This window comes from Apium graveolens, unplaced genomic scaffold (genome assembly GCF_009905375.1).
Source record: "Apium graveolens cultivar Ventura unplaced genomic scaffold, ASM990537v1 ctg3919, whole genome shotgun sequence".
In the NCBI taxonomy this organism is placed as follows: domain Eukaryota; kingdom Viridiplantae; phylum Streptophyta; class Magnoliopsida; order Apiales; family Apiaceae; genus Apium; species Apium graveolens.
In genome coordinates, this window is record NW_027418325.1 from 55,971 (window position 1) to 128,059 (window position 72,089).

Genomic DNA, 72,089 nt, shown 5'->3' on the forward strand with positions numbered 1-72,089 from the left:
GAGGAAATTATTGATGCCATGATAAAGTAGTGATTTTTATTGAAATTGTGATATACCTGTTATTGATTCTGAGAAACCCTAATTGATTCTGAAATATTGTTTCTTATGACAACTTGATATCAAACCCTGTTCGAACCTTTATAATAACCCTATTAATTCATACCCTGATTGTCTTATTATTCCCTTTGTTATGTTATGATTTCGTAAACCCTAAGAGAACCTTTATGAATTCCCTTACATAATGTCTTGATTAATCTGGATTCTTTGATAACATGTGAACCCTGTCATGTGTTGATCTTTGAAACCATTCTAACTTGGAACTAGTACACCGTATTTATCATTTGATCATGTTCCTTAGTATTGATCTCTGTTTTCGTTGATTCGTTCACTTCCCTTGAAATCTTAAATTGAACTTAAAAATGATTTTTGACTTGAATGAGTCCAGATGATTTCACATTCTTGGTAATGTTAAAATGAATTTATTTAACTACTTTTCCTTCTTCCAACACAAAGGTTTTCCAAACGAATTCCTGATGGATTGGATAGAGACGTAAGATGTGATGCCCTCCAAACCCGAGTCGGAAGTTTGAGGTTCACAACACACACACACTCAATATATATATACATGCTTATGAAAGTAATATATGTAAAGACCCTACTTACCAAAACCATGGATCGCAACAGGTTAAAGTATGAAAACAAGTCATAACCTTAACTTTTATTACATCATACCATATCCCAACTAGTTCCGCTTACAACTGATAATGATATCATTCTTACAATCTTACATAACTCATCTACATGATAAAGCTCCTGCTAACTCGGTCCATCTTATCCTGGAATCCTAGCTTGCACACTGGACTGGGAATCCTCGTTACCAACAATTTTCTTTTCAACTGTAAAATAACATAACAGATTTGCAAGAGTGGGCTAACTAGCTCATCAAGTCATAATAGCAATAATTGAGGTTCAACAATGATCAGTTTAAATGATTCAGAAGAATCAAGTTTCCGGATAATCAATGAATAGAATTGGATATTCTCTTTTCATTTTAAAAACCAAGGTTAGGCTGCTGATCAGTCACGCACTAACCCCGAGAAAAGCTCCCAGCTTTGCTCTATATACTGGATCCAAGGCACGCATTGGCCTAATATGACCACGAATCTGGTCCACATTTATAAAACCATCCAATTCTAAATCAATTCAATATGATAACCATTGCAATTCAATAAAAACAGAATCATAATTAACATTGATAAAGCATTTATCTCAAAGCATAAAACATTTCACAGGTATCACCAGGGTATATCAAGGTGTAAATATGAAGAACGGATTCAAGCCTGATGAAGAATCAAGTATCTGAAGAACAATGGTTCAATGATAATACAGGGTATAGATCTTTGATGTGATAGGGTATTCCAGGGTGTATAAGTTTCTGTATGCTCAAGAAATTCTGTTGAAATACTTATTTTATGGTGTGTATGTATTTGCAGAGTAGTATTGTATTGGCATGGTTTAATATTGGGGAAATCAACCGTTGGTGATTTACAAGAAATAAAGCTTATAACTCAAGTTCAGTGATATGATCAGGGTTCAAGGTTGAATAGTTTAAAGCGCTTGCAATATAAAACAAGATTTATTTTGAATACTAGCAACATGTTATGAGAAAGTACAGAAATATTTGCAATAAATCTCGAAGAAAGGTTCAGAAGGACTTGCCTTATCACAGACGACTTCCAACTTTACTTGTATTCATCTAACAGTTTTACTTTTCAATCACTTTCCTTCTTTTTCTATGTCTTGCTTCTATTCGTCAATCACTTGCCTTTTCTTTCTACGCTTCAATTCTATTTACGGATCACTAACTTTCTTTTTTTTATGCCTCACTTACTCTTCTAGGCATCACAAGTATCTATCAATACTCAATCTCATATTATTCTAATCGTCACATAGACGCCATAAGCTTTTATCTACCCTTCGTTCTACCCAAATATGCTTTACGGATTGAAAGTTACAGCAAAAACCATCAAACAATAACCACATAGGTATATAACACATCAATCAGATAGCACATAGCACATATCACATAGCACGCAAAATATTCGATATAAATAATTTTTTTCAAAGAAGATTCGGGGTCAAAATGATTTTCCAGGTATTGATTATGAATTTTTGAACATTTTTCGGAATTAAAATAGGCCTCCGAATCATTTTATAATTAAATAATAGGGTTCGATCACCCGAATCTGACTTTAAAATAATTTTATAATAATTATCGAGCCTTGAAAATAATTTAATAATATTTTAAAACTCGAATCTATTTTTCAAAATTTTTAAACCCAAATAAATAATTAAATCTAATTAAATAATCAATTAAAATTAATTAATAACTAATTAAATTAGTTAATCAATTAATATTTAAATTAATTGATTAATTAATTAATTATCAACTAAAATTAATTAATTAAATAATTAAGATTTATTTTTAACTTAAAAATGATTTCAGAAAATAAATAATGAATTTTTAAATTTTAAATAAATAAAAATCAATTTATGAAAATATTATAAAAATAAAATACAATTCTTGTAAATAATTAAAATAGAAATCTAGTTTTTGAATTTTCTGAAAATTCTAGGGACCAAAATATAAAACTATGCAAACTAGGGGGTCAAACAACAATTTTGCTGTCATCCCCACCCTATCGGCGGCCGGAAATTCCCCATAAACATGCCAGAAATTGCAGAATTAAAGAATAAATCACCAGGAACTCGAATATAACAACAGATCGACCAAACCATCAATAAATCAGCCGGAATTTTAACCGAAAAAACACACCGCTGCCTAGGTTCGATTTTCCGGCGAAGCCTTTCTGGCTATCATCTGTTTATCATGTACATACCATTCAAATCGTCTTTCGATGATCTATAACTTGGTACAATCAATTTCAAACTATAACCCCTAACAGAGAAACGCCCAATTTCCAATTGCAAATATTCATAGTTATAAACCCTAGTTCTTCAATTCGAGAATCAAACAACAATTTGAACATGTTATTGAACTCCAAATTAGTCATATAATATACCAAAATGACCAGGAAGAAAAGATCTACATGATTCTAACATCAAATCACACAAACAACATCAAGAACAAAAATTCCTATTTTAATTACTAAATAATTCAAATTAAATTAATTAAATAAGAAAATAACCTTGATTTCTGCACTGAAATGGATGATTGATTATGAAAGAACTTTTTGAGAGCTTCGATTTGATATATTGCACGCCAGAATCGGAGTTCGTTAACGCCTTCGTTTGTGCGTTTGATTATGAAGAACGCGATGAATTTTAAGGTTTTTCTCCGGAAACTATATAGTTTTACTGTTTGCAAATAATTATATGTACAAAATACAATATTGTATTGGCTATTTATATTTACGAAATATTAGTACGTTCTGGATCGTGTTGGATCGATAAATACGTTTCTTAGCCGCTAAGTAACTATAAAAATGATCCCATCTGATAACATTTTGGATAAACATTATCCTGTTTTGGATAAGCATTATCCTGTTTTGGATAAGCATTATCCTGTTTTGGATAAGCATTATCCTGTTTTGGATAATTATCAAAACCGGGCTTTTATAAAATGCCTTTTATGAATATAATATTATTATTTTGAAAATTTTACGTTCGGCCGCGTACGGGTCAAACCGTAATCCGGATCGAAAAAATCAAAACACGGAAAATGTCCAGAATTACCAGATTAGGTTAGGAAGGAATTTTTGGAAGAGTTTCGGATTGTAAAAATGTAAAAATGGTTGAGGTTGGATGATTCCCGGCTTTATAAAATAGTTTTGTAATTATTCAGAAAATAATTAATAAATTCATAAATCAATATAAAATCATATAACACTCTAAAAAATTACCAGAAAAATACCTTAATTATCTATATTTTATTCTGGACATAATAAAATTAACATACTTATACTTTACCACATATAAACATCCACATAACAACACCAATCATTAGATAATTCACCAAAAATCACAATATAATCACATAATAATTATTTATCAATAAAAATAATTACACGCTATATCCCGGATATTACATAAGAGACAAGTGGGACTAGTCCAGTCAGGTAAGAGGTCAGCGGGGCTAGTGTGACATAAGGCTTAAATAATGTCATAAATACCATAACGACTAGATGGAGGTCGGTACGGGCTGATCACCTGTATTTTAATAAGATGAGTAATCCAATCAAGGGTTCCCTATTGTTGAATAAAAGAAAGATTTATTACATTCTTTAAGCAGTTGTTTACTTAAAAATAAAATGAAATGTATTGAATCGTATCTTGTTTAAATTGTGGAATTTGAGAACCCTGTTACTTTGTACTGATAGTGGTATTGATTCTCAAAGCTTAAGTACATACTTCCTTTTAATTGAGCAACTCATTCAAATCATGCTGATGATTTGTGATGAATGTCGGCTTTCACCCTATCCAGAACCTTGATTCTTGAAAGCCCAAACCTTTCTTTATAACCTTTATATAGTCAAAGATAGAAATCTGCCACCTAGAGATTTGAAGTCGAATGCCTCAGAGGTTGATTTTGATATTATTACTGTATTATAGAACTATTTATATAGTTACTTGCTGAGCTTTTGTGCTCATTTATTTACTTTAATCTAATCATGGCAGTTAAGAAACTATATAACGCAGTAACAAGTGGTATCAGAGCAAAATCTGAAAGAAAACAGATTCAAGATCTTGGAAGAATGAATACACAGAAAATCAGTAGCATCAAAATTCCCACCTTTGACAAAGCTAACTACACTCTTTGGAAAAAGAAAATGATGCTGTTTATCAAGATGGTCAATCCACTCTATACTCAGATGCTCAAGAATGGACCTTTCATTCCTGTGGTAAGGGTTGAGGAATCTACAGATGGAGACATTGTCATACCAGCTCATTATGCTCCAAAAGATCCTGTTGAGTATACTGATCCTGAAAAGGAGAAGGTTTCCCTGGATAGCAGTTTACAATTGATATTGATTGAGTCACTTGACAATGTGATGTACAAAAACATTGTTAACTATGACACTGCTAAGCAAATATGGGAGAAGATTGAAATACTCTGTGAAGTAACTGAGGAAGTTAGATCTAATCAAAGAAGGATATTGATTTCACAGTATGAAGGTTTCATGGTTAAGCCCAAGGAAAGAATTACTGAAGTGTTTGAAAGATTTAATAAGCTGATAAATGACTTGCAGCTTCATGACAAGTACTATGAAGCTGAAGAAGTGAATCTAAAGTTCTTGCTTACTCTTCCTGATTATTTGGAACAGAAAATCTCAGCAATCAGGGAAGGGAGAGACTTGAGCAGGATAACTCTGGAAGTTCTATATGGAATTCTCAAAACCTATGAACTAGAGATGATTCAAAGGCAATCGCTGAGATCTGGTCAAGGACATGTTGTGGATGGCTCAAGTGCTCTAATTGTTAATGAAAGCAAAACATCCAATGATGAACCAAGATCTCATATCTCAGTTGCCTCAAGAAGTGAGCAGAAAACAATTGATTCACAGGAGCAAGTCATACTAGAATTGGAAAATGATGAGTTCTACACTCTTGAAGAACTGGATGAGCTAGATCAGTCAATGGCCTATCTGGCTAGAAAATTCTCTAAAATTAGAGTAAGGAAACCAAGATACTTCAAAAGTAAAGGACGGTCTTTTAACAAAGACAACAGCTCGAAAGAGAAAGGGATGTACAATCCTGATAGCAAAAGTGGTTACAAGACTGGATATGTTGACAGATCTAATATAAAGTGCTTCAACTGTGATGAACTAGGCCACTTTGCTACAGAATGCAGGAAAACCAAGAAGGCAAAGAAAGATAAGGCTTATCTTGAACTGGAAGCAAAGTATGAAGCTCTTCTGAAGAAATAGCAAAGCGAAGCTTATATTACAGAAGGTAAAAGTTGGGATGATTCTGAAAATGATGAAGATGAAGAACTTGGAAACTATGCATTCATGGCCTTGGAGCAAGGAGAATCATCCTCATCTAAATCACTGGTACCAACTCCTACCTCCACTGATTTAAATGTGAATCAATATAAGGAAACTGTTGAAAAGATGAGCACAGAAATGTTTCACATTCATACAAGCATGGTTGCTGCTAATGAAGTAGTTAGCAGATTAATAAAGTTAAATGAGAAGCTTGAAAGTGAAAAACAAGAAGCTGAATTGTTGATAGTGGAGCTTGAAGCCTTGAAACATGAAAATGGCTATCTGAAAAACAAGCTCAAGTGTGCAAATGAGATTGAAGCTGTGCTAAGAGAAAAACTGGAGAAAAGTGAAGTAAAGTTGAAGTCCTTCAACAATGCATCTGAATTGGTTGGTCAGTACCATGAGAAAAACAAGCCATGTGCAAACATTGCCATTGGTATTGATTATAATACCTTAAACAGCAAGAAGAAAAACACTGGTGACAGAGGAAAAGCAACAAAGATTGAAAACGTTCCAGCAATGCTGAAAAATGTTGGGTCACCAGTATTTAAGACTTGTGAGGTAAACTTCAGTGAAGAAGAATGATTATCAAGCAAGGAATTACAGATAGGGATAATGAAAAGAAGAATGCAGATTCAATTCAATCTTCCAAGGCTGAAGAAAATCTTATGGATAATCAAAGTACCAAGACTCTTGTCAAAGAAACCAAGATTGAAGATGCAAGACAGAAGAAGAAAAATAGAAGTGGAAGAATGGGGAAAAACAAAATCAATAGTCTGAACTATGTTGCAGATATTCCTGGCAAGAAGTGTGGAATATGTAGTTATATAAATCATCTAACTCATCTTTATAAAAAGAGTGTTAGTAAGCCAACTGAAGGAATTTGTAAATACAATGAAGCAGAATTAGATGATCCCTACTCATTCTGTGATAAGTTTAATTGCATCCCTTGCAACTTGAAAGTGATGAAGAGTTACCATAAAATGAGAGTATACCTTAAAGAAACAAAATTTGAGTCTACATTAGAAAGGGAAAATGCACAACAATCATTAAACTCTATTTTATCTGAAACAAATCACTCTACTTCTACTAAATCAGTTAACAAGAAGAAAGTATCCAAAATTGCTTGGGTTACTAAACATAACTTAATATCATTGTGTGCAGGAAAAAGTGAAGAAAGTCATATGGATCATTTACAGTGGATGTTCCAGACATATGACAGGTGATAAGGCCCTGCTATCACAGTTTGAGGAGAAAGCTGGCCCATTGGTGACCTTTGGAGACAACAACAAAGGATTCACAATGGGATATGGCAAGATTGTTTCTGAAAATATTGTCATTGATGATGTAGCACTAGTAGCTGGTCTTGAGGTGAATCTTCTCAGTGTTAGCCAATTTGCAGACAAAGGCTTTGAAGTTTTATTCAACAAAGAAGAATGCACCTTTATCAGCAAGAAAACTGGTAAAATTGCTCTGAAAGGAGCAAGGAAAGGAAGTTTGTTTGTTACAGACTTGGACTCAATAAATAAGGATGGTATTTGCTGCTTCTACACCAAGTATTCAGAAAAACAAAGCAAGCTATGGCATAAGAAGCTGTCTCACTTGAATTTCAAGGCAATTAACAACTTAGTCAAAAAGGAGTTAGTGAGAGATATTCCCAAGCTGGAGTTTGCTCAAGTAGAAGTCTGTGAAGCTTGTTAGAAAGGAAAGATAAAAAGATCTAGTCACAAGTCAAAAACTGCGCATTCTATTAGTGCACCCTTAAAACTAATTTACATGGACTTGTTTGGCCAAGTAAATGTCTTATCTATTTCAAGGAACAGATATGTACTTGTGATGGTGGATGATTTCTCAAGATACAGTGGGTAGAGTTCATGAAATCTAGAGATGAAACTCCACATATCATAATTGAGCACATTAAGAAGATAGAAAAATAGGCTGAGGATTACAGTTGTGTGAAAAGACTGAGAAGTGACAATGGAACAGAATTCAGAAATGCTACATTAAGTGGATTCTGTAAAGGAAAAGGCATTGTTCAAGAGTTCTCAGCTGCCAGGACACCTCAACAAAATGGAGTAGTTGAGAGAAAGAACAGAACATTGGTTGAAGCTGCTAGAACAATGCTGTAAGATGCCAAGTTTCCAACAAGTTTCTGGGAAGAGGCTGTCAACACTGCATGTTATACACAGAACATATATCTCATTAACAAGGCACATGGCAAGTCACCCTACTCAATCATGTCCAAGAAAAAGCCTACTGTAAAGCATCTTCATGTGTTTGGAAGCAAGTGTTATATTTTGAAAGACAATTCTGAATATGTGGGTAAATTTGACTCAAAGGTCTTTGAAGCAATTTTTTTGGAATATTCACTGGAAATAATAGCCTACAAATTCTATGTGATTGATCAAAAGAAGATCATGGAAAGCACAGATGTGACCTTTGATGATGACAAGTGTCCAGGCTTGGAATGCCTTGATGACAATGAAGCTGAAGCCCTTGTATTTGAAAACCTCAACATTGATAGTGATTCTGATCAAGAAGATGAAGGTAATGCACAACAAATGATGAATGAAGAGTCTACCGAACAGGAAAATCATGAGAATGGAAGATCATCTCAAACACCTGAAGTTAATGACACAAACTCAGGGGGAGAAAGAGAAGAAGAAACTACCAGTCATACCAATAATGAAGAAAATGATGAAGGCATAAGTCAACACACCCACACAAGAAAGTGGGATAGAAGTCACTCTAGAGAAGAAATTATTGGTGATCCTACTGCTGGTGTGAGGACTAGAAGTGCAACTGCTAATGAGTGCCTACATGCATGTTTTCTGTCCCAAGTAGAGCCTAAGAAGATTGATGAAGCTCTATTGGATCCAGACTGGATATCTGCCATGCAGGAAGAGCTGAATCAGTTTGAAAGAAGCAAAGTTTAGAAGTTAGTTCCTGCATCAAAGAACACAAGCATTATTGGAATAAAATGGGTGTTCAGGAACAAAATGGATGAAAATGGTATAGTTACCAGAATCAAAGCAAGGTTGGTTGCTAAAGGCTACTCATAAGAAGAAGGAATTGATTATGATGAAACTTTTGCTCCTGTTGCAAGACTTGAAGCTATAAGAATCTTTCTAATATTTGTTGCACATTTAAATTTCAAAGTGTGTCAAATGGATGTTAAAAGTGCCTTTCTGAATGGTCAGTTAGAAGAAAAAATTTATGTGCAACAGCCTCCTAGCTTTGAGGATCCAAAATTTTCTAACTTTGTGTATAAGTTACTCAAGGCTATATATGGACTAAAGTAGGCACCTAGAGCTTGGTATGACACACTGTCAAATTTCTTAATGAAGCATGGTTTTACTAGAGGAACCATAGACAAGACTCTATTCTACAAGAAACATGGTGAATATATGATCCTAGTTCAGATCTATGTGGATGATATCATCTTTGGTTCTACTAATGAGAAGTTTGTGCCAAAGATTCTCCAAGGTTATGCAGAGTGAATATGAAATAAGTATTATGGGGGAACTAAGTTACTTCCTTGGACTTTAAGTCAGCCAAAGAAGTGATGGTATCTTCATCAGCCAAACTAAATATGTCAAGGATCTTTTGAAAAAGTTTGAAATGGTTGATTGTTCACCTGCATCTACACCTATATCTACTGCAACAAAGTTGGATGAGGATAAAAAGGGCAAAAGTGTAGATATCTCAAGCTACAGAGGGATGATTGGATCATTGCTTTACTTAACAGCAAGTAGACCAGATATCATGTTTGCAACATGTCTATGTGCAAGATTTCAAGTCAATCCAAAAGAATTACATTTGATGGCTGTAAAGAGGATTTTCAGATATTTAAAGGGAACTCCAAACTTGGGATTATGGTATCCTAAGGGAACTGGTTTTGAAGCTGTTGGATACACAGATTCAGATTTTGCTGGATGCAGGGTTGACAGAAAGAGTACCAGTGGAAGCTGTCAATTTCTTGGACAAATACTTGTATCCTGGTATAGCAAGAAACAACAATCTTAATCAACTTCTACAGCTAAAGCTGAATACATAGTTGCAGGGAATTGTTGTGCTCAAGTGCTTTGGATTAGAAATCGGCTAATGGATTATGACCTAGTGTTACACAAAATTCTTATCATGTGTGACAATACTAGTGCTATATTTATAGTAGCTAATCCAGTAAATCATTCTAGAACAAAGCACATTGATGTGAGGTATCATTTCATTAGAGAACATGCTACTAATGGTACCATTGAGCTCATTTTTGTACCAACTGAAAAATAACTAGCTGATATTTTTACTAAACCTTTGGATGAAACAACTTTCACCATACTTGTAAGTGAAATTGGAATGCTCAATTCTTCATCCTAAGGCAAGAACTCAGCTAATGTTGTGTAGCAGATTAATCTCCAGTAAATCAAAATTAATTTGATTAAATTGGAAATTAACTGAAATATGACTTATTAATATTTCATAAATATCTGTATATTTGTCTTTCAAATTAATTTAACTTGAAATTTTTCAAATTCTGAGTAAACTGCTTAGGTGTTAATTTACATCCTTAATATGTAAAATTAACTCAAGGCAGAATTACAATAACCAAAAGTATCTAGCAAACTGAGTTCTCGATAAGTATAAGTTGACTTCTCGACAAGTCATATTAGGACTTCTCGAGTGAGTCCTCGATAATTCAACTCACTGACTTCTCGATAGGTTTAAAATGACTTATCGCCAAGTCCTTGCAGAGTTCTCTAATAATGTTCATTCACATAGTTTTCTACAAGTACAATTCTTGACTTATCAATAACTCAGAACTGAAATAATTTAAACTAATAAATTATCTTGGTATATTACTTTTGGAAAATTTATTCTAATTTTATTTTGAATTTATTCAAGTAAAAGTTAGAATTAATTCAGTCCACTTTTTGGACAAACTGGGTATTTATTTGACATTTCGACAAGTCAAGGTTGAGTTCTCTATAAGAGTAATTTAAAATGACTTCTCGACATGTACTTCATTTCTTTAAATGAGTTCTCGATAGACAACTCCAAATGTCTATTTTTGAGTTCTCGAAAAGTCATCTACTTTCACTAAATACCCAGACTTATCGATTAATTTGAACTTGAAATTTTTCAAAATTCTAAGTAAACTGAATATTTATTACTTCATATCCTCAGTATATGAACTTAATAAATACCGGATCAAAAGAAGCAAAAAGTATGAAAAAAACTGAAAAAAATTAATTCATAAATTATGTTCAGAAAAATACTTTTGACATACTTGTCTCTAATTTATCAGACTTATTGACACATTTACATGATTATATGATTTCTTGTTTATGTGGAAATAGGTTAGTCCAATGTTAGTAGACTAGTACATCATTTGTGTTATTTTGAGTATGCTGATAGTGGTTAATTTATTTGACTGAATGCTGATAGGAGGAGTTACTTTTTGTGTAGGGGGTACGTGCTTATTTGCATGGGAAATAGTCACTCTCTAAAGTAACTAATATTCTTCAGTACTTGCATGGGGAATAGTAACTAGTCATTTCTAACTGTCTAATATGCATATGTGTTTTTTATTCGTATTATCCGGGTAACTCAAGAGTCTATTGGATTCTATCTTTACTCCCTCTATAAATTAAAAACGCCTCCCTCTTTATCATTCATCAGCACTCTCTTTCTAATAAACTTTTTAGCCTCAAAACTCACTTATTGTTCTTTTCGCTCCAATGGTTGCCCCCGTTTTTCACACACTCAACCACGGTGTTTATCTTCCAGCTCGGAACTTGACTGACGATAAGGTCTATTATGACCCTTTTGGACTTCAAATTCGTATCAAAGGGATCGTATGTAGCCCTTTTGATCTTCCACGAGAGATCTTTGATGAACTCTCTTGGGATGATCAACTTGATATTCTTTTCTTCGAGATGGAAGTCTCTCTCGAGCAGGAGAGACGAGCCAGGGTGGCTGAGCAACAATGACTTGCTGCTCTGGAGCTGCAGGAGAGAATCATCTCTCTTGCAAACTCCATGTCCAGGGCTTACGAGCGCAGGGCAAGGAGATTGGAGGCAGAGAAGAAGGGATCCTCACTAGAGTAGTTAGGATTAGGATTTACTTGTTAATTTATGTCTTGATGTACACAGTTTTTATTATTAATGAAAATCCAAATTCTTCTCTAAGTATTCTTTTGTTTGTGTATTGATTCCTATGTGCTTATATCTATATTGAAATTTTTCTTCTCTGCAATAATGCTTGCAACTAATATATCTTACAATGTATTTGTCTAATGAAACTCAAAAAAGATACATTTGTTCAATGCATTACAGGTCTAATACAAGACATCAACAGGGAATTCAATTAATAAATTCACAGGTATTAGTGCTAAAATTGCAGCTAAAACATCTCAAAACCAAACTGCAGTTTACCCAGGCACAACAACACAAACACAAACTCAAACACAATCTCACTCAGGTAACTCTCAAAAGGAACCTGTTTTATAAAAGGAAAAAATCCCCAAAAATGTTCTTCAGTAATTTTGTTGTTTGAGAAAAAGGAACTGGTATCAGAAACATGGAAACTTATCAGCTTTTCATGAATATCACTAATGCACCTTCATGTGCAAAACAGTCTTAACAGACTAATAGGTTTGAGGGTAGTACTCTTGAGGGGGAGCTATCTAAATCCTCTCCAATTCAATTGGAGGTTCCTCGAGAATGAACAACTCCCCCCATAACTCTAGCAGAGGCTGCCCTAGCAGTCAAAGCTAGAAGAACAATTACCTATGACAATGTCAGAAGAAAGGCAAGCTTAGCACAGTAAAGTGCCAGTGTGTTGCAAGATACACAAGGGTTTGAGGTTGGTACACATGGCAGTAATCCATCCAAATCCCCTCCAATTCAATTGTAGGTTTCCACTATAAGTGGAGGACAACACACTGTCATAACCACAGAAAAATCTGTGAGTCAAACTGTGACCCCAGTCATAGATGCTTATGCACTCCTCTGGTGAAATGAGTATGATTAGCCCTATATGGTCTTCCCCTAATCATATGATCACAGATTAACTCTTCTCAGCTACCTCTTATTTCTGTAGGATAAACTACAATTGAGCCTTTCATGTGAGGATGAGAGAAAAGATTGAGAGAAAAACAGAAAATAAGAGAGGCATGATCCTTCCTGGCAAAAGGAGAGGTAGAATGAGTGTCTGGATTTAGCAATCCTTGTGAGGTAACTCTAACTCTTAAAAGTCATGAAACTAGTGCGGTGAGAAGTAGTGAGACTATTTATTCAAAAGAACAGAGAGCTTAGGTTTTTTCTATTCTAATCTACTTGGTAAACTCATCACTTCAAACATCACTAAAATTTGAAGATGCTAATAGTGTTCTTCATGAGCATTGACAAAAGCTTGAACAATGTGCATATAGCTAAGTAGATTAGAAGTCATTTCCTCCTGAAGATAATGACAAAAAGGGGGAGAATAATATCTAAATGCCAAAACAGCTAATGGATTTTGCCATAATATTCTTTTCTTGATAGGGGGAGAAGGAAGAATAAATCTAAATGCAACTCACAAAAGAAGACCAAATTGGGTTCTTGGGTTCTACATTTAGATAAAGTTTTGACATCATCAACCAGAACTTGTGCATAATTTCATAATGAACAAGTTGGGGGAGATTATAATATATATTACATGATGTCAAAGATTACTAAAGCTGACAATGTCATTAGCAATCAGTTAATCTTGGGGGCAATCAGTTAATCTTGGGGCCAACCCTAAGTAAGTTGTATTGTTATCTAAATTTGTATTTTATACTTGTAACACTTAAAGTCTGTAAAAATACAAAGGAGCAGACTGGAGTCTTTTTCCTAAAACAGTATCAAGCCTAAGGATTCTATATGGAAGAAGATCAAGAAGATCATGCCTCAGAAGAATTTTGAAGAAGTTTGGAGTTGAATAAATCTGTTTGAAGAAAAATGTTCTAAGTCAAGATCTCTACAAGTCACAGATTTATTGTTATAGAGAAGTCATTCCAGAACTCCAGAATGACTTATCGAGAAGTCATTCAAACTCCAGAGAGTATCGACGGATAAGTAACATCTACTCGATGGATGAGCTATATATCCACTCGATGGATGAATAACATCTACTCGGCGGATGAGCAATATCTACTCGATAGAGGAGCAACATCTACTCGACGGATGAGCAATATCTACTCAACGGATAAGCAATATCCACCGGGAGTGGAGAAGTCAGGAAAGCTACTCGAGGCCTCAAAAAGATATCGACAAGTCATTCATTCACTAGAGAACTCAAAGTTATCGACATGTCTATATCCATTCGAGAACTCAGAGATATCTACAAGTCAAGTGAAGTTATGAAGACTAGAGATCTCAATGAGATGAAGACCTCTACAAGCCAAACTCATTATGGAGTACTAGAGATCTCGATAAGCCTTAATACTTATCGAGATATCAAGTGTTCAAATGAATCAAATTGGAGATCTCGAAGTACAGTCTCAAAGTACAGAATTGCAGATCAGTATAATATCCAAGATAAACAATCAACAAACAATCCAACATCTGGATTGACAAGTCTACAAAAAGCAGCTTGAAGAGTGTGCAAGATCAATTGCAAAGATTAACTGACAGAGGAATATTAAAGTAAACACGAGATGTTAAAGATATGCTAAGCCAGAAATGGAAGATTTGTTTTTCTATAAATAGAAATGACAAGTGACAGTTTAGAAAAGCTAATATCATGTTTATTATCCACAGTGTAAACTAGCAGTTAATTGAGCTATAAATTTAACACTGGTCCTCTAGTTAGAAGTAACAATTTAGATCAAAAATTCTTGTAACACTCTCGAGAAGAAGCTGAGCCCTTTAACTTAGAAGAGCTTAGAAATTTTATAGCAAAGCAACTTAATTTTTAATACAAAAATAAAGTGAGTTTTAAAGATCTGTGTTCTTTATTTTATGCATGTTTAATTTCTACATGAACACTTTTCTATACAAGATTTAATTTACTTTGTTCAACCATTATCTTTCAAGAAAAGCCCAAAATCAGAAAACACATTCACCCCCCCCCCTCTGTGTATGATTCATTACCTAACAAACTTTTATTTCTCACTCTCAAGCTTATCATTAGCTTTTGATAACCTACCGACCTCCTCAGTAGCTGCTACCATGCTAGCATGAATGTGGAACATTTCTATGCTCATCTTTTCAATAGTCTCCTTATATTGACTTTCATTTAAATCAATTGTGGTAAGAGTTGGTACCTGTATTATTGATGAGGATGACTCTCCTTGCTCCAAGGCCCTGAGTGCATAGTTTCTTACTTCCCCATCATCATCATTATCTAAATCATCCCAACTCTTTCCTTCTATGTTATAAGCTTTACCATGTTGCTTTCTTAGAAGAGCCTCATACTTTGCCTCCAATTCAAGATAGGCCTTGTCCTTTTTCACTTTCTTTGGCTTCTTCCATTCTGTAGAAAAATGGCCCAATTTATCACAATTGAAGCACCTAATATTTGACATGTCAACAGATCCTGTTTTGTAGCCATTTTTACTGCCAGAGTTATACTGTGCTTTTGCCTTCCAGCTGTTGTCCTTGTTGGATGTTTGTCCCTTGTTTTTGAAGAACTTTGGCTTCTTTACTCTAATGTTAAAGAATTGTCTTGCTAAGTAAGTCATGGACTAATCTAACTCATCCAGTTCATCCAAGGTATAGAATTCATCCTCTTCAAGTTCAAGAATAACTTGCTTATGTGGTTCCTTGTTCTTTTGCTCAGTACTTGAAGCAACTGGAGTCGGGATTTCTTGTTTATCATCAGATGACTGGTTGTCATTAACAATTAGTGCACTTGATCCATCAACAATGTGCCCTTGACCAGCTCTTAAAGATTTTCTTTGGATTATTTCCAGTTCATAGGTTTTTAAAATACCATATAAAACTTCTAGTGTCATTCTGCTCAAGTCTCTCCCTCCTCTTATAGCTGAAATCTTCTGCTCTAGATGATCAGGAAGGGTGTGCAAAAATTTTAAGTTAACCTCCTTAGCTTCATAGTATTCGTCATGAAGCTGCAAGTCATTAATCATCTTATTGAATCTTTCAAAAACATCAGTTTTACTCTCCTTTGGTTTAACCATAAAACCCTTATACCGAGATACCAAGATCCTTATTTAATTTGACCTAACTTCCCCTGCTCCCTCACATAGAATTTCTATTTTCTCCCAGATCAGTTTGGTTGTGTCACATTTGATAATGTTATTGTATATTATATTGTCAAGTGACTCTATCAATATTAGTTGCAAACCACTGTCCGGAGAGACTTTCTCCTTTTCAATCTCAGAGTACTTTGAGGGATCTTTAGGAGCATAATGAGCTGGGATGACCATGTATCCATCTGTAGATTCCTCAACTCTTTTCATGGGAGTGAAAGGGCTATTCTTCAGAATCTGAACATATAATGGGTTGGCCATCTTTATAAACAGCAACATCTTCTTTTTCCATAATGTATAGTTGGCTTTGTCAAAGGCTGGTATCTTGATACTACTTAGCTTCTGTGTATTAATTCTTCCAAGATCTATAATATGTTTCTTTCATATTATTCTCTGATACCACTTGTTAGGTAATGGATACAACACAGAGGGGGGTGAACGTGTTTTGGATATTTTTAAGGATTTTTGAATGTTTGTTGTTTGGTTAACAAAGCAGATTAAAAATGCAATAATATTATGTTATCTGAAATAAAATAGTGCACACAATATTTCAAAACTCACTTAATTTTGTTTTAAAATCAAGTTAGTGTTTTTCTACAAATCATGGGTTCTGTAAGTAAAGAACTCACTTTTATCTTGAGAGTTACATGCAAAACCAGATCTGTTTGATACAATTTAAAAGCAAAGGACCAGTGTTTATTTTATAGATTAGTAAACACGGGTTTACACAGCATGCAATAAGATGTACTAAACCCTACTTTAAGTTATCTATAAAGATTTCCAATCCTGGCTTAGTGGATACTTGTATATCCAGTGGATCTGTGACTTTCCTTTGTCAATTAATCTTGGCCTTTGATCTTGCACTCTTCAAGATGCTTTTGTAGACTTTTCAATCTAAGTGATTAGATTGTTTGTTGATTGATAATATTGAATATTCAACTTGTCTGCATTCTGTACTTGAGGTTCATATCGAGATCTCCAGTTTGTTCTATAGAGAACTGACATCTCAATAAGTATAATGGATTATCGAGATCTCTTAGTTCTCTATAAGTGTCTTTGACTTGCGGAGGTCTCTTAGTTCTCTATAAATCAACTTGGCTTGTCAAGGTCTCCAAATATATACATGTAGAAATGACTTGTCGATATCTCAGAGATCTCTATATATATTTTGACTTGTAGATATTTCTGAGATCTCTAATGATTATTTTGACTTGTCGATATCTCCAATCTTCATGTCTTCATTTTGACTTGTCGATATCTCTGAGTTCTCTAATGCAGAAATGACTTGTCAATATCTCAGAGATCTCTATATACATTTTGACTTGTAGATATCTCTGAGATCTCTAATGATAATTTGACTTGTCGATATCTTTAATCTTCATGTCTTCATTTAGCTTGTCGATATCTTTGAGACTTCTCTATAAACTATTTTGGACTTCTCGATAAGTCATTCTAGAGTTCTCGTATGACTTCTCTATATGACTTGATCTGTGACTTGTAGATATCTTGACTTAGAACATTTTTCCTAAAACAGATTTATTCAACTCCAAGCTTCTTCACAATATCTCTAGAGGCATAATCTTCTTGATCTTCTTCCAGAGTTTATTCTTATACTTGAGACTGTTTACAGAAAAATACTATAATCTAATCTTTGATATTTTTACATACTCAAGTAATATAGTACAAAATACAAATTTAGATTATCATACAACTAATTTTTAGGGTGGTCAAATTGACTTAGTCTTGTTATGATACAGGCATGTCTTGCACAATAAGGCCCGTATGTTTCGACTTATTTTAGACTCAAAATCGTGACTTAACTCGATTTTCGAAAAAAATTGGAATTTTACCCGGGTTGTCGCACTCGTGCATATGTTTCAAAATTGGATTAATTTAAAAAAAAACCCTTAGTTTACGTGACACCAGTGTTTTAAAAATCAATAACTCATCTCGTTTTTAACCACTTTTCTGATCCGAGTTTTGAGTAATCATGTGTAAGAATGATTTTATCAAAATTAGTCAATATTGGAGTTTGATTTCGAGTACTCAGGGCCAAATTCGGGTTTGGTTTTCTCAATTTTTATCAGTTCGTTCGAAAACTACCTAGAAAAAATAAATGCGAAATTTTATATAATGTGATTAATTATTAAAACTAATTTTTAATTATTTTGTCAAAAATTATCAAACAAACAATTTGTACTTGACCTCTATTTTTTCTATTGGGGGTTATTCTAGTTAGACCCTTCTTAGAGTTAACTTAATAAAGACCCAAAATATAAAGGAAAAACATAAAACCATCAAATGAATATCTTAAATTTTCAAACAACATATATAGACAATACATATATACAAAACTATTACTATACAGGACTTTCATTGTTGTGCAAGACATGCATATATATAATAAGACTAACTCACACTACCAACTATATGCCTGTACATATGTTGGTAAAATCATCAGTGATTCCAACGATTGCAAATGCGATAATTAAAAAAAGGATTTTCAGCCGAAAATATTCGCAATAATCCAATATATAAAATTGTATTTTTGAATTTTTTTTAGCCGAGCTCGAGCCTATTTCGAGCCGAACTCGAGCAGAATATACCAAACGCTCGGCTCGAGCTCGTTAAAAAAAATTCCGACCCCCCTTATATTCGAAGTTGGATCCGCCACAGCCCTAAGGATAGGTTGTATGATAATCCCATTGTATTTTGTAATTGTATTTCTTGTGTTTGTAAAAATGCTAAGTAGATTAGACTGGAGGATTTTTCTATGAACAACCATCAAGCTAAGGAATAAATTCTGGAAGAAGATCAATCCTGAATCCTGATCATGCCTCGGAGAGAAGTATAGAAGCTTGGATTTAAATAATGTTGTTCCAGAAAAGATGTTCTAAGTCAGATATCGACAAGTCACAGATCAAGGAATATAGAGAAGTATGTCAAGAAGTCTAAAATGGCTTGCAGAGAAGTCCCAAGAGATATCGACAAGTCATTCTACATATAGATAACTGGAGATATCGACAAGTCAAAATTTTATGTAGAGAACTGGAGATATCGACAAGTCAAAAGTCTATATAGAGAACTGGAGATATCTACAATCAAAAGCTCATGTAAAGAACTGGATATGTCGACAAGTCAAAAGCTGATGTAGAGAACTGGAGATATCAACAAGTCAAAAAGCTTATAGAGAACTGGAGACCTCGAAAAGTCAAAAATCTATATAGAGAACTAGAGATATCGATAAGTCATTTTATGTTAGGTATGAATTGCAACACAGGGGGGTGAATGTGTTTTCTTGATTCCTGATTAACTGTGATAGTTTTTGGCTAATGAAATAAAATAGTTGAATGAATTTGTAGTGATAAAATACTAGATACAGACACACAAGCAATTTATCAAAAAACTCACTTAATTTGTATTATTCAAATTTGTCTTGTTACAAATACGTGTTCTTGAAAATAAGAACTCAGTTACTTCTCTTGAGAGAATTATAAGATTTTTCTAGATCTGTTTGTTACTCCTGTACAAAGGACCTATGACATGTTTTATAGATCAACATGCACTGTTTATATAACTTGCACTAAAATAGACTAACACATTTTTTAAAACTTCTTTGTCTATTTCCATTTTCATTGTAGAAAATCTGTGCAGAATCTACTAGGTTTGTGACCCTCTTTTATCCAGTTCGTCATGGCCCTTTATCTTGTATTCTTCAAACTGCATTTGTAGGCTTTACAATTCAATGATAGAATTGTTTGTTGACTAATAATCTTAGATCTTCAAGTTGTCTGTATTCTGAATTCTGAAGTTGTTTGTCGAGATCTCTTTTGTTGTATAGAGATTTCACATATCGATAAGTAAAAGAACTTACCAATATCTCAAGTTCTCTACATAGGCTTTTGACTTATCGAGGTCTCCAGTTCTCTACAAGTAGAATGACTTGTCGATATCTCCAGTTCTCTATATAAGCTTTTGACTTATTGATATCTCTAGTTCCGTACATGAGAAATTGACTTGTCGATATCTCCATTTCTCTACATGGGCTTTTTGACTTGTCGATATCTTCAGTTCTCTACATGCAGATTGACTTGTCGATATCTCCTGGGACTTCTCTACAAGTCATTTCAGACTTCTCTACATTCTTTGATCTGTGACTTGTCGTATCTAACTTTAATTTTTTTTCCTAGAACAAAATTATTCAACTCCAAGCTTCCACACTTCTCTCTGAGGCATGATCAAGATTGATCTTCTTCCGGAGTTTAAATCTTTAGCTTGATGGTTGTTCATAAAAAAATACTTCATTCTAATCTACTTAGCATTTTTACAGACTCGAGAAATAAAATTACAAAATACAATTGAAATATCATACAACTTATCCTTAGGGTTGTCAAGATGACTTAGTTTTGTTATGTACATTCATGTCTTGCACAAAATTTTACTTATCGTTATGTGACATCTCTACACATCAAAAGAGATCTTAACAAATAACTTCAAAATTCAGAATACAGACAACTTAATGATCCAAGATTATCAGTCAACAAATAATTATATCATTGAATTTAAAAGCCTAAAAATGCAGTTTAAAGAATACAAGATCAAGGACCAAGATGGACTGGACAAAGGAGGGTCACAATCCTAGTAGATTCTGCACATATATGCCGCACTAGAAATCGAAATAGATAAAGGAGTTTTATAAAATGTCTTAGTCCATTTTAGTGCAAGTTCTATAAATAATGCATGTTGATCTATAAAACATGTCACGAGTCTTTTGTTTTAAAAGTAACAAATAGATTTAGAAAATCTTGTAATTCTCTCAAGAGAAAAACCTAAGTTCTTATTTTCAAGAGCACATATTTGTATCAAGACAAATCTGATTTAATACAAATCAAGTGAGTTTTTTATATAATTGCTTGTTTGTTTACATTGGTCATTTGTCACTACAATTTCATCTAGTTGTTTAGTTCCATAAGTCACAAACACTCACAATAAAATCAAGGAACCAAGAAAATACATTCACCCCCCGGTTGCACTTCATACCTAACATTCACCGTCATCAGTATCGCACCAACGACCATTCTTTGTTCTTCCATCTTGCAGGAACCACCAATCACCACCATCTCAGTCTCCATCACCGGCACACCCCAATCTTCGTATCTCTATTCAATTATTTCATCAAAGCAATTATTTCTCTTCCATTAAATACTTTATCAGCAACCTTTATTTTTTGATAATTATAACCGCCTGTAACCATTGACATCTCAATAGTACTAAAAGTTGAAGACAAGTCACTAAAAAATTAACACAAAGTACCAAATTTTAACACAAAACACCTTACAAAAGTACCAGATTTTAACACAAATCACCCAAAAACTATCACATAGTACCTCACAAAAGTATGAATTATTGACACAAAGCATTGAATTTCAAGACAAAATACTTAAAATTTAACACAAAGCACCTCACAAAAGTACTGAATTTTAACACAAATCACCTAGAAATGAACACAAAGCAACGAAGTTTAACACAAATCACCCAAAAAGTAACACAGATCCCTTTAATCTTTTAATATAAATCACCTAAATGTTTCACCTATATATATTCTGAAATTTAAAATCATCGTATCCTCGAAATAAATCACCAACCATCAATAAACCACAAGTTTTGATCCCTACATGATCTTTCAATACCTTTATCCTTCACATATCCGACATCTTCCCGTACATCTCTTTATTGCTCGTAAATAAAAATTGTGACTTGTGTGATTTACTCTAGATCAAATTCAATTTTTGAACCATATTTTTAAGTTTAGGATGTGTCCGTGGTCTAGTGTTTGTAGAATGAAAGATAAGATCAATATGGTAAATTTAAAGAAGAAGAGAGATTCATGAGTAAGAAGAAGATAATGAAATGAGAGATGCACAGAAGGAAGAGGGAAATTGGTCATGGAAAAATTTGATCGAAAAGAAATGGGTAGATGATTTACGGGGATGATAGGGAGTAATTCATAAATAAACTCCTCGTTTTACTATTTAAGCTCCAAATTTAAAATTAGGTCATTTTTATTACACATTTACCCATATTTTTAACAAGTGTAATTCATTGAATTTGTCTTCATTATGAGCAATTATGTCATTTACAAGATACTTGGAGCTTAAATAGTAGTTTTTAGAGTTTATTTATCAATTCCCTACACACATATATATTTATATGTACAGAAGTCACGTAAAGAATGTGTGGTCTAGATTAAAAGTTGTTAGAAAGATTGAGTGACCGAAATAGGGTCTGCGTTCTAATTTTAATAAATTGTCTCATTTGAACACTTACCTATATATATTATTGCTAATGTGTTACTCCCTCCGTCATGTTGATTTCTATACGTTTACTCCTCCGTCCCGTTGAGTTCTATATGTTTACTATTTGCACGTATTTCGAGCATTTTATAAAGTACAGTTTCCTAATATTTTTTAATTATTTTTTTGAATAAAAGTTTAAACATGAAACTTTTATTCAGAAAAAAAAAAATTTTAAAAAAAATATTATAGAGTTATGCTTTAAGGAATATTGAAAATCATGTCAAAAAATAATGTGTAGAATTTAATGTAACTAAGAGAGTGTTAAACTATTTTTTTATTAAATAATTAAGAAAAATGATATCCAATTCGTTACTGGAGTACTTGTTCCTAGAAATTTCTTTTTGAAATAAAATCGAATTGAACCGATTTCTCAACCCTGCGGCACACAAAATATTTGGAATCTATGACTATTTCAATTTGTACTAGTTTATAGCCCGTGTTTTGCACACGGGTATTTTAAAAATTATTTAATAAAATAAATAAATAAATTTATAATTAAAATTAAATAATATAATTCTGAAAGATTAAGTTATTTATATAATAAGTGTATTGCATCTATATATTATGATAAATTTATTTAATAACTACTTTCGTTACATAAGTTATTTTTATGTTATATATTTTATGAGATTATTTTTATAAATAGATCTGTCAAAATTTAAAGTTTACTTCAAATTTGTATTAAAAACTTACCATAAATAAAACAATTCATATTTATAATTGTATTGCAAAGTTTCTATAATTAAAATGGGTCATAATAAATATATGGATCTTTTATAAACGTAATATGAATACCAAACTTAAAAATGAATAGCCCACTGGGTCAAATTAAAATTAAAAATTATATCCTAGCCAAAATATAGATACCAAACCTTGAAAAAGAGTTATCCAGCAATTTATAATATATAGATACGATGGATGACCTGTGCATGTAATTCCGGACATGGCCTGAAGCGAAAAGACAAAACGAGGCACTGTGGGTGTGATGTTATCCTGGATTGGAAAGATGCGGCCCAAACGTAAGAGGGTCGTTGGGACTAGGACCTTTAATGCTTCACAGGCCACAGCTAATTTTGGGGCTTAATCTATTTTGTTGATCCAGTTCTGTTTTAAGATGGTTAAGTAATAACTGGGCCAGGATGAGTTGGGTTGTGAAGTTTTGGGCTTATCAAAATATAGTCCTAAGCTGTCATCCAGAGATTATGTTTTCCGATTCCGAGTCCGACATTACACAAAACTACACGGTGTTTAACCAAAGTTTATTACACAAACAACAAACGAACACCCCACAAGTCTGTGTTCCCCAGAGCTTTGAAACACCGCTTCAACTCCTTTGTCCTCTCCAGGTAATTACGCCTTCTTTTCTTTTCTTATATTCTTTGTTCTGCTGCTATTCTCCTTTGTTTTCAATATTACTGTTACTGTATTCGATTGATTTTGTAGCCTGTGTTTTCGAATTGATGTGTTCTTTGTCTGATTAAATTTCCTGTCTGTAATTAATTTCTTAGTATAATTTGATTATCATTCTTTTTAATAAGCATATTGTATTACCTTTTGATTTTTACTTTGGCTGGTTTGTGTAAATTTCATATAAGTTACTATGTGTACATCATACATGGGGGGTTTTGAATTTTTGATATGTGAGGCAAGTACCAATCATCTATGAAGATTTTGCACTCTATCGTGATTTTTCGCCTTTCACTTTTGTTATGAAGAATTCAGTTCGTTAATCTAGTTATGCCTTGTGTTCATAATTAAATTATTTTTTTTTCTAAAATATTATAGCTGAGGCCTTCTGATAGTTTTATGCTTGCAGCCACACTTATGATTGGGATGTGCTTTTACAATTGCTAAGAGTTCCCCTAGCCTAACAATTTTGTACATGTATCTAAGATCTACTTAGTCTGATAATTTTTTTGTCAACAAATCTGCTCTTTTTCATTGTAATATTACTCTTTGTAATAAACTGAAATTCTATCTCTGTGCTTCCAATTCTAAAAAGGTCATGTTACCCTCTCTTTTTTATGGTCTTAAACGTAGTAGTTCAAATCTTAGAGTTGTCCTATTCTTAGACTTGGATGTTTTTCATTATTTTTGCATCGCTCGTGGTGAAGTTAGTTGTTTGCTAGGTGTAAGAATGTCCAGTTCCATGGTTTATTTTGACCTGCTGATAAGCTCTTCTAATGTAAATTGTGATAAAATATAAGATATGAAAAACATTCATTGCCACTATTAATCTTACAAATATGTTACATTTACATTTGCAGCGTATGTCTCAGTCGTGTGGGACTGTAGATTCTAAACACGTGAAATATAGTTTTAATGTGATGACTAAACTGTGGTTGAGTGATTATATAATTCCATAAAAAAATTGGGTGTGCATTGATGCACGACAGCCTATTAAGAAGTTAAAACAAACTATTAGGGAACAATATTTTTGACTTTGGAAGCCCATTAATTAAAGTATTCTAGGATTAGTTAATTATATTAATAATGATCTATTATATTAGGAATAGTTATCTTTTGGACTAATATTTAAATTAGGAAATGTTGTTTAGGATTCTTATAAATATGGATTGATATTGTAATCAAATCTGACTATTATTATTGATAATGAAACATTTGTGTATTCATTCTCTTGCGTGAGAATTGTTCCAGAAAGTTATACCGAAACCCTAGCTTTAACCTTGGCCCCGTCAAAGTGGTATCAGAGCCAACTTCCTCCCACTATTAGCCACCCTACTACCGCCTTCTATCAACCACAGCCTTCTTACTTTTTATTGCCATTTAAATTCTGTCTTAGCTGTAAATTATCTCTCAAACCTTTTATCAAACAACTATCCTACATCCTAAAATTTAGTAGAAAACCTTATGAAGGTAAACAATTCAGCCCGAATATCTTTTAGAAATAAAAACAAAGAAGGAGAAATCAAGAGAGAAACATATATCAAGTTAAGTTTAAGAAAAGCAGACTTCCTGAAGCAAGTTCTGTTATTTTAACCCAATACACCAGACTGCCAGCATCAGTGTAAGCCCAACCCAATTTATTTGCAAAATTACCACCTGGTACCTAAAGATTTGCTAAACCTTCAAAATCAGCCCCTGACCTCTCCAGAATGTATAAACCAGTATCCAGTCCCCACAGTTCACTGAAAGTACAAAACAGTCCCTTCAGTTTCAGGAATTCCACAACAGACCCTGACCTTGTGATTTTGGCTTCTGCCGAAAAAATGGTGAATGCTAGTGGGTTGAATGCAATACTTGAAGAAATATTCAAGAACAAGAGGAAAAGAATTCTGACTTCAAACTTTCAATTGATGAGTTAGAACATCAGATGGCTACTATGATTAGGCGATGGACAATCTTACAAAATAATGTGAATGAATTACTTAGCGGGTCATGAACTAGAAAAATAGCCGCCTAAACAATATTTTTTAATTTAAATATAACTTTCCAAACGATAACTATTCCTAATTTAATTGATCAATTATTAATATAAGTAATTAATCCCAATATACTTTAATTAACGGTTTCCAAAGCCTAAAATTTGTTCCCAAATAGTTTCTTTAAGCTTCATATTGGGTATATCAATTGCATCCCAACAATTTCATATCAAACCCTAACCATAGGAGTCACTTTTCCTTATTACCTAATGATAGATTCTTTGGTATATATCATATCACCTCACAATTACTGGAGTTTGAAACCAACTTCAGCTGATTGTATCCAACTATCCATACCTCGAACACTTGCTCGGAATTCTTAACCTTATATATCCCACAAAAGAACAACTATGGTTATTTATCTAGTAAGATTTTAGTTACTGCAATAAACAAATAGGTCGTGTCTTTTAAACGGAACTCTGGGTTTTTTAACTGGTTAACAATGGTTAAAAGATTGAATGAAAAAACAAAGAAAGAATAAAGAGTCATCAGTAACTATGATCCTTGATGATACATGAGATCTCAACAAAATAGTAAAAGAAGATCCAAGAAATCAGTGTTATCTTCTGCACAACTTGACTATGGTTGAAAGAAAATAAACCGAGTTGTATCCTTAATTCATCATACTACCTACAGTATACTACAAGTCACTGCCTCTTTTAAAGCTAAAACCCTTATAAGGGTTCTCTCTGAAATCAGTGTGGAACTTCTTTTTTCATAATACTCTTTCCTATTCTAATCCTTTCACTGGCCACTAAATTATCAATTGAAGTATGTGTATGAACACACGGCACTATTTTCATTTATAATCAACACCTTGTTTCACCTATACAATACACACAAATATCTATACTTGGTATTTTTCAATAATCATATGTCTGTTCCACCGTTAAATATAATAGTAAATTATCATAGTTACTATAATTTAATTATGAAGGTATGTTATAGTGAATTATTACATGTGCTTTGGGGGCTACAGTATGATGACTTTTAAACTGATGCATTTGTACAATTTACATGAAATTATTAGTTCCGGTAGAAACACCAATTGATTGAACTTGTTGTTTATCTGTTACAGAAATCTGATGCAAACTTAGAAGCCATTGTGGTCCTGGGGATTTTTTTTTTGTGTGTGTGGGGGGTGGCAAGGGGAAGCATTAACAGGGCTATGACAAACTATTTATTATGTAGAATTCTTGTGCATATACACTATTTAAACTGTATAATTTAAAAATAAGAATACATCTACTTATTTTTTGGCTGCTTTTACTACTGTTTCATGTTAGAAACTGATGTCCCACCCCCTTCCATGTTCTTCAGTTGGCCATATCAGTCACTTCAGCAATGCAAGATCAGCGAATGTTGTCGGTTGATGAAACAGCAGTTCCTAAGCCACGGGTAAAGAAACCGTCAACCAAAAAATCCAAGATTCAAGCAGAAGGGAATGGTGTTAAAATGGCTCAAGAACATACCAAACCAGGTCAAAAGGCTTCCAAGAAAGGTTTGGTGAATGATATCTCTTCATTTCAGCAACCTGAGAGATCAACATCAGACTCCTTACCAGATTCATCATCATCGGGAAATGAGTATAGAGTTCTGAGACGGAAATATTTACTGCTAGAGGAGGAGAGCTTTGGTTTGGAAAGTGAGTTGAGAGAAGCTGAAAATGAGGTTACAGACCTTGAAAAGGAAAAGCTTGATCTCTTGGACAAGCTTGTTGTATTAGAAGGCCTGGTTGATCCTTCGGAATTTCAGGGTGGATATAAACACATCTAGTAATGACCATCAGGCCAGCTATTAAGATTTTACATATATTTATATAATAAACTATATAGAGTTCCTTCCCTATATAAGATGGATACAATGGGCTTGGTTATATTTTAAATTGGAATCCTTAATTCATTGCTGATTAAATCTTGTAATCAACTAATCTGAAATTTGTTTAACTTGTAAGATCTCTTTTCATAATGTGAAATGGTGAAAATCAGAGGTGTTGGAAGGAAGAAGTTTGTGGTTAATGATATTCTTGAGCAGGTTCTTCAGCTGCTAAATGTGACAGGTGAGTTCGTTCATCACATTATTAAATGGAACTTGAATTCGAACCAATTTTCTCCTCTTGGTAAACAGGTAATGTTTTAACCCCTAGCGGTCAGAACTTAGAAGGTGTATGCCGACAGCCTAAAATTATAATCTATGATTCATATGGAATTGGGGGCTATGGCGGAGTATACAGATGATATGCACGTGAAATTCATGTTAGTTTGTTCTAATGATTTCAGAGAAAAAGCCTATGATTGTATGTTTTTTGTCATGTAATCTAGTAACTTGCATAAAAGTTGTCACATGATACACTTTTTTTCTCTTGATGTCATGAAATGAAGGTCCCTAGTGAATAATCACAAACACATAAAGTGATGCAGGAAGTTATATTATTAATTAGCTCATTTCATATGAAAGTTGTAACGCAGTGCACCAAGAAATTCAATATTGGAATGCTGCAACATGCAAATTCACATCAAAACCCGTGAAACCAATCATGTTGCCATACTGGCTGGCTGGCTGCCCACATAAAGGGAGACTCGAGAACAACCTGTATCTGGATAGGACAATATCTAAAAATTACTCAACACGCGTAGACATGATAATGTCAATTTTCTAGAAACCGTTATCAATGTCGTAAAAATCACTTGTACGGATCTAGATAGTTGGTTAGCAAATATAATCATTTTAATGGAGGAGATAACAATTTTTTAAGAAATTTTAATAAACTGTTTTCTCCATTTTCCAGTTTAAGACTAGGCCAACATTAAACTAGCAATTTATTTTATTTGTACAGCATTACCGTATTAGGTAGTGAAGTAATATTTTGTTCCTCTAGGAGAAATTTCATGCTCTCTACTACCATGTAAAAAGTATAAGTGTGTATTCCTTCCAGCTTCGACATCGACATTTGCTTGATAACATTTCTATATGTAAAAAATCTGAATCCATTCCACCCCCAACTTTCACCTCTGAATTTTCATAATCTACTACTTGTATCTTTGATCTATATCAATCGCCCCATGGTAGGAGGAGTAACTTGAGCAACCAGTGGCATGGTCACTCTGGACTTCCTGTTTCTCCATGTCAAGAATCCAAATGCATAACCCTGTGGTGGAGCAGCAACTTGAAAGTTCACTCTAAAACTTATCTTCTGGCCGTACCTATCAAAGACAATCCGCGAGGGTTCGACAGTCACGTTGATTCCTCTTGGTGGATACACTACTGCTCGGTAGATATTTTTTGCATAGCCAACATTTGTCAAAGTTCGGGTAACTGTGTAGGTGTTGTTTAGACTTGGCACTGCAATTGATGGATAGTTAAGATCAGACGGTGCCGCAAATGTTTGCTCTTGACAAGTGCTGTTGTCCCTTGTGATCAGACGTAGTGATTTCTCATTGTAACCGATCGAACAAAGAAAGGCTTTATAATCTGCTGGAGATGCATCATAGATCAGACCAGGTTCCAGTACTCTTGTCGGACTCACAAACCCAGCGCCATAATCAAAGGCATTGCCTCTTCTTCCTTCGGGATCCACTGTAATTGGTTGGCGATGCTTATTTCTCACAGTAGCTGCATTTAACTTTGTGTATCAGGTATTCAGGTGACAAGAGCTACTTTATGCCAACTCAAAATCTCATATCAAAGTTTAGAATGTCTTCTATTATAAAAGACATTGTGAAATATCATAAAAAGCATTTTGATTTGTGATTAGTTTGAAACTTATGCATATACAGAGCATAAGACGTGTGATTACTTATCTGAAAAATTTTGAGTTTATCAGCAAAGATCAAGGTGTTTAAGCTGAATGACTGATTAGATACTATTTAAGTGCAAAAGTCTAGCTTTTTTAGCTGCTAAATTTTACCAGTTGTCATGATTGCAGATTTGATGGCGGAGGGCGACCATGACGGATGCACAGACTTGATCAGTGCTACAATCCCTGTTATATGTGGTGCAGCCATGGAAGTTCCCGATAGAATATTGAAATCCTTTTTGGAAGCTGCTGGAGACCAGGCTGCAAGGATATTTAATCCTGGAGCTGTGACATCAGGCTGCAAGGCCAACGATTCAGCATCGATACTAAAAGAAAGCGAGTAGAAGGCTGCAAGAGAATTCTAAATTTCTAAAAGAAATTACCTTCAAAATCTGTGGGGTCAAGCCGTTCGGACCTTTTGAAGAGAATGAAGCTATACGAGGAGCTTGCCGAGATCCAATTACTGTCTTTGCAGAGAAAATCCTTGAAGTTGGTTTTCTGTTAATATGAAAGTCAAATCTTAAAGACAAAACGGTACATTTAAAGGTCAAGGTTGATTACTTATTGTCATTTAGAGAACAGACCGAGTACGATTGACATAAGATAAGATCAAATTCCCTGTTCGTCTGCCAACCATAGCAGCAGGAATTACAAAAGGAATGGCAACATCTTTATCTGCTTCATCAACAAGAATCATCCCTGCTCCTCCAGCTTCTTTAACTACAACACTTTTTTGCAACTTTGATTCAGTTGAACTTTCTGCATGTCTGCAGATAAGAACCCTCCCTCGGGCCTTTGTTCTGTTCAAGGAACTCTCTAAACAGAAACTGGGGGAGGGGTGAAAAGCAGGAGGAAAATACTTCAAATTCTAGTAATAATGCCAATATGTCTGTATATTACTTGTAACAGATACCTTCTGCTTCACCTGGATTGATAGGGAGTGAAATATCCTGCAAATGCTTCCGAAGCAGATATGATTCTGGTGGAGGTCTCCATATCCATTAAACTGAGACTTTCACCCTATTCAAATGGGTAAAGTGTAAGGAATTTGTTAATAATGAACAAAGAACATTACCACTACGTGAAAATTACCACGATCTTGGCTCCATTTCCCAGCATGATATCAGATGTGAAATCTCTGTCAGTGGAACTAGCAGCAACTGTGAGTAACCATGGAGCAAGATTTGTTGCAGAACCCTGTTGTCCTTCATTTCCAGCAGAGGAAACTACCACTACTCCATGGCTAGCAGCATGGAATGAGCCAACTGATATGGCATCAGTAAAATATTCTCCCTGAGGAGCCTCTGGACCAAGAGATAAAGACAATACGTGAACCCCATCTCTAATCGCATCATCGAAAGCAGCCAACAAGTCGACATCATAGCAACCCGAGTCCCAGCAAGTCTTGTAGACGGCAATTCTAGACATTGGTGAACCCCCTCTAGCTCCTCCTGCTGCTAATCCTTTGTAATTCATGTCTGCTACATAGCGTCCAGCAGCAGTCGACGCAGTATGGCTGCCATGACCATTACTATCCCTCGGGGATCTATACGACACCATTTCCAAAGAATCTTCTTCAGCTTCATATCCGCTCAAGTAGTATCGTGCTCCGATCACTTTCCTACACGAATAAAATCAAATTTTAGATCCTAATTATCGAAAACAGTAAAAATCCAATAATTAGTTAAAATGTGGGCTAATAATTATTAAAAAACCTGTTGCATGTTGATACATTGAATGCTTCCCCTGATTGGCACTCACCCTTCCATCCAGCTGGCACAGGAGGCATGTCCACATCACTAAAACTAGGGGATTCAGGCCATATTCCTGTCTTGCATAACTTTTTTATCAGTACATTGTTACCAATAATGATGAAGATAAAAGACAAGTTTAACTGGTCATTATGTACTATCTGATCATGATGGTTACTGTCTTATTTTACTTACTAACAGTGAATATAGGATCTCAAAACTATAACAAATCTAATATCTTTACATAAAATATATGTAACAGAAACATTGGAAAGTTGAGATCAAATATAACATGTTACTTTAAGGAAATCAGTGGAAAATCCTGCACCCCATCTCAAACATTAATAAGGTCTTCAAGTGAACAACATTAACAAACACAAAAAGATCACAAAATACATACTTCAAGTCCCAAAGATAGCATGTGAATGTAATTAATGTTCGAAAGAGTTGGCAACAACACAGAGTGGAACACAGAAAGATAAGCTGCTTCATGTGTACATTTCTCAAACAATTTAATGCTTAGAGTACTTTCCAATCTACCAACACGAAAATATGTAAAATCGAAGAAACTAAATTTGTGGGAGGACAAGTTACCCGTGTCAATAAATCCAATGATGACATTGACTTGATTCTTGGTGGAAAATCCAGGGATTTCCATGGTTTCTTCACTTGAAAGTCCCATGAAATCCCATGAATGAGTAGTGTGTAATTTTCGCTTTACGTTTGGAAATACGGACACTACTCCTGGCATTTCTGTTACAAAAATAGTATAACCACTTAGTTAAACATCTGCTAGAGAAAACAACTGCTACAGAATGACAAACACATAGTATATAATAATAAAAGGGGTGGTGAGAGGGACAGAGAATTCTATTTTCTCTGCTATAAAAAGCTGAGGAATAATAATCTTGGAAAATGAGAACCACTCAGAAGTTTAAAAATTATAAATGAAGAACAAATGAAGGCAGCAGCAGCATATAATAAAAGAGTGAAGGTGAGGCTTACTAGCCATTTGAGAAGCTTGGTCATGTGTCAACTTGGCAGCAAAGCCTCTAAAACCATGAACATAGCTATACAAGTGAGAATCTTGGGCTTTTTCAATACTGCACAAATAGTACCATTTTTAGTAACAAGTCAAATCCTTCAAAATAGACTAATTGATTCCAACCCAAAAATTATTATATTTTTAAAAAAACAAAAATATAAAAATAAGACCCCAGAGTAAAAAAGAGTACAAAACAGACCTTCCTTGATGAATAGAAGCAAGCATAAGATGATTTAGCTTCAAAATCTCATCTGGGTCATCTCCATTGTCTCTGCTACCCATGTACACTACATATACCTGCAAAACCCACAACCTCAACATATTCAAGATTTTCTAAACTTTTAAAATTTAGAAATAAAAGATTAATGAGAAAGTAAAATAGAATGAAGAGTAAAATGCACCTTAGAAGAAGAAATGGAAAGACTAAAGTGGGAAAGAAACATAAAAGCAGCAAGATAAAGAACAATAGCAAGCCCAGAACTCATGTTCAAGATTATGTATGGTATTAACTGTCTTAGAAGAAGAAGAAAACAAATATTAAGTGTGTGTGTGTGTGAAATATAAATGAAAGGATAGGTTATTATAAGAAATAAAAGAAGTGACAAAATGGGAATGTAGAGCAGAGGAGAGGGGGTATATATAGGGGAATAGACGAGGAAGGAACAGGTGGTGGGTTGTAATTTGTGTAATTGGGATGCGCAAAGACTCATACAGGGGATGGAGATGGAGATCCGCATCATTTATTTATTATTATATTTTATGGATTTTCTATAGTCACTAACTCCCATAAAAATGGGCTCGTGATTGAATAATAAATGTTAAAGGCCCCCTGCATTCACATCAATTTCACCAATAAAAAGAGTTCATTTTTATTGGAGTTAGTAACTAATGTGTGCTCTTGGGCACATATTAGAAAGATCGATATTTTATATAAGGAATGCTGGCCTGATGATCACCTCACCTGATGATCACCTCAGGAAATATGTTTAAGGTTAAAAGAAAATAAGTATAATATATGGGTATTTTTATAAATACTGGGGTCATGTTTATATTTATAAATTTGCCCTTAAAATATTATAATATAAAATATCATAATTTAGGTAAATTGCCTGTGAACAACCTCAGACTCAGTTTTATCTTTTATTTATTAATTTTATTCTTTATGATTATCAAACTACAATTTTATATAATTTACCCTTCAACTTCAAAATTACATGCCTATCACACAATATTCTGGTGACAATCTTCAATTGAGTCCATCCGGTTTTAATACGATAAGTAACATTTACATAAATATTCCCATTATTTTCGATGACTGAACCTGGATAGTTAAAACGATTTGTCAACAGAACTCTGTCTTCAGCCCTAGAAACTGCAACATCCGCCTCACTAATTTTCCCACTAAAATTAGCCCATACATATTTAGTAACAACCCAAACGCAAACTATTATTTTCTAATAATTCACGGCACTGCGCACATTAACATCACTCATAGTTTCTGCTATCAACATTACGTCATCGGCAAAAAGTATATACTAAGACGTGGTAATTTGCATATCACGATTACATCCAAAATAACGATAAATAATAATGGATTTAATACCGATCATTGATGAAGTTCAACCTCAATCGATAAAAAACAAGTATCTTAAAACACATATTCCAATCGGATATATCTCAGCCTCCGAATACATATTTTGTATCATAAAAGATGGATATTCATGCATATCTTTAAACTGTTTTCAGATATTTATAGAGTACGGATTATATTTTATTTTGGGGATTACCAAATCTATCTACACAATTGCATATTATTTTTCAATTTTATTCTCCTATTTTCTTCATTATTCTCATATTACTTTTTCCAATGTTATTTACACTCTCTAATTAATCGGACACCCAAATGAAAATACTTCAAATTACACATATGATTAGACGTAACTTGTAAGTGAACTCTTTTGAATTGATATGTTTAAATCCATATGTTTAAATCCAAACTAATATCGAATATTGTCACTTATCAAACTATTTTTAATAAAAATAAAATCGATATGAGTTCAAAAACTGAAATCTGAGTTTGAAATCAAAAAAAAGTAACATTTTCTGTTATCTAGCGCCTTACTCCTGAGAGTGATAGAGAAAATAAAATACTTTTAATTCATATTTTAAAGAGAAAATATGATAAATTTACATCTAACACTACTTATTTTCTATTTTATAATTAATGACATTTTAATTGTAATACTGAAATAGCCAACCGATAATTAAGTTGGTACCCACAAAAATAATAAAACACAACGATCATGTCAAATAATAAAATATTTGGGTTTTTAAATGTAACATGTGTTTTGTACCACTATTGAACCACTAACTACGTTGTATGTTTCTGACAAATTTTCCCTCCCCTCAACTATATATAATCTCTCATTTAATTTTCTAATTTTCCCTTAACTCCTTATGAAAACAATGCTTTTCTTTGTTTTCATGTTTGTTTCTTACTTTCTTGTGTATGTGTACTACCTGCTTCCTCCTTTTGGGATCCACTCCCACGTCATAAAAATCTTGTTATAACATATTACTAATTCTTTTTGCAAAATAGTAATAAAAAGATAGGTAATTTGTTTGAAATTCCTCCTTTAAGCCAATATCATCACTAACTTTTGTAGTCAAGTGTAATGTCTCCCTACCTATGTTAAAAACACATCCCATCTTCTGTGTATTTGAGAAATGATAAATTTAAGGGACCTCAGACATGAGAGTGTGCTTTTCTTGACAGAGATTTATGTCCGTTATTAATTGGGTGATTACCCTAAATGTCATTTAGGAGTTAAAAATGACCCTAAATGTCAATTCAAAATGGTAAATCGTGTACCATTTATACAACATAGCTAAAACGAAATTTCGTGTAACGTTTTGACATTTTGAATTTTTTTTATGCGCAAAACGGTAGATAAGTAATGTTTTGGTACAAAACGCTATATGATGTACCGTTTTGAGCCAACCACCGTTTTGCACATTTTAAAAAAATTTAAAAAAAATTAAAGTACCAAAACGGCACACTATGTACTGTTTTGCATTAAAAATACAAAACGTAACACGAAGTACCATTATGAAGTGATATTTTGGGCCATTATTTTCAAAAGTGTCATTTTAGACCATTTAACAATCAAAAATGACATTTTGGTCATGTTGGACAAACTTAGTATTTTAGACTAAGTTGTGAATCATTTTGAGACTCTATATGAGTGAGACACATTATGTGTTAGTGGTGTGTATTTATTGGAACGTATTCTCCTGTTCGAGGGGATTCCAACGCATATTTACATGCTCAAAATGAGTAAAAGGTGAATGAGAACTGATGTTCCAAAGTTTTACCTTTTAATATGAAAAGTTGTTTTGTACCAAATCGAGAGTAGCACAAACCTATTCCTTAGTTTTTCTTATAAATACCATGTACCACATCGAAAAGAAAAACAAGTAATTTCAAGCCTCTCTTTATAAATAGAGTCTTAGGGTACCAGTTTTATTAAGTCGAGGAAATAAGAGTCATCTCTTTCATTCTCAGTCTCTTTAGTCTTAAATTTTTCCAATATTCCGGTGATAGTTCTCGGGCTCAGTTCAAGTTCGCTCAGTATATTCTATCTATCGATTATACTAGTATCTCGTTTTATCCTGGGAAGCAGGTCGCTAAACATGGATGGTGCGGGGCAAAACTGCTTTAATGAGACAGTTTTCTGGACTCGAGATTAAATCCAATCTCTGTTTGTTTTCTCAAACCCTTCTCCTAATTTAATTGTTAATTCTTATATGCTTATGTGATTTAAGAATTAGCAATGTTCTTATGAATTAGTTATATATTCAATATATATATAATAATGTCTTTATCGTACAAGATTGATAACAATCTTAAAATAGTTTTCTTCAATTTTCATACTTTCTTGTGGGTAGACGCAAAAATCAATTTGATTGTTTAAATTGGATTTATTTATGGGTATATGAGTGACCATTATTTGCCTCATTAATTAAATTAAATTTAGTGTGTTAATTTCTTTGATCACTTGTTGCTATGTGCTTGAAATTAATATAAATTTGATTTTAAGTGGTGCTTTGTTTAAACATAACAGGTACGAGGCAAAATTAAGCACAAAGTTGTTTGATAATTGGTTTCTTAAAGGCTATTGATGCTTTAATGGTTATTGATTTATGATCAACTTATATTCAAGTGGACATATTTGGTGACATCTCTCTCGGGTTGATCATTATAAATTGGTAGAGTAAACCCAAATTTATAATTCGTCCATGTTTTCGCTATTAATGGATAGCTTATTATGTTTTGTTTAATTAACATGGTGATTGATAATATATATGAGCTAGAGTTTCTTAATTCTGAATTGATTTCGGAATTATTAGTATACTGATACAAGAATCGTATATGCTATAGTTTACATGCGTGTTTGCAAGTTCATAACATGGTATTGCTATGCAATTAAATGATATGGCACCATAAATGTGACCCTTCATGATGGAACTTGATTATTTGGTGATTAATTTTTTAATCATTATTGAGTGATGATAAGACATCAATTACAATTATTTAATATTTAATAATGGAGTTATATCACAAACTTGTAATACTGGATAAATAGAGGCCTTACCGCGTATCTATTTAATTGGAGAAAATAGATTACAAGCATAGGTTGGTGACAATAGACGTGATACAAACTATGTAGTTCTAAACATCTTATTTTAATAGATTTATTTGTTAACAAAATGCTTTTAGTCTATATGGAGGCTTTGAAAAGCTATTAAAGGAGGCATAAGTTGTTTTATTATGTAACGTGTCTCGTTAGTTAACATTAGTTTGACTGGAAAAATTTGTTCTAGTATTTTCACTTGTGTTGCACTGGATATAATGCAGTAATATGTTTGTTGTTAAACAATGTGACGAGTTGTGCAGCTGAAGTGAACCAGATTTACAATTGCTCAGGATTCTCCACATTAAAAAACCTAATGGGCCTGGAGTACAGGTTATGGGTCGGCACATAAATTATATTTTTCTGGTTGGATTTTTCCTCCAGTTAAATAGTAATTTCACGTGTTGGTGTCGGTCTGCTGCGGCAGTGACACACGAGCCTATTATAGTGATCCATGTGATACTTAATACGGCGAATATTGATATCAGTATTTATGCTGAACTTCGGAGAAAATCCGAAAAGTTGTTAACCCTAGCGCATCAGTTGATCAAGGATCACTGAATGTGGGTTTATTGAAGATTTATGTTCTTCCTTGGGCCTTTTCTGGTTGTACCAGTAGGTGAGCCAGAAATGTAGGTTCGTGTGAACCATGTAAATATTTTCGAGAAATTCGGTAATTGAATTTTTAATGATAAGAACCACGGGAAGTTCTTTAAACATGATATTAAAATCTTATAGGTTTTAATGAATGACGTAAACCTGCTCAGATGAGAGGTAGTGACACGATACGTGTTTACTGTCTAGTTTGATAGTAAAACATTTGTCACTCGTACTCGTAGTCGAGTCAATATTGAAGCTAAATAGAGAGATGTGTGCTCTATAAACTCAAGGGTAAATCCAACTTAATACAGATAATTAAGATGGTAGTGAATAAATATGATGATGAATAATCACCGGGAAAATTCCGTTTGCAACGTGAATATTCATGAGGTCGTTGCACCTTACTCGCATTATATAAATGGAGTAGATGCAGACTTGAGTTGCGCTCTGAGAGAGATGCAAAACGATTGTGATCGGCTCAGACTATCACTGAATTTGAGGATATTAGTTATGAAGGGCTAATCGTTCCTTAAACATGATACCACATAAGGAAATAATTAAATTTCCTATTAGTTTTGGAATGTTTTCTGACATTCTGTAAAATATTAAAATTGTGGGGGTATCTAAAACAGAAAATTATTGAATTTTCTATGAATAGTGGAATGTAATGAAACATTCTTGAAAATAATTGAAATGCGGGGGTATCTCGAAACTTGATACCAATACCTCTGTTGGTAGCATGAGATCCAAAATCAATTGAGATATTTTGGATGGATACATAGACAATGGTTGAGTCTAATAATATCCGATATATGAATATTTTTTTTTTAGATTCGTAAGAATACTATTACAGAGTTTAGGAATGCTTATACGATAAGCTAGTAGATCCTAGTAGATCTGTAATTAAAAGTCATCTAAATGAACTTACGAGTTATTGGATGAATGTGAGGATGAACCTGTAGAGAGCAAAAGACTTGGATAATTGCTAGTTCCGAATATCTTGATAATTTGCTTGAAGGTGAACTCGTAAATTTAATAGAAGCAATGCGCTTCTCGTATAATTCCTTGATAAGTGAATATATCAAGAGAAAATTTGACTATTGCTGAGAGTCAATAAATCAAGATTTTCTAGCACGTGTACTAGAAAATGGATTGTGTATGTTCTCTCTATGTCCTTTGTGGGGGAAAGGATGTTAAGAAATAGATAGAGTGGTTCTGTTTGACAGAATCTTGTTAAAAAAATATATAGATCTTCTTACGAGATAGAAGCATTAGGACCCAAATGAATTTTCAAATTGGGAAAATATATGTGGGTCTGAAGGAAGTATAAGGTGAGACTGATAATAAAATATTACAGTCAAAAGTGATGACCTTATATAATTTATGAAATATTCTCGAGTTTTGAGAATAAGGTTCACTAAGATGATACTAAAATTATCGTATTGTGAAATTTAAAAGTGCATCAATGAACATTGAGATGGTCTTTCTAAATAGATATTTGGAGAAATATATATTTACGTGAACCTGAGGGTTGCTCTAGATAAAGCAAGAGTAGAAAATCTGTATTTTTGGTGATCATGTTGAGTGGAACAACATTGACACGGAATAATGGCATATTAAATTTGATATTGCTATGATAAGCAATGGCTTCAAATAAATGACATGGTTGCCATTTTGAGGACGCTCAAAATTGGTTGCTATGTGAATAAGGATTGCCAGTTTAAGGACGCTTAAACTCGGTAATGATGCAAACTGAAATTGCTGGTTTTTGGGACGCTAAAAGCTGGTAATATCAATAACAAGTGAAGCCTTAAGTAATAACTAGTAAAGTTATTTCATAAATATGAAATATGTCAATATGAAATGTCAAACTGATTCAAAATCAGAGAATTAACAAGTATGCATGTGTTATTTACACATGATATGCAAGTCATAATTGATTGCATGTGAGTGATCTGATCATTACGAGAAGTAATGACAAGAAGATCATCTCTGAAAATCTTGATGAGATTGAAAAGTTTTGATTTGAAGATTACAATCTTCGTGACTTCAAAATTTTTAGATGATACATGTCACATGTTGGTGATGTGAATTTTGAAGAGATCAACGAAGCTAAAGTTGTCATAGCTAGAATGGATTTATATTTATCCAAGCGTAGATGAACAAGGATCTCTCAAGAAGGATTGCAAATATGTTGTACTTTTTAAAATTGTACAAAATTAGAGATAGGCTACACAGTTGGTAAACTGTGTAGATGCACGAGTACAATGGAAATTGGTCAATTGGAAGTGATTGCAATGAGATTTAAGGTGTATGATATGTGCTCGTGAGCTTGGACTGCAATACGAAAGATATCTAATTGTACTATGTGAATATAGTATGTAAATTGGATATTTGACTTTAAGACCTTAAAAGTCATTCGAGAATACATTTTATACTTAGCATCCGTCTCATGGAAATCCTAAACTTAGCTCGATTCATGATAGAATACGAGTCTGGTGCATAAAATAAATGGGTTTTATATCAAGTCTTCCACCCGATTCGTCAAAATATCTCACTTAGACCACCATTTCCCACGACGACTCATTTAAACCATTAAAAAACTAATATATATCACGCCGTTATATTAATAAAAAAAGTTAACGGTGATGCTGATGTGTCAGCTGACATGGCGTTGAATAAGCAACGGCCAGCTTGACTGACTTCACTTTGACCCCTGTATATATAGCAGACATACAAACATAGTGTGTGTATTAGGGTTCTTGATAAAAATTTTAATTTTCTCTTAAATTTGTGCATAACTTTGTAATTACTTCTCACATTATCAACATCTTCGCTCATTATCGTAAACCCCCATGTCTGCTTTGTCAAACTCGTCAGTTGTTAAGTCTAATAATAACTTGATTTTTTGTTTTTGTGGTATGAATGCTCGAGTACATACGTCATGGACTTCCAAAAATCCAGGAAGACGTTTCTGGAGTTGTGGTAAAAGTAAGGTAAATGATTACCTTATCGAATGATGTTAAAGAGTGATAATTGGTGTCCAGATTTTGTTGAAGATAGATACGATTGACGATTGGATGATGGTTGATAGTGACGATTGAATGAACACGCTGTTTAGGGTTTTTGTTTAGCCCCAAATTAACCCGCCAATATGTCAGTTTATTTGTTTATTCGGGTTATTTGTTTAATTTATTAGGGTTTCTTTCACTTGTGTTGTGTCACTTGATAGTTAGTCCAACGTGGAACATACGTGGACTACCAGCTCACCACTTCTGACTGTTTCTGCTTGAACTAACGGAGATTTTAAAAATTTTAACATTTTCTGTAATTTTTTTAGAAAAGGATAACGGCGTGATATATATTAGTTTTTTAATGGTTTAAATGAGTCGCCGTGGGAAACGGTGATCTAAGTAAGATATTTTGACGAATAGGGAGGCCGACTTGATATAAAACCCTAAAATAAATGCAGTTAAAAGGTTGAGTAGCCACTTTATAAGGATATTCCTAAATGACAAGGAAAATGTGTCTTCAATATGCATATTTCGTGTAATCAATATGCAAATTGGGAGATCACATTATTGTGTATGAAATGGTATGTCTCACATCTATGATGAGGACATAACACCATTAAACAATTATTCTCAACGAGAATTATCATGATTGACTATGTAAAGTCAAATGATAATGTTTGGATCCACTAACTAGATGGTTAAACTGAGCGAATCTGTTTAAGCCAAGGGAATCTAGTTAGACCGAGAGATAGTTGTCAAATCATCGAGAGCAATGAGCCTTGCCTATTGCTTAACGGCGTCATGGTGGACACCCAACCTTGCTGACTGGAGATCCCAAGAACTTGGTTCAATGGAACAACTAAATCATGATGACCAAATCACTGTGGGGGTAACCCCTGGCCTATTTCTATGATGATGAAACAGTGAGACCCGTAAGGTACGAGGTTAAGCTTTATGCTTTTAATGATCTTTGACGAATACAAGGATTTCAAGTTTGAATACATAATATTCGATTGAGTAAATGTGGGTTACTCTATAAGATAAAGATCACCTATGTAAGAGAGAAGTATGGCCGCTTCAAAGGAGAATTGCGAGGCACAATTCTTTAGAAACTCTTGCAGAACCAGGACGATGTTCCAGGGCCAAAATGGACATAATCATGAGAACTGAATGAGTCAGGAAAGATATAGTGATGAGTATGTCATCGTTTACACAAACGGTCGAACAGTTCAAGGACATCGCGTCATACTGTCTACCAGTAAAGTCGATATACTTATTCGAGCGAAGGTTGAAGGAGCATTCTCTACCTATCGTATGCTATATCTGACCGCCGAAACTATCACCAAGTCAAGCTCCGCGTCTGTCTGTCTATGTGGTGCGTGCTGTTGGACCATCAATCTCATTTGTGGGGGATTGTTGGACAAACTTAGTATTTTAGACTAAGTTGTGAATCATTTTGAGACTCTATATGAGTGAGACACATTATGTGTTAGTGGTGTGTATTTATTGGAACGTATTCTCCTCTTCGAGGGGATTTCAACGCATATTTACACGCTCAAAATGAGTAAAAGGTGAATGAGAACTGATGTTCCAAAATTTTACATTTTAATATGAAAAGTGGTTTTGTACCACATCGAGAGTAGCACAAACCTATTCCTTAGTTTTTCTTATAAATACCATGTACCAAATCGAAAAGAAAAACAAGTCCTTTCAAGCCTCTCTTTATAAATAGAGTCTTAGAGCACCAGTTTTATTAAGTCGAGGAAATAAGAGTCATCTCTTTCATTCTCAGTCTCTTTAGTCTTAAATTTTTCCAATATTCCGGTGATAGTTCTCGGGCTCAGTTCAAGTTCGCTGAGAGTATATTTGATCTATCGATTGTACTAGTATCTCGTTTTATCCTGGGAAGCATGTTGTAAACACGGATGGTGCGGGACAAAACTGCTTTAAGGAGACAGTTTTCTGGACTCGAGATTAAATCCAATCTCTGTTTGTTTTCTCAAACCCTTCTCCTAATTTAATTGTTAATTCTTATATGCTTATGTGATTTAAGAATTAGCAATGTTCTTATGAATTAGTTATATATTCAATATATATATAATAATGTCTTTATCGTACAAGATTGATAACAGGTCCATCTCTCCTATTAATTTCTGTTAAGTAATTTTTCTTTTAATAAACTTGTCGATCTAGTTATACGGTATACTACTGTTCGTAGTTATAATAAGGAGTTTACTTTTTGAAATTTTTAGCTAAAATTTTCTGATTTTTTTTGTTCATAAAGATTAAACTTGAGATTGGGTAACGACCATTCGAAGAATTCAGTCTTACTTTTATAGTGCAATATTAAAAATATAAATTTTGAATTACTATTATCGAATTGCATATCTTTTATTTTCCAAATAATTAAGCTTAAATATTTTTAAAATAAATATATATTCTCAACAAATTTTGGAAATGAACAAGAATTAAAAAAAAAGAAGATAAATCATTAATTTCTTGAATTATCTCATTACTTACTCTCGAATGTTATCTATTTTTATTACTAAACAAAAGATGGATAATGTAATGATTTTCACGATTGTAGAAAATTATCATTATCCTTTTCTATTAAAGTTTCAACTTGAAGTCTTCGATTAGTAGCAAAAATTTAAAAGAAAAAAAAATGACATTCACTAATTACAAACAGGAAGAACCCTACATTAGCGGGGTGTTTGAACGGCAGTTGAGTCCGGTTAATAAAAATCTGTTATCAATCTTGTACGATAAAGACATTATTATATATATATTAAATATATAACTAATTCATAAGAACATTGCTAATTCTTAAATCACATAAGCATATAAGAATTAACAATTAAATTAGGAGAAGGGTTTGAGAAAACAAACAGAGATTGAATTTAATCTCGAGTCCAGAAAACTGTCTCCTTAAAGCAGTTTCGCCCCGCACCATCCGTGTTTAGCGACCTTCTTCCCAGGATAAAACGAGATACTAGTATAATCGATAGATCGAATATACTCTCAGCGAACCTGAACTGAGCCCGAGAACTATCACCGGAATATTGGAAAAATTTAAGACTAAAGAGACCAAGAATGAAAGAGATGACTCTTATTTCCTTGACTTAATAAAACTGGTGCCCTAAGACTCTATTTATAAAGAGAGGCTTGAAAGGACTTGTTTTTCTTTTCGATGTGGTACATGGTATTTATAAGAAAAACTAAGGAATAGGTTTGTGCTACTCTCGATGTGGTACAAAACCACTTTTCATATTAAAAGGTAAAACTTTGGAATATCAGTTCTCATTCACCTTTTACTCATTTTGAGCGTGTTAATATGCGTTGGAATCCCCTCGAAGAGAAGAATATGTTCCAATAAATACACACCACTAACACATAATGTGTCTCACTCATATAGAGTCTCAAAATGATTCACAACTTAGTCTAAAATACTAAGTTTGTCCAACAATCCCCCACAAATGAGATTGATGGTCCAGTAGCACGCACCACATAGACACCACATAGACAGACAGACGCGGAGCTTGACTTGGTGATAGTTCCGGCGGTCAGATATAGCATACGATAGGTAGAGAATGCTCCTTGAACCTTCGCTCGAATAAGTATATCGACTTTACTGGTAGACAGTATGACGTGATGTCCTTGAACTGTTCGACCGTTTGTGTAAACGATGACATACTCATCACTATATCTTTCCTGACTCATTCAGTTCTCATGATTATGTCCATTTTGGCCCTGGAACATCGTCCTGGTTCTGCAAGAGTTTCTAAAGAATTGTGCCTCGCAATTCTCCTTTGAAGCGGCCATACTTCTCTCTTACATAGGTGATCTTTATCTTATAGAGTAACCCGCGTTTACTCAACCGAATATTATGTATTCAAACTTGAAATCCTTGTATTCGTCAAAGATCATTAAAAGCATAAAGCTTAACCTCGTACCTTACGGGTCTCACTGTTTCATCATCATAGAAATAGGCCGGGGGTTACCCCCACAGTGATTTAGTCATCATGATTTAGTTGTCCCATTGAACCAAGTTCTTGGGATCTCCAGTCAGCAAGGTTGGGTGTCCACCATGACGCCGTTAAGCAATAGGCAAGGCTCATTCCTCTCGATGATTTGACAACTATCTCTCGGTCTAACTAGATTCCCTTGTCTTAAACAGATTCACTCAGTTTAACCATCTGGTCAGTGGATCCAAACATTATCATTTGACTTTACATAGTCAATCATGATAATTCTCGTTGAGAATAGTTGTTTAATGGTATTATGTCCTCATCATAGATGTGAGACATACCATTTCATACACAATAATGTGATCTCCCAATTTGCATATTGATTACACGATATATGCATATTGAAGACACATTTTCCTTGTCATTTAGGAATATCCTTACAAAGTGGCTACTCAGCCTTTTAACTGCATTTATTTTATGCACCAGACTCGTATTCCATCATGAATCGAGCTAAGTTTAGGATTTCCATGACACGACTGCTAAGTGTGAAATGTATTCTCGAATGACTTTTAAGTTCTTAAAGTCAAATATCTAATTTACATACTATATTCACATAGTACAATTAGATATCTTTCGTATTGCAGTCCAAGCTCACGAGCACATATCATACACCTTAAATCTCATTGCAATCACTTCCAAGTGACCAATTTCCATTGTACTCGTGCATCTACCCAGTTTACCAACTGTATAGCCTATGTCTAATTTTGTACAATTTTAAAAAGTACAACAGACTTGTAATCCTTCTTGAGAGATCCTTGTTCATCTACGCTTGGATAAATATAAATCCATTCCAGCTATGACAACTTTAGCTTCGTTGATCTCTTCAAAATTCACATCACCAACATGTGACATGTATCATCTAAAACTTTTAAAGTCATGAAGATTGTAATCTTCAAATAAACCTTTTCAATCTCATCAAGATTTTCAGAGATGATCCTCTTGTCATTACTTCTCGTAATGATCAGATCACTCACATGCAATCAATTATGACTTGCATATCATGTGTAAATAACACATGCACGCTTGTCAATTCTCTGATTTTGAATCAGTTTGACATCTCATATTGACATATTTCACATTTATGAAATAACTTTACTAGTTATTACTTAAGGCTTCACTTGTTATTGATATTACCAGCTTTTAGCGTCCCAAAAACCAGCAATTTCAGTTTGCATCATTACCGAGTTTAAGCGTCCTTAAACTGGCAATCCTTATTCACATAGCAACCAATTTTGAGCGTCCTCAAAATGGCAACCATGTCATTTATTTGAAGCCATTGCTTATCATAGCAATATCAAATTTAATATGCCATTATTTCGTGTCAATGTTGTTTCACTCAACATGATCACCGAAAATACAGATTTTCTACTCTTGCTTTATCTAGAGCAACTCTCGGGTTCACGTAAATAGATATTTCTCCAAATATCTATTTAGAAAGACCATCTCAATGTTCATTGATGCACTTTTAAATTTCACAATACGATAATTTTAGTATCATCTTAATGAACATTATTCTCAAAACTCGAGAATATTTCATAAATTATATAAGGTCATCACTTTCGACTGTAATATTTTTGTATCAGTCTGACCTTATACTTCCTTCAGACCCAGATATATTTTTCCAATTTAAAAATTCATTTGGGTCCTAATGCTTCTATCTCGTAAGAAGATCTATATATTTTTTAAACAAGATTCTGTCAAACAGAACCACTCTCTCTATTTCTTAACATCCTTTCCCCCACAAAGGACATAGAGAGAACATGCACAATCCATTTTCTAGTACACGTGCTAGAAAATCTTGATTTATTGACTCTTAGTAATAGTCAAATTTTCTCTTGATATATTCACTTATCAAGAAATTATACGAGAAGCACATTGCTTCTATTAAATTTACGAGTTCACCTTCAAGCAAATTATCAAGACAATCGGGACTAGCAATTATCCAAGTCTTTTGCTCTCTGCAGGTTCATCATCACATTCATCCAATCACTCGTAAGTTCATTTAGATGACTTTTAATTACAGATCTACTAGGATCTACTAGCTTATCGCATAAGCATTCCTAAACTCTGTAATAGTATTCTTACAAATCTCAAAAATTAGATTTATATATCGGATATTATTAGACTCAACCATTGTCTATGTATCCATCCAAAATATCTCAATTGATTTTGGATCTCATGCTACCAACAGAGGTATTGGTATCAAGTTTCGAGATACCCCCACATTTCAATTATTTTCAAGAATGTTTCATTACATTCCAATATTCATAGAAAATTCAATAATTTTCTATTTTAGATACCCCCACAATTTTAATATTTTACAGAATGTCAGAAAATATTCCAAAACTAATAGGAAATTTAATTATTTCCTTCTGTGGTATCATGTTTAAGGAACGATTAGCCCTTCGTAACTAATATCCTCAAATTCAGTGATAGTCTGAGCTGATCACAATCGTTTTGCATCTCTCTCAGAGCGCAACTCAAGCCTGCATCTACTCCATTTATTTAATGCGAGTAAGGTGCAACGACCTCATGAATATTCACGTTGCAAACAGAATTTGCCCGGTGATTATTCATCATCAAATTTATTCACTACCATCTTAATTATCTGTATTAAGTTGGATTTGCCCTTGAGTTTATAGAGCACACATCTCTCTATTTAGCTTCAATATTGACTCGACTACGAGTACGAGTGATAAATGTTTTACTATCAAACCAGACAGTAAACACGTATCGTGTCACTACCTCTCATCTGAGCAGGTTTTACGTCATTCATTAAAACCTATAAGATTTTAATATCATGTTTAAAGAACTTCCCGTGGTTCTTATCATTAAAAATTCAATTACCGAATTTCTCTAAAATATTTACATGGTTCACACAAACCTACATTTCTGGCTCACCTACTGGTACAACCATAAAAGGCCCAAGGAAGAATATAAATCTTCAATAACTCCACATTCAGTGATCCTTGATCAACTGATGCGTTAGGGTTAACAACTTTTCGGATTCTCTCCGAAGTTCAGCGTAACTACTGAGATCAATATTCACCGTATTAAGTATCATATGGATCACTATAATAGGCTCGTGTGTCACTGCCGCAGCAGACCGACACCAACACGTGAAATTACTATTTAACTGGAGGAAAAATCCAACCAGAAAAATATAATTTATATGCCGACCCATAACCTGTACTCCAGGCCCATTAGGTTTTTTAATGTGGAGAATCCTGAGCAATTGTAAATCTGGTTCACTTCAGCCGCCCACCTCGTCACATTATTTAACAACAAACATGTTACTGCATTCTATCCAGTATTACAAATTTGTGATATAACTCCATTATTAAAGATTAAACAATAATAATTGATGCCTTATCATCACTCAACAATGATTAAAAAATTAATCACCAAATAATCAAGTTCCATCATGAAGGGTCACATTTATGTAGCCATATCATTTAATTGCATAGCAATATCATGTTATGAACTTGCAAACACGCATGTAAACTATAGCATATACGATTCTTGTATCAGTGTACTAATAATTCCAAAATCAATTCAGAATTAAGAAATCAATCACCATGTTAACAAAACATAATAAGCTATCCATTAATAGCGAAAACATGGACGAATTATAAATTTGGGTTTAATCTACCAATTTATAATGATCAACCCGAGAGAGATGTCACCAAATATGTCCACTTGAATATAAGTTGATCATAAATCAATAACCATTAAAGCATCAATAGCCTTATAAGAAACCAATTATCCAACAACTTTGTGCTTACTTTTGCATCGTACCTGTTATGCTTAAACAAAGCACCACTTAAAATCAAATTTATATTAATTTCAAGCACATGGCAACAAGTGATCAAAGAAATTAACGAACTAAATTTAATTTAATTAATGAGGCATGGCCACTCATATACCCATAAATAAATCCAATTTAAACAATCAAATTGACCTTTGCGTCTACTCACAAGAAAGTATGAAAATTGAAGAAAACTGCTTTAAGATTGTTATCAATCTTGTACGATAAAGACATTATTATATATATATTGAATATATAACTAATTCATAAGAACATTGCTAATTCTTAAATCACATAAGCATATAAGAATTAACAATTAAATTAGGAGAAGGGTTTGAGAAAACAAACAGAGATTGGATTTAATCTCGAGTCCAGAAAACTGTCTCCTTAAAGCAGTTTCGCCCCGCACCATCCGTGTTTAGCGACCTGCTTCCCAGGATAAAACGAGATACTAGTATAATCGATAGATCGAATATACTCTCAGCGAACCTGAACTGAGCCCGAGAACTATCACCGGAATATTGGAAAAATTTAAGACTAAAGAGACCAAGAATGAAAGAGATGACTCTTATTTCCTTGACTTAATAAAACTAGTGCCCTAAGACTCTATTTATAAAGAGAGGCTTGAAAGGACTTGTTTTTCTTTTCGATGTGGTACATCGTATTTATAAGAAAAACTAAGGAATAGGTTTGTGCTACTCTCGATGTGGTACAAAACCACTTTTCATATTAAAAGATAAAACTTTGGAATATCAGTTCTCATTCACCTTTTACTCATTTTGAGCGTGTTAATATGCGTTGGAATCCCCTCGAAGAGAAGAATATGTTCCAATAAATACACACCACTAACACATAATGTGTCTCACTCATATAGAGTCTCAAAATGATTCACAACTTAGTCTAAAATACTAAGTTTGTCCAACAAAATCTATATCTTAATTCCATTCTTTATTAGTGGGATTAACAATTTTGATATATAGGATGTGAACCTCGTTTCTTCAACATATATAGCTAAATCATACCCTCCACATTCTCATTAATCTGCATTCTAGTACCTTTCAATAACATTCCCCTTCATTCTTATTCTCAAATCTAGTTTCAAACCGCATCTAAAATCAAATATATTTTTTTGCGAAAAGTTAAATAAAGTTATGTCATAACTCTAATATAATGATTGGGTAGCTGGCCTAATATTTTGGCATTGCGTCTAAGATATAATTAGTTGTGACATGTGTGGTCCATTATTAATAACTAAATAAATTAATAATATGAATTTCATGATTTATTATAAATTACTCCAGTCTGAGACTTGGGGTATATTGCTTCAGATCTGGGTGATTGTCAATAGATGAGCTAACAAAACTGCAATTATGCAAGTTAAAATACAATAACATAGATCAAAACAGGGGTAGTAGAAAAGTGGGTTTGTTTAATGGGGTTGCATGTTATAGGCTTTTGTGCCTCATTCCTCGGAGTACACCTCTTGAATCACAGGCAAATTGTGGCCCTAGTTTTCCACATTGAGGGCCCTTAGTTCTGTATCGTTGCTTATTGGGTTCCAAAACTACACATTCATATGCAAATGTGCGGTTGTGTATTATACAAGCAAGCAGGGGAGGGGTTTTGTTAGAGCGGATCACAGATAATGTGAGGCTTAATTTGTTTGATGATTGTCGTGTTTGGTTAACGAGAATCAAAATCTAAATTTAAGATATCGTTTTTGAATTAGCAATTTAGTAATGTTAGACGCGAAACCTTCGCTCAATATGCGTAAATCAAAATCAAAGTTGTGTGTTGAAGACGTGAAGCATATGTGTGTGGTTGGTGTTAATGTTGAGGGGCTAGTACTAATAATCCATGGTGATGTTGATTAAGACACTAGTAGTTAAATAGTAGTAGTATTATTACCGTTGGGAGAGAAATGACAGTTAAAGGTAGGAGTAATTTAAGGAAGAGAATGTGTGGCAGAAGACAAATGAGTGGGACATTCTCTCATCAAGTGCGTGCACCGTGCAGTGGATGCATGCCTTTTCCTTCCCCCTTTTTATTCTTTTTCCCCCCTCCGTCGTGCAGGCAACGGTTCTTGCTGTTGGGTGGGTAGTCGTAGTATACTAGTAAAAGTAAACAAGAATTGTGTGCAACTGCGTAATTTCATGATATCAACGCATCCTAGAGACTATCTCTCTCTCCTCACGAATTTAAAGTCTTTTATCATTTGTTATTATGAAATATATATTAAAACCCTCCCACTTTTTTAAATTTCTTACTCCAACCAAGTTATACTGATATATGATCACTAAAATATTACTCCCTCAATTTTTTTATTTGTCGCTTTGACTTTTGTACACATTTCAATGTGCTTTGACCGACTAGTTAAAATTATCATTTATAAAATTTTCTTTTTGTAAATAAAAGTAGACAACTTATATTTTAATTCACAAAAAGAAAATTTTTAAAATCATATTTCTCATTAGCCGGTTGTTATCGATCAAAAACTAAAGTATAATAATTGTTGTATTTATCACTAAGGAACATGAGCTTCGAGACTCGATTTGACTGCTCTTGTGTTTCGTGACTCGATCTGCCTTATAAGATGCCTACGTACCTTGCTGTATGCCAAAGATCAAGTCAAAAACGTAGTTCTGGTCTGTGGGGTGAGACCCCTTATATAAATGTTGGGAGTCCTTGAATTGGACTTGGGTTAGAAGACTTGCTGGGCAAGTCTCAGAATCAGAATGGACTTTGGATTCCTAAGAAGCAGGAAGCTGATTCCTTATCCCACCAGATTCCTTGGAGGCCAATCTACAAGAATTTATTTCTCTACTAGGACTCATCTTATCAGCTGGCTTATCCTTTATTAATTAATTACGAAATTAATTAATATTCAAGGTTTTGGGCCTTCTCAAATGGGCCTAGCTATTGGCCCAATTCTGATATGATTAATGCAACATTAATTACATACTTATGCCTTATTTTCTTCTATCATTTGCCCCCCAACTTTTGGGAAACAGTGACTAGGTTTCGCAAAAGTTAAGTTCGTTCGTTTCCTTACAGGGTATCGTTTTTGCGTAAAGCGTGGATCGATCTACACATTTACAATGATTTGCTTTAACCCCTATTATTTAGGAATTACCTTAATTTTTCAGGAATTTTCCCTGAATTTCTGGGATTTTTCCCTAATTTTCAGGAATTCTTCCCTTAATTCTGAGATTTTTCCTTAATTTTTTGGAATTTTCCCTTAATTCTAGGATTTTTTTCCTTAATTTTCTGGGATTTTCCCTTAATTTTCTGGAATTTTTCCTTAATTTCTGTGATTTTTCCTTAATTTTCTGGAATTTTCCCTTATTTCTGGAATTTTTTCTTTAATTTCTGGATTTATTCCTCATTTTCTGAAAATATTCATATTTTTCAGAAAAAATTTAAGAAATTTCCTTTAATTCTGATTTTTTCCGGATTTTTCTTCCTTCATTTTTTCCTTCTTTTCTTTTTTTCTTTTCTTTTTTCTCTTTTTCTTTTTTTCTTTTTTCTCTCCCTTTTTTTAATACCTGGTTCTACCAGGAATCTTGTTCGACCAGGATCCTGGTCGAATTAACCCTCAATTTGCTCTAGTCGACAGGTCTTTCGAGGAGGAGTTTTCGAGCAGGAGTCCTAGTCGATTTTCGGCCAGGATTTTATCCTTTTTTTTAATGCATTTCGACCAGGATTTTAATCCTCGTTTTTTGACCGAAGTATGCCTTCATTTCATCCTGGTCGACAGCATTTTCGAGCAGAAGTTTTCGATCAGGAGCCTGGACTATTTTCTGGTCGAAAAATTTCCTTAGGGTTAAAATTTTTCGATCAGAATCCTGACCCTTTCGGTCAGGATTTAAGATTTTAACCAAATTAACCCTTTTTTCTAGCCTTGGTCGAAGGCTTTTTCGACCTCACGCATTCGATCAGAAGATCAATGGGAATTATGATCGAATTGGGTCAGGATAATTATTTATAATTTTTGGTCTATCCACTTTCTGGGCTTTTATCTCAATTTTGGGCTTCCTTGGGCCCATTTTTTCAACTGGGCTTTGGCTCATGGGCCTGACTTAACCCCATTTAAACATATTGGGCCTTATACCTGGGCCTTTTTACCCGGGCTTTTGTATTTGGGCCATTTTGTTGATTTTCTTTAGAAAATCTTAGGTATGGGCCTTGACACTGGGCTTCTTGGGCCCTAAATACTTGGATTTTCTAGATTTTTCTAGAGTCGGGCCTTATCCCTGAGCCCAAATTCCAGATTTTTCTAGAATTTCTAGGGGTTTTTCTGGATTCTTCCAGAAGTTTCAAAAATATTCATTTAATTCAAGTTTTATTTCTAGATTCTTCCAGAAGGTTCTTTTCTTGGGCCCAAATGGGCTTTTTTAGGCCCAAATTGCCTCCCTTGTGGCTATATAAGAGTGAGGTGGGGGTGTGATTTCATTCACACTTCTCATTTCCACTTCTCCAAAACTTTCTACTCTCCTCTCAACACTCCTCCTCTTCTAGTGATTTTCCGGCCACCGGCCTTTTTTCAAGCTTCCAAGCCTTCCTCATTCTCCATTAATGGCAGACAAAGGTGCTGAGAGAGCGGTCAAGATTGCCTCTGCTTCAAAACGAGGTAAAGATGTCGAAATCCGCTCTTCTTACATGTATTTGTTAGATATAATTAATATTAGGGGGGACGAATATCCCTCAACTGCACATCTTGACTCTTTCAATCATTGCAATACATGTCACAATATTGATTACGATAAGTTAAATGCACGTTATAATGTTCGTCCTCCTCTTAGGCTAGTTCCAGTTTCCGGTGGCGATCGTACTTGTCACTGGAAACCCGATACTCTTTTTGTTTACACAGATGCCCTTGATGTTGGGCTTAGATTTTCTTTTCATCCCTTCATTCCTCACCTCTTAGCTGATTTGCAAATTAACCCCTGTCAGCTTCCTCCAAACGCTTGGAGGAATATTTTATGTTTCATGGTTTTTTTTATAGGGGTGGTTTTCCCTTATCTGTAGTTGTTTTTAGGAAGATTTTCCAGTGTTATAATAGTTCTTCGATTATTTATGGTTGGGTCTACATTAAATAAAGGCCCAAGTGCAAACATATCTTTAACAGTGCCTCCATTCCCGATAATAACCAACATTGGAGGAATAGTTTTGTCGGGTTAAGGTGGGAGAATGGTGACTGGGGCACCCTCTTCAAATCTTCCTTCGGGAAGGTTAGTGATGGTAGCCTCAAATTTATTCACCTAACCCCCGAGAAAACTATCATTTATAATGAGCTTATTCGGGATGATGGTGCCACCACTAGTTGGACCCTTTTAGAGGAGTTTTCTCTTATTCAAGTGGGGCTATCCTCCGTTTCTTAACAGGGTATTTTTCTTCCCTTCTCATTTTTATTTTCTTTCATGCATTATTAACACCACTTATTTTGTTTTTCTCTTGTTTTTGCAGCTGCTAAGGAGATTAATGAGGATAATGTGCCTCTTGTCGAGAAGACCTCGAGGATGAAGAAGGCTCGCCTTGCTGGTCTGGATAATCGAGAAAAGGCTACGGACCCTAGCTTCCTACGGAAGCACAAGGAGCCCATGGTAGAGGTTCCAGCTGAGGGAGCTGAAGCTCACAGTGCCCCTATCACTGCTGCTGCTCCTGTCTCTGTTGCTACGGGCGCCTTTCAGCCTCTTTGGGGATTTCTCCGAGGGGATACTGTGGTTAGATCCACAAAGCACGCCTGGGATTGGTCTTACCACGACGTAACTCCCAAGGACTTTACTGATGTGGTTGCTACCCCCGACCTGGAGAGGATAAAGCTCATGGGAGCTCAGTCCCTGGCCTTGGTATGACCCTTCCTTGAAATTTTTCTTTCTTTTTACTTGTAGCATTTTCTTGCCTTATTATATCTTCGTTTATTATTTTATTTCAGTCTAACGCCTACTTCCAAGGCGCTGTGAGGCAAGCTGAATCATGGAAGAGGGCTTCTGACAAAGTTGACAATGCCCTTAGGAAGCAGCAGAAGAAGTATGCCGCTTTGGAGCGAAAGCTGAAGCGTAAGGAGGAGGAGCTTGGAGAGTCCAATGCTGAGCTGGTTGTCCTTAGGGCCGAGAAGGACAAGGGGATTGACAACTACTTGGACTCGGAGGAGTTTACCCAGTCCATGAGGGTGAGGGATGATTCATTGTTCCCCGGTTTTTTAGGACTGGCTGGGACACGGCCCTTGGGACCGTGAACGAGGCTTGCCCTAATATTAACCCAGCAGACTATGTTTGCCCTGACGACGAGGCTTTGCTACAGAGGTTCCGCACCCGAGTGGTTGTCCCGGATCGTATCCCTCAGGACCCGCTTATTCCTCCCCCTGAATCTTCTTCCAGGCCCGTCGCAGATGATAGCTCTTCCTCTTCTGGGACTACTGAGACCTCCAGCGAGAGCGGGGAAGATGATGATATGGATGCTGAGGGCACCTCTGCTCCTTAGAGCTTTTCTAGCCCTGCGTGGCTTATTTATTTTATATTGTCTTTTAGACTTATCTTATCAGACTTTGTATTATGTATTTGAAACTGTTTTATTCATCGAACTTTATACTTTCATCTCATGCACTTAGTTTACTTGTCTTGTTACTGGAATTTAGACATATTTTGAAATCTTTCTGAATTTCACAAATTGTTGGGATTCATCCCTTACACAAGTCTTAATAAACCTCAAAATAAAACTAAAACATGTAAATCCTAAGCAAGCAAAGCTTCAAGGTGCTTTTCAACCTACTTGTCATCTTGACAAGTGGGAATCGTGCTCAACCGCTTTACATATAGTAAATGTTCAGGTTTTGTGCATGCCAAGTTCTCGGGACTTAAAAACCATCCATAGTCTCAAGCTTGTAGGTTCCTCTACCCTGAACACTTTTGACCTTGTATGGCCCTTCCCAATTCGGGGCAAGTTTCCCTTTCTGCCCTACACCAGAAGCTTCCACCTTCCTCAAGACTAAGTCACCCTGTTTGAAGAACCTTTCCCTGACCCTTAGGTTGTAGTAGAATGAAGCCTTTTTCTGATATTCCACTACCTTCGCATGTGCCTCATCTCGTACTTCGTCGATTAGATCCAGGGCTAACCTTTACCCTTCCTCATTTTCCTAAGCATTGAAAGCTTGAATCCTGGGAGAGGAATCTGATATTTCTACAGGAACAATCGCTTCTGCCCCATATGCTAACATGAAGGGAGTTGCTCCAGTCGTGACTCTACAGGTAGTCCTATAGGCCCATAGTATTGGGAGTATTTCATCCACCCAGTTATTCCTCGACTTCTCGATCCTCTTCTTTAGTCCATCCAGGATTATTCGATTCGCCACTTCCGCTTGCCCATTGGCTTGCGGGTGAGCTACAAAGGTGAATCGTAATTCAATTTCATTCTCTTCACAATACTTCTTGAATTTCTCATTGTTGAACTTTATTCCATTGTCAGTGACTGGGATGCGGAAAATTCCATACCGGCACATGATGTTTTTCCACAGGAATTGTGCAACCTATTTAGTTGTGATTTTGGCCAAAGGCTTGGCTTCAATCCACTTAGTAAAATAATCAATGGTTACAATCAGGAATTTCCTTCGTGCCGTGGCCATGGGGAAAGGCCCAAGTATATCCATTCCCCGCATAGCAAATGGGATGGGTGAGTTGATGGAGGTCAGCATCTCGGGGGATTGTCTAACGACATGTGCATGCTTCTGACATCGGTCACACTTTTTCACATACTCTTTGGCATCAGCCATCATTTCTGGCCAATAGAAGCCTAAACGGGTTATCTTATGAGCTAGTGCTCTGCCCCCCAAGTGTTGTCCACAGATACCTTCATGCACTTCTTCAAGAGCCAAACGTGCCTCATCGGGCCTGAGACATCTTAAGTAAGGAACTACATAAGATCTTTTATACAAAATCCCATCTATCAAAGAGTATCTTAGTGCTCGAATAACCAACTTTCGTGCTTTAGTAGCATCATTTGGAAACCAACCGGTTTGAATATGAGTCTTAATGGGATCTATCCATGACGTCCCCAGACCTATAAGAGCTACAAGCTTAACATCAATGCTCTGTGTCTTCAGAACGCAGAAGTATACACTTCCTGAACTTTCCTTTATCTCAGATGAAGCAAATTTTGATAATACATCTGCCTTAGCATTTTCCTCCCTTGGAATGTGCTCAACATGGCATTCATCGAATTGGGTCATCACAGCCCTTACTAGGCGGACATACTTAGCCATGATACCATCCCTTGCCTCAAACTCTCCCTTTATCTGGGATATGACCAGCTTCGAGTCTCCATAGACCTTTAAGTTCTTGACTCTAAGTGTCCCTGCTAAGCCAAGGCCAGCTATCAGAGCTTCATATTCTGCCTCATTGTTTGTGGTGGGGAAGTCTAACTTCATAGCATATTCAATTAAGAACCCATCGGGGCTTTGTCAAACCAAACCTGATCCACTTGAATTTGTTTTTGATGTTCTATCAAAATAGAGAACCCAATATTCCTTCTCCTTATCATCCTTTTTTTGTCCCCTTATCAACTTCCTTGTCTTAAGGTATGGTATCTTCCTGCCCCCGACTTCTTGGTTGGATATGGTACATTCCACCACGAAGTCAGCCAATGCCTGGGCTTTTATTACCGTTCATGGATTATACTTCATGTCGAATTCTCCCATCTCTATTGCCCACTTGATCAACCTCCCACTAGCCTTGGGACTATGAATAATATATCTCAAGGGCTAATTTGTTAGTACTTCAATCTTATGAGCCTGGAAGTAAGGACACAACTTTCTTGAAGCCATTACCAAGGCTAAAGCAAACTTCTCAACAGTTGAATAATTCAACTCAGCTCCATACAGAATTTTGATAACATAGTACACGGGTTTCTGGATTTTAAGTTCCTCCTTAACCAATACAACGCTCAAGGCATTCTCTGAAATAACCAAGTACAAGTATAAAACTTCGTTCAGAGCTGGCTTGGCCAACAACGGGCCTGGGCCATATACCTCTTTAATTCCTCGAATGCCGTCTGGCTTTCCTCACTCCATACCAAATCCTTTACCTTCTTTAAGGACTTGAAGAACGACAAGCACTTGTCCCCAGATTTGGAGATGAATCGTCCCAACGCTGCAACCCTTCCAGTAAGCTTTTGAACATCTTTAATAGTTTTTGGTGGTTCCATGTCTAGGATTGCCTTTATTTTGTTAGGATTGGTCTCGATTCCTCTCTTGGAGACCATTAATCCCAAAAACTTTTCAGATCCTACTCCGAAAGCACACTTTGTAGGATTTAACATCATCTTGTGGTACCTCAGGACCTCGAAAGCTTCCCTCAAATGGGTTATATGGTCAGTCTTCACTAGACTCTTGACTAACATGTTATCAACATAAACTTCCATGGTTTTACCAATAAGATCCTTGAAAACTTTATTTACCAACCTTTGATAGGTGGCTCATGCATTCTTGAGACCAAATGCCATAACAAGATAACAATAAAAACCAAAGTCAGTGATGAATGATACCTTTGGGATGTCGTCCTTGTGCATCTTGATATGATTGTATCCACTAAATCTATCCGTGAAGCTCAACATCTCATGTCCAACAGTGACATCCATCAAAGTATCTATCCTTGGCAACGGGAAACAGTCCTTAGGGCACACGTCATTCAAATCAGTGAAGTCCACACACATCCTCCATTTTCTATTGGCCTTTTTCACCATTACAGGGTTTGCTAACCATTCTGGAAATTGTATCTCCTCGATGAAACCAGCCTCTAAGAGCTTCTCTACTTCCTGTTTTATAGCTTCTTGCCTCTCTGGAGAAAAACTTCTTTTCTTTTGCTTCACTGTCTTCCGATTCGGATCCACATTCAGCTTGTGAGTAATCAGTTCCGGATCAATGCCTGGCATATCAGCTGCTGACAATGCAAAAACATCACTATTTTCTTACAAAAATTTCACCAACTTCCCTCTAAGGGGCTCCTCTAGTATGGCTCCAACGAAAGTCACATTCGCAGGATCTCCGGGAGCTAAAGGAATCGAAACCATGTCTTCTGCTGACTTCCCTCTTTTCTCATCATTCTCTCGAATATCCAAATCTTCAATAGGTAGAACCTGCCCCTCGACTCCATCTGCCCTTAGTGAGGCCACATAATAACTTCTAGCCATTTTCTGATCTCCCATCTCTTCTCCAATCCCATTTCGGGTGGGAAACTTCATAACTGAATGGTAGGAAAAAGGGACTGCCTTGAAGGTGTGTATCCCTGTTCTCCCCATGATAGCATTTTAAGTTGAACTAGCCTTCACCACCACAAAGTCCAACATCCGTGTTGCTTGCCTTGGTTCCTGTCCTATGGTCGTTGGCAACTTGATTATCCCTTCCACGGGGCACTCTACTCCCGCAAATCCATATATCGGCATATCGGTTGGGGTTAGTTGAGAATCATTATAACCCATCCTTAAAAATGTGTCATGAAGCAAGATATCCACTAAAGCACCATTATCCACAAGGATCCTCTTAACCAGGCTGTTTCCTATTATCGGTGTTATGACCAGCGGGTCGTCATGGGGAAATTTCACACCCTCCAGGTCAGAATCATCAAAAGCCATTGTCACTCCTGTCCTGGCCCTCTTCGGGGCTTCCCCAACAATATGCATAACTTCTCTAGTATATGCTTTCCTCGAGTTCTTGGATAATCCAGCAGCAGTTGGTCCTCCAAAAATTGTGTTTATCACAGGCCATCGGGGTCGCGGTCCTCCAAAGATTATATTTATAACCGGTCCCCTAGGCTGGGGATTCCGCCCCTGATCGTCTTGGTCTATCATACGATCTTCAAAGTTCTTTCTCCCATTGTTATTCCTATCTCTTCCTTCCCCAGTGTACTTGTTCAATCTTACTTTTCGAATGAGAAATTCTATTTCATCTTTCAGTTGCCTACACTCATCGGTGTCATGACCAACATCTTTGTGAAATCTACAATATTTGCTTTTGTCTAGCTTGGAAGGATCTGCCTTCAAGGGTTTACGCCAACAAATATCTTGATCTTTCTCGATTTCCATCAAGATCCGGCTTCTAGGAGCATTCAGCTTAGCGTATTCAGCGAACTTTTGCCCAGGTCCTCCCTTCTTAGGGGTTGAATCAGGGTTTTGCTCAGTTCTGGGATACTTGTCCTTAGCGATATATTCCAGATCAGTTTTCCGCTTCTTGGCTCTAGCGGGCTCGTTGCTCACTACGGTCTTCCTCATGCTCTCTTCCATCTTGATGTACTTCCCGACCCTATCTTGGAGCTGCAACATGCTTTCAGGAGGGCGCTTGGCCAAGAACATCTTGAAGAACTCATCCCCAATTCCCTGTTACAGTGCTATCATGACTACCTTGTCATCAAGGTCCGGGACTTTTAAAGCTTCCTTCGTGAAACGATTCAGGTAGTCTCTCAAAGATTTCTTCGCTCCCTGCACAATGCTCATGAGGGATGCTGAACTTTTCTCATGCACTCTCCCGCTGATGAACTGCTTAATAAAAGCCTGACTTAATTCTCTGAAGGACCCAATAGAGTTCGGGGGTAAACGACTATACCATCTTTGAGCCATACCCGACAGGGTTTGAGGAAAGGCCCGACACTTAATAGCGTCATTCACGGGCTGCAATAACAGTGCATTGGAGAATGTCCTGACATGTTTAGCGGGATCTCCCGTGCCATCATAAGCTTTGATAGTGGGCATCTTGAACTTCCTTGAGATATGGAAATTCATTATCTCTTCAGTGAATGGTGGAGTAGGATCATCAGGATCTCCAAGGGGAAGAAGATTGCTTGGATCAGCTCTTGGGACTACAACCCTTCTTTGTGACGGACCATCCAGGTCTATGATTGGAGGATGATTTCTCCCCTTAGGTGGTAATGGGGGTCTGGGTACCTGGTGCGCCTCCAAGTCGCACTTCAGCCTTTGAATCTCAGCCTCATGGGCCTTGATTATCTCCTGCACTTCTTGGGGATTCACCCCTCGGGTGCTTCTAGGACGTTGGTTACCATCAGCCATCGGCTTTTTGCCAGCACGTCTCCTTCTTGGGGCCAGTTCATCATCAGAAGATTCAGAGTCTCTCTCAGTATAAGGACCAGAAAATTCCTGATCCTCCGGGATAGGAGCCAAACCTTGTATGTAGGGGGTGTTCGCCCTCGTGCTTCACCCCGTCCAACATGTCCACTTCCTCCAACCTCGGGATAAAGGGGCATCCCATAAGGGGGTTAGTAGTCACAATAGTTGAATACTCATACCCAACGGGTCGAGAATTCAAATGTGTATGTAGCTGCTGAAGTTGGGAATTCGTCCCTTGAGTAGCCGAGAGAATCGTCCCTTGTGGCTGAGGTGCAGTTGCCCCTACCTGGGCTTTTCCTTGGGTAGCGGCATAGGTTGAATGCGGAGGTACCTCCACAGTTGACGAAATCGCTTGGGTTGTCCCCGCGGGTGTTCCTCCTTCAAGGGCGGTGCTTGTTCTCCGTGTTCTCGCCATGGTTGTTGTTGTGTTGTCCCACATACGGCGCCAAATGTTATGGATTAAAAACTAAAGTATAATAATTGTTGTATTTATCACTAAGGAACGTGAACTTCGAGGCTCGATTTAACTGCTCTTGTGTTTCGTGACTCGATCTGCCTTACAAGATGCCTACATACCTTGTTGTATGTCAAGGATCAGGTCAAAAACGTAGTTCTGATCTGTGGGGTGAGACCCCTTATATAGATGTTGGGAGTCCTTGAATTGGACTTGGGTTAGGAGATTTGGTGGACAAGTCTCAGAATCAGAATGAACTTTGGAGTCCTAAGAAGCAGGAAGTTGATTCCTTATCCCACCAGATTTCTTGAAGGCCAATCTATAAGGATTTATTTCTCTATTAGGACTCATCTTATCAGCTGGCTTTTCCTTTATTAATTAATTACAAAATTAATTAATATTCAAGGTTTTGTACCTTCTCAAATGGGTCTAGCTGTTGGCCCAATTCTGATATGATTAATGCAATATTAATTACATACCTAGACCTTATTTTCTTCCCTATCACCGGTCAAACCACATCGAAATACGTGCAAAAGTCAAAGCGACAAATAAAAAAACAGAGGTAGTTTAAGACAATTTTAAACAAAATTGGCATATGAAATACAAAATCTCCTCAAAATTTGAAATCTTGGGTGACCCCCACATTCTTAAACATGATTTCCTTATAAATTTATAATATCAAAGAAATTTAAAATTTATAACTCTGAGTTATATAAATTAAGCCTGATAATTTAGATACAGTGATTAAATATAATCAGAACACAAGTGAAACAGTATATATCTCAAGCAAGTATGATCGATATTCGATCAGTTACAAGTTTACAACACACATGTATTAACGACAGATTGATAGATATTGAGTGAAAAAATTGTGTAACTTTTTCCATCAAGAACTTTGGGAGGTCCATCATTTCTCTCTCTGTAGATACCTATTATATATTCAGTAGTGTTAGGTATCTCAAATATTCTCACTAAAAAAATTATCAAATGACGTAATTTACACATGATTGATTTTAATTTGTGGGCACATATAAATGCAAGCGAGTCTCATCTTATTATTAAAAGAATTATCAAATATTAATATAACATATCAGATTTGAAAAATTTTTTGATATACAAATTTAGGGTCTCTAACATTTTCCTTATATATTACTACATCTAATAATAACATCCCCAGTATCCACTCATTTATCCACTCCATTCGATCATATGATAATTAGGCCGTGACTAAAATAAAGTATATCAAAAAAAGTCAAAGTAGCAACAAAAGATAACCCATTGACATAAATGACAATGGTTCTTACTCTCCAGTGCACTTGTGTTCATTTTCGTTGTTCTTTCTATTACAAAATCAAGCTAAAAACTTAATTAAAATTTTATATATTTAATCATAGTCCACTCATTCTACTTACTACATATGCATATGTCAAATAAAAAATATTATCTTTTTTTTGTGCGGAAAAATGATAAAGATGTAAAGCAAAAAAGTATATAAATTAATGTGTTTAATCCAAGGTGGTTATCTTGTTCTATCTTGTGTTTGTATTATTGGTCCCGGTGTTAATACGCTTAATATTGTAGATTGTTGGAAAATATGGGTATAATTCCCATATTGGTAAGTCATATTTTGAGCATTATAACTAAAAGATGTGTGAGATATGATGATACTTTCTTAATAATAGATTTTATTATTTTCCACTAGAATTTGGCTAAAATATTATGACATAAATTAATTTGATTTTGTTTCAAATTAATTGATATGGTGTATGTCTTGATATATTTAATTTGATTCTGTTTCAGATTATTTATGGAATAGACTAGCTTGTATGTATTACACCGATTCCATAATTAATGATATTTAATTATGAAAAAGAGTAGCGCACAAGTATATCTACACCTATATAAACACCTCTAGGGCGTTAGAGTTAGACACACCAAAAAACACATTCGCTTCTAAACACAAAACCCTACCTCTCTCTCCTCTGATGATAATTTCTTACTCTGTTTCAAGCTCGCTGAGAGTACTGTTCTGCATCACTGCAATCCGTTTTATCCTGGGAGGTTTTTCGCTCGCACACGACGGTGAGAGCTAATAAGCTTTAAGGAGACATTTCTGCACTGGACTCAGATTATATCCCTCTCTCCTCTTTTTCTGTTACTCTATTTGTTCATTTTGTTCACACACACATACACATATTGGTTTGTTTCTGCACAAATTGTACAACAATCTTAAAGCTTATTAATTTGTTTAATCTGTGACTGACAAATCTGTCTTGCGTGTTTTTGTTTAACATACTAATGGAGAACGTGAACAATATGACTGGTAACAATGTGGTTGATCCCAACGCACAAACTATAACATCTGATGGGGATCACCAACCACCGCTAAACCCTAACGCACGAGTACTGGTACCTGATGGGGGTCAGCCGCCGTTTGGACATCTGCCTTCGGGGCATGTGCCTTGGGGAAGAACGCCTTGGGGACATATTGTCGTTGGACAGTTCCAGGTGCCTCTTGGACAGAATACTGGTGTACAGACACCTGTTACGACTGTACCACCTGTTGCGCCTACACATCCTGTAGCTCCTACTCATCATGTTGTGCCTGCTGCACACGCTGAGAAACCTGAGAAGTTCAATGGATCAAACTCCAAGTGCTGACAGCAAAATATGCTGTTTTATCTGACCACTCTAAACCTTGATCGATATCTCAAGGAGGAAGTATCATTGCTCACTGCTGAGAGTGATATGCAGACAGTGTATACTGCGGATGCCTGGAAGCACGCCGACTATATTTGTCGGAACCATGTGCCAAACTATTTTGCTGATTCATTGTATAACGTATACTGCTCGAAAACAACATCTAAGGTCTTATGGGAATCACTTGACCATAAGTATAAAACCGAGGACGCTGGGGCAAAGAAGTGGATCATTGGTCGCTTTCTTGATTACAAGATGACGGATTCTAAGACTGTGGTCAGTCAGGTGCAAGAACTACAAGTGATCATCCATGATATCCATGCTGAGGGGATGATCATAAGTGAGTCCTTCCAAGTTGCTGCATTGCTTGAAAAGTTGCCGTCTGATTGGAAAGATTTCAAGAACTACCTTAAGCACAAGCGTAAGGAGATGTCTATGGAGGATCTTATCGTTAGACTTCGTATCGAAGAAGACAACAGAGGATCCGAGAGGAAAACTAATATTGCCACTGAAAAGGCAAACGTGGTGGAGCACCAGAGCTCCAAGCCCAAGAAGAACAATTTTGGGAAAGGGGGGAAGCTGGCACCCAAAGGAGGAATTTCAAAGTCGTCGAAGTTTCAAGAAAAGTGCTTCAACTGTGATAAAATGGGGCATATGTCTGCCGATTGTAAGAAGCCCAGCAAAAAGAAGGAAGCAAACATGATTGATAATGTGTCCAAGGAGATAGGTGATATAGACCTATGTGCTACAATCTCTGAAGTAAACCTTGTTGGCTCAAATCCAAGGGAATGGTGGATTGAAACTGCAGCTACAAGGCATGTTTGCTCGGACAAGGCGATTTTCTCTAGCCTCAAAGTTTCTAATGCTGGTGAGAAGCTCTACATGGGGAACTCTGTAACTTCTACGATTGAAAGAGAAGGAACGGTGATTCTGAAGATGACCTCTGGAAAGAATCTGACTTTGAAGAATATGTTTTTGTGCCTGATATTCGCAAGAACCTGGTGTCTGGTTCTATGTTAAATAAACATGGATTTCGCATTATAATAGAGTCAGATAAAGTTGTTTTGTCTAAGAGTGATATGTTTGTAGGTAAGGGTTATGTAACCGATGGGCTTTTTAAGCTCAATGTTATGTCCATTAGGGACGATAATGAAATGAAGAATTCTTCTACTTACTTGCTTGAGTCTCCTAATTTATGGCATGCTAGATTAGGACATGTTAATTATGATACTTTACGAAGGTTACGTGTAAGAGAATACATACCAATATTAACAATTGATTTAAAACATAATTGTCATACTTGTGTTGAGGCAAAATTAACAAGATCGTCATTTAAACGTGTGGAAAGAAACACCAAAGTGCTAGACCTAATACATAGCGATATATGTGATTTAAAATTCGCTCCAACAAGAGGAGGAAATAAGTATTTTATTATATTCATAGATGACTGTACAAAATACTGCTATGCATATTTGCTGAAAAGCAAAGACGAAGCTATAGATAAATTTAAAATCTATAAGGAAGAAGTTGAGACAGAACAATATGAGAAAATCAAAATAATATGAAGTGATCGTGGAGGTTAATGTTAGGAATATGTGTATTAGTTTGATGATAAGTTAAACAAAACACTTAAGTAGAAATCTAGTGTTTGTAGCCTCAACGGATAAGACCATTTTGGCTATCCGTTGAAGGAGTAGCTTTACTTAGAAATAAGTTTAGTATTGTAGCACATTTCATTCTCTGTATTTAAGTTGTAATTCTTAAATGTTGTGGAAAATTATCAGTCATGTTGACTACTAGTAGATATGCATTATAAATATTTCATGCCTTGTAATTTTGTATAAGTGAAGTAGTATCAACTGATATTAAAGGCCTTCAACGGATGAGAAACAAAGTTTCAACGGATGTCTCTAAAGCTTCAACGAATAACATCCATCAACGGATGAGTGCTTCAACGGATAAAGCTTCAACTGCTAATGCATCAACGGATAAAGCTTCAACGGATAAAGCTTCAACGGATAAAGCATCAACGGATGAAAGCTTCAACGGATGCTTAGTTCAATAACAGTTGATAGTGACAATTTATAAGATGACAGAGGCACATGGGTTGACAAATACAAACTGGAATGTGGCAGTCTCTAGGAGGAATCAAGAAAATGCAGCATTTCCATTCTGGTGCAAATAAGAAAGTATTCAAAGATTCATAGCTAAACCTAAATTGTATTGGATAGAGAAATGAAGAAGAAACATGTGAAGAATCTTTTAATTGTATTTTACAGTTTTGTCTTCACTTGTAAACTTGGTGATATATAAACCAAGTAGCAGCTAGTAATTAGATTGTGAATTTTCCAGAGCTGTTTAGAAAAATCCTGAGAGAAAATCATCTAGTTTGTACTAGGACGCAACTGTGATTTAATTCTTTGAATCACAGATTTTCTGAAATAACACATCTCTGGTGGAATAACAAATCCACCAGAAAAGTTTTTAAGTTCTTTGTGTTCTTTACATTTGTGTTTGGATATATATCTGTCTGTATTAGCTTTAAGCAATTCACACACATTTGTTCATTAAAACACTTAGCCTTAGAAACTACTCAAAACTTGAAAAAGTTTTGAGATTTACATTCAACCCCCCTTCTGTAAATCTCATTATTAGTCCACTGGGAATAACAGTTAATATGTTGAACCATTTGGGGAATTCTGTTCACAACCCATGAGGTCACTGCACCATACTCCCCTCAGTCAAATGGTGTGGCTAATAGGAAGAATTGCACTCTTAAAGAGATGATGGATGCGATGTTGATAAGCTCTGGACTTCCACATTCGATGTGGGGGGAAACCATCTTAAGCGCAAATAATATCTTAAATATTACGATGTGCAAGAATAAGGATGTAAGTCCCTATGAATTATGGAAGAAGAAGAAACTAAGTTATCAACACTTGAAAGTGTGGGGGTGCCTTGCAAAGGTACTAATCCCTACACCTAAAAAGGTGAAGATTGGTCCAAAGATCGTGGATTGTATCTTCATCGGATATCCTCCACATAGCACTGTATATCGGTTTCTCGTTCATGAATCTAAGATTCCTGATATTCAAAAGAATACCATTATTTAATCAAGGAACGCCTCATTCTTTGAGACAACGTTTCCATGTAATCCATGAAACGAACAACCTACGACGTCTAAACGAACACATGAGTCTATAGATGATAATAATGAGAGTGAAGATAGTGAAGACGGAAATGTGGGGTTGTGAGAAGGAGCAAAAGACAATGTACAGAGAAATTCTATGGGTCTGATTTTATGACCTATTTGCTCGAAGAAGGTGATCCGAAAACCTATAAGGAAGCGGTTACCTCACCGGATGGGCCTATGTGGAAAGAGGCCATCAAGAACGAAGTTGATTCGATTATGCAGATTCATACTTGGGAATTAATAGATTTGCCAACCAGTTGTAAACCATTAGGTAGCAAGTGGGTGTTCAAGAAAAAGTTGAAAACCGATGGCACTATCGATAAGTATAAGGCCAAACTTGTAATCAAAGGATACAAGAAATAGAAAGGCCTTGATTACTTCGATACATATTCTCCTGTAACGAGAATAAGATCCATAAGGATGATTTTGCTATCGCTGTAATGCGAAATCTAACAGTACATCAGATGAATGTGAAAACAGCTTTTCTAAATGGGGATATAGATGAGGAAATCTATATGGAACAACCTGAAGGGTCTATTGTCCCTGGACAAGAGAGAAAAGTCTGTAAATTAGTAAAATCACTATATGGTCTAAAGCAAGCGCCTATAAAATGGCATGAAAAATTTGATGAGATCGTGCTGGCAAATGGCTTCAAAATCAATGAATTTGATAGTTGTGTCTATTACAAGGAAAACGAGAAAAGCTATGTCAAGGAAAATGACATCGGTTATGTCATGATGACATTGTATGTAGATGATCTACTTATTACCGGAAGCAATGATAAAGTGATCAAATCTACTAAGGACATGTTGAAATCAAGATTCGACATGAAAGATATGGGACTAGCAAATGTTATTCTAGAAATTCAAATTTCTAGAACATCAGAGGGTCTCGCACTAAGTCAATCTCATTACGTTGACAAGATCCTAGAAAAGTTTCTTAAGGATGACTTTGAGAAAGCTAGGACACCTGTGGATATGACTTTACATCTATCCAAGAATAAAGGTGTAGGAGTCTTCCAAGTGGAATACTCGAGAATAATCGGAAGTATGATGTACCTTATAAGTTGTACAAGACCAGACATTGCATACGCAATTAGCATGTTGAGTAGATTTACGAGTAATCCAAGAGCTGATCACTGGAAAGCAATCATAAGAGTACTGAGGTATTTGAGGGGAACTCGAGACTATGGACTGCACTATGGCAGATATCTAGCAGTATTAGTGGGATATACTACCGTAAACTGGATATCTATCAAGAAGGCCCTAAATTCTACGAGTGGCTACATATTTACACTAGCCGGAGCGGCAGTATCATGGAAATCCTCCAAGCAAACGGTAAAAACTCATTCCAAGATGGAAGCTGAGTTCGTGGTACTAGATAAATGCGCCGAAGAGGCTGAATATCTACGCCAGTTTCTGGAGGATATTCTAAGATGGCCAAAGCCTGTGACAGTAATAAGGATACATTGTGATAGTCAATCCGCTATTGGCAGAGCATAAAACACGATGTATAATGGGAAGTCCCTTCATATATGACGATGACATAGTTCCATTAGATAATTAATCTTAACCTGAATTATTACCATTGACTATATATCGTCAAAGGATAATATCGCGGATTCGCTAACCAAAGGGTTATCAAGAGAAGTGGTTGAGAAATCATCGAGAGGGATGGGCCTTAAACCTATTGCTTAACGGCATCATGGTGGACACCCAACCATTGCTGACTGGATATCCCAAGAACTTGGTTCAATGGGACAACTAAATCATGATGACCAAATTACTGTGGGGGTAACTCCTGGCCTGTTCCTATGATGAGAAACAGTGAGACCTGTAAGGTACGGGGTTAAGCTTCTGAGCTTTTAATGATCTTTCGGTGAATATATGGAGTTCAAAATGTTGAATTCATGGAATTCAATTGAGTAAACGCGGGACACTCTATAAGAAAAAGATCACCTATGTGGGAGAGAAGTGGGGCCGCTTCAACGGAGAATTGCGAGGCACAATTCTTTAGAAACTCATGCAGAATCAGGACGATGTTCCATGGCCAAAATGGACATACCCATGAGAGCTGAACGAGTCAGAAAAGATATAGTGATAAGTATATCATCGTTTACACAAACGGTCGAACAGTTCAAGGACAAGCACGTCTACTGTCTACCAGTAAAGTCGGTATGCTTACTCGAGTGAAGGTTCAAGGAGCATTCTCTACCTGTCGTATGCTATATCTGATCGAAGAAATTATCACCAAGTCAAACCTTGTGTCTGTCTGTCTGGTGTGTGCTACTAAGATCACCAATCTCACCCATGTGGGGGATTGTTGGAAAATATGGGTATAAGTCCCATATTGGTAAGTCATATTTTGAGCATTATGACTAAAAGATGTGTGAGATATGATGATATTCTCTTAATAATGGAAATTATTATTTTTCACTAGAATTTGGCTAAAATATTATGGCATAAATTAATTTGATTTTGTTTCAGATTAATTGATATGGTGTATGTCTTGATATATTTAATCTGATTCCATTTCAGATTAATTATGGAATAAAGTAGCTTGCAAGTATTACACTGATTCCATAATTAATGATATTTAATTATGGAAAAGAGTAGCGCACAAATCTATCCACACCTATATAAACACCTCTAGGGCGTTAGGGTTAGACACACCAAAAAATATATTGGCCCTAAACACAAAACCCTACCTCTCTCTCTCCTTCGGTGATAATTTCTTGCTCTGTTTCAAGCTCGATGAGAGTGCTGTTATACATCACTACAATCCGTTTTATCCTGGGAGGCTTTTCGCTCACATACGACGGTGAGGGCTAATAAGCTTTAAGGAGACAGTTCTGTACTGGACTCGGATTATATCCTTCTCTCCTCTTTTTCTATTACTCTGTTTGTTCATTTTATTCACACACACATACACATATTGATTTGTTTCTGCACAGATTGTACAATAGGTTAATTATACAAATTTATTTGTTTAAAGTCGATGTGACTGTGATACTCTAATGTAAGAATTTATAACTTACAAAAATAAGTACTTTTCAGTTCCAAGCATCAACTTTTTACCATTTTAATAGCAAAAGATAAATTGAGTAATAACTCCACTGCTCTAGCTAAGAAGCGTTTGGACAACGTTTCGTTGGCCGAACCCAATTTTTAGCAGTCACCTCCTTGGGCCCAAAATGAAGCCCCACAAGAAAACTTTTTTAAACTTTAACTTTCAGTTTCCCTCGACCTTTGTCTACCAGTTTACCTTTCATGTCTAATGGCTTGAATTTACGGCTTTGGATTCAAGTAATTTTGAATGTTTTTAGAGTATTTAATGTTGGAATATTATGTGGTTTGGTGCAATATTTGGTCAAATATTTAAGTCAATTTATCACGAAAAAAACTGTTCTCGGAGCGTGTGTTTGACATAGTTTTATGCTTTTTATTTAATATGATTGTTCTTCAAAAATTAAAATGAAAAATTGCCCTTATAATGAAATGCATGCAAGAAGGAAGGGAATAAGCACAATTGTTGTTGGGGTTAATGATGATTTCCATTGAACTAAATAATTAACGGTTAATGTAGGTGTTAGACGTGGCCCCAATAAGGTTTAATAAATGAAGTCCCATCGGACGACCTCATTATTGGGCCGTAGACCCAACGTGATTACGGACCGAAGGCTCAACGATCTAGGTAGACTGAGGTCCATTTCTCCTCCAGCCATTTGGATTCTGCAATCATAACGCTCTCTTTCACTCCTCTTTATTATTAAGATGTAACAGACGGACATTAATGATAATTTCGGGTATAAAACCCTAGGAAAGTAAGACAAAGACATTAGACACTCATTCTCTCACTTACTCTATACTTTCTTGAGTTCCCTAAACCCACTTTACATCTAGATTCTTATTCTCACACCGGAGGTGAATCGGGGGGACAATCCCTCGTATTTTCTTCCTGCTGAAGGCCATTCTTGTAGGACGAAGGAGATCTGGGCGTAACATTGGCGCCGACTATGGGGAACACGAGAATCACAAATGAGATATTGAGATAATGACGAACACAGTTCATGAACACTCACCACCACATGGCTTCACTCCTTACGACAGGGGACAAACATCCTCCTTGGTGGAAGTCGATGGAGTTATCAAGTTGACTCCCGAAGAGGAGGCTTTCCTCCTCAAGATCCGTGCAGATAAGTAGCCGTGGAGAAGGGCAAAGCAAAAGCTGACCAAGCTGAAAAAGAAGCGGAGGCCCGAGCGAAGTGAAGAGAGGCCGATTCGTTATGACTGAAAGCTCTACAGTTCCAGAGAGAAGAAATTGAGCTATAGAAGAAAGCACTGCGCAAAGCACTATAGGATGATGAACCGGAGAAAACCACCAAATGCAAGAAAGAGCGGAGGGGGTATGACGAAGAAGACGAGTCCGACTCTGATTCGCACCCCAGAAGGAAGAGAACAAAGCAACACTTATTATCTGATTTTGACGAAGAACTTGATGGGTCCCGAATCAGACTAACTCGCCTGGAAAAGGCCATGTTCGGTGAAAGGAGGGTGGATCGAGAACCGATTGTGATGGAAGAGATTGAGCAGTACCGACCTCCCCCGGGCGAGGAGAGGAAGTTCCTGAAGATGAGCGAGTTCAATGAAAAGGGCAATCCAGAGGACCACTGCGAAAAATATGAGCCGCTGATGATTGGGATGGGATATAATGACATTATGCTTTGTAAAATATTCAAGACCTACTTGAAGGGATCAGCTTCGATGTGGTACAAGTCTCTCAAGCCCAGGTCCATCAGGTCATATGAGCAGTGAAGAGAAAGTTCCTGAAGTACTACTCACTCCTGTGTCGGAAGAGGAA

At 35.5% G+C, this 72,089-nt stretch overlaps 2 protein-coding genes across 2 annotated transcripts; one reads left to right on the forward strand and one right to left on the reverse strand.

Moving 5' to 3' along the window:
- The first annotated feature begins 23,782 nt into the window (after positions 1 to 23,782).
- On the forward strand, positions 23,783 to 27,984 carry LOC141701488 (uncharacterized). The gene is made up of 2 exons (XM_074505131.1): positions 23,783 to 23,941; positions 27,359 to 27,984. Exons 1-2 carry the CDS (start codon positions 23,798 to 23,800, stop codon positions 27,812 to 27,814), a joined length of 600 nt encoding a protein of 199 aa, XP_074361232.1. The 5' UTR covers positions 23,783 to 23,797; the 3' UTR covers positions 27,815 to 27,984.
- Positions 27,985 to 28,844: 860 nt separating this feature from the next.
- Positions 28,845 to 33,328, reverse strand: LOC141701487 (subtilisin-like serine-protease S). Its single transcript, XM_074505129.1, has 11 exons — positions 33,032 to 33,328; positions 32,830 to 32,927; positions 32,591 to 32,688; positions 32,180 to 32,338; positions 31,550 to 31,661; positions 30,927 to 31,455; positions 30,760 to 30,854; positions 30,419 to 30,661; positions 30,218 to 30,332; positions 29,946 to 30,132; positions 28,845 to 29,650 (listed from the first exon to the last, which is right to left on the reverse strand). Exons 1-11 carry the CDS (start codon positions 33,113 to 33,115, stop codon positions 29,085 to 29,087), a joined length of 2,286 nt encoding a protein of 761 aa, XP_074361230.1. The 5' UTR covers positions 33,116 to 33,328; the 3' UTR covers positions 28,845 to 29,084.
- Positions 33,329 to 72,089: the final 38,761 nt, after the last annotated feature.

Excerpts from the sequence above, each read along its gene's own strand:
- LOC141701488 (XM_074505131.1), top strand. The coding sequence starts at position 23,798 with ATGTTTTCCGATTCCGAGTCCGACATTACACAAAACTACACGGTGTTT. Across the intron at positions 23,942-27,358 it reads AACTCCTTTGTCCTCTCCAG|TTGGCCATATCAGTCACTTC; the intron begins GTAATTACGCCT and ends CATGTTCTTCAG.
- LOC141701487 (XM_074505129.1), bottom strand. The coding sequence starts at position 33,115 with ATGAGTTCTGGGCTTGCTATTGTTCTTTATCTTGCTGCTTTTATGTTT. Across the intron at positions 32,928-33,031 it reads TTTCCATTTCTTCTTCTAAG|GTATATGTAGTGTACATGGG; the intron begins GTGCATTTTACT and ends TGGGTTTTGCAG. Across the intron at positions 30,662-30,759 it reads TTCACTCCCTATCAATCCAG|TTTCTGTTTAGAGAGTTCCT; the intron begins GTGAAGCAGAAG and ends CCCCTCCCCCAG.